The sequence below is a fragment of the Pseudophryne corroboree genome, unplaced genomic scaffold (genome assembly GCF_028390025.1).
Source record: "Pseudophryne corroboree isolate aPseCor3 unplaced genomic scaffold, aPseCor3.hap2 scaffold_1383, whole genome shotgun sequence".
Lineage (NCBI taxonomy): Eukaryota > Metazoa > Chordata > Amphibia > Anura > Myobatrachidae > Pseudophryne > Pseudophryne corroboree.
Window position 1 is genome coordinate 40,151 of NW_026968010.1, and position 69,030 is coordinate 109,180.

General features: G+C 40.7%; 26 non-coding genes and 3 pseudogenes across 26 annotated transcripts; all 29 read left to right on the top strand.

The window, feature by feature from the left end:
- The first annotated feature begins 4,293 nt into the window (after positions 1–4,293).
- Positions 4,294–4,367, top strand: TRNAN-AUU (transfer RNA asparagine (anticodon AUU)). The gene has a single exon. It is a non-coding gene; the product is annotated as a tRNA-Asn (tRNA).
- Positions 4,368–13,693: 9,326 nt separating this feature from the next.
- Positions 13,694–13,857, top strand: LOC134995362 (U1 spliceosomal RNA). The gene has a single exon (XR_010198161.1). It is a non-coding gene; the product is annotated as a U1 spliceosomal RNA (small nuclear RNA).
- A 152-nt stretch (positions 13,858–14,009) lies between these two features.
- Positions 14,010–14,151, top strand: LOC134995375 (U1 spliceosomal RNA; annotated as a pseudogene).
- Positions 14,152–14,843: 692 nt separating this feature from the next.
- LOC134995379 (U1 spliceosomal RNA) lies at positions 14,844–15,007 on the top strand. Its single transcript, XR_010198175.1, has one exon. It is a non-coding gene; the product is annotated as a U1 spliceosomal RNA (small nuclear RNA).
- A 152-nt stretch (positions 15,008–15,159) lies between these two features.
- LOC134995372 (U1 spliceosomal RNA) lies at positions 15,160–15,322 on the top strand. The gene has a single exon (XR_010198170.1). It is a non-coding gene; the product is annotated as a U1 spliceosomal RNA (small nuclear RNA).
- A 666-nt stretch (positions 15,323–15,988) lies between these two features.
- Positions 15,989–16,152, top strand: LOC134995358 (U1 spliceosomal RNA). Its single transcript, XR_010198157.1, has one exon. It is a non-coding gene; the product is annotated as a U1 spliceosomal RNA (small nuclear RNA).
- A 152-nt stretch (positions 16,153–16,304) lies between these two features.
- Positions 16,305–16,467, top strand: LOC134995368 (U1 spliceosomal RNA). Its single transcript, XR_010198167.1, has one exon. It is a non-coding gene; the product is annotated as a U1 spliceosomal RNA (small nuclear RNA).
- A 671-nt stretch (positions 16,468–17,138) lies between these two features.
- LOC134995352 (U1 spliceosomal RNA) lies at positions 17,139–17,302 on the top strand. The gene has a single exon (XR_010198151.1). It is a non-coding gene; the product is annotated as a U1 spliceosomal RNA (small nuclear RNA).
- Positions 17,303–17,454: 152 nt separating this feature from the next.
- Positions 17,455–17,617, top strand: LOC134995373 (U1 spliceosomal RNA). Its single transcript, XR_010198171.1, has one exon. It is a non-coding gene; the product is annotated as a U1 spliceosomal RNA (small nuclear RNA).
- Positions 17,618–18,289: 672 nt separating this feature from the next.
- On the top strand, positions 18,290–18,453 carry LOC134995360 (U1 spliceosomal RNA). Its single transcript, XR_010198159.1, has one exon. It is a non-coding gene; the product is annotated as a U1 spliceosomal RNA (small nuclear RNA).
- Positions 18,454–18,605: 152 nt separating this feature from the next.
- On the top strand, positions 18,606–18,747 carry LOC134995376 (U1 spliceosomal RNA; annotated as a pseudogene).
- A 692-nt stretch (positions 18,748–19,439) lies between these two features.
- Positions 19,440–19,603, top strand: LOC134995357 (U1 spliceosomal RNA). The gene has a single exon (XR_010198156.1). It is a non-coding gene; the product is annotated as a U1 spliceosomal RNA (small nuclear RNA).
- A 152-nt stretch (positions 19,604–19,755) lies between these two features.
- On the top strand, positions 19,756–19,891 carry LOC134995371 (U1 spliceosomal RNA; annotated as a pseudogene).
- A 698-nt stretch (positions 19,892–20,589) lies between these two features.
- On the top strand, positions 20,590–20,753 carry LOC134995353 (U1 spliceosomal RNA). The gene has a single exon (XR_010198152.1). It is a non-coding gene; the product is annotated as a U1 spliceosomal RNA (small nuclear RNA).
- Positions 20,754–20,905: 152 nt separating this feature from the next.
- Positions 20,906–21,068, top strand: LOC134995370 (U1 spliceosomal RNA). The gene has a single exon (XR_010198169.1). It is a non-coding gene; the product is annotated as a U1 spliceosomal RNA (small nuclear RNA).
- A 646-nt stretch (positions 21,069–21,714) lies between these two features.
- Positions 21,715–21,878, top strand: LOC134995359 (U1 spliceosomal RNA). The gene has a single exon (XR_010198158.1). It is a non-coding gene; the product is annotated as a U1 spliceosomal RNA (small nuclear RNA).
- Positions 21,879–22,030: 152 nt separating this feature from the next.
- On the top strand, positions 22,031–22,193 carry LOC134995377 (U1 spliceosomal RNA). The gene has a single exon (XR_010198173.1). It is a non-coding gene; the product is annotated as a U1 spliceosomal RNA (small nuclear RNA).
- Positions 22,194–22,864: 671 nt separating this feature from the next.
- On the top strand, positions 22,865–23,028 carry LOC134995354 (U1 spliceosomal RNA). The gene has a single exon (XR_010198153.1). It is a non-coding gene; the product is annotated as a U1 spliceosomal RNA (small nuclear RNA).
- A 152-nt stretch (positions 23,029–23,180) lies between these two features.
- On the top strand, positions 23,181–23,343 carry LOC134995369 (U1 spliceosomal RNA). Its single transcript, XR_010198168.1, has one exon. It is a non-coding gene; the product is annotated as a U1 spliceosomal RNA (small nuclear RNA).
- A 671-nt stretch (positions 23,344–24,014) lies between these two features.
- On the top strand, positions 24,015–24,178 carry LOC134995356 (U1 spliceosomal RNA). Its single transcript, XR_010198155.1, has one exon. It is a non-coding gene; the product is annotated as a U1 spliceosomal RNA (small nuclear RNA).
- Positions 24,179–24,330: 152 nt separating this feature from the next.
- LOC134995366 (U1 spliceosomal RNA) lies at positions 24,331–24,493 on the top strand. Its single transcript, XR_010198165.1, has one exon. It is a non-coding gene; the product is annotated as a U1 spliceosomal RNA (small nuclear RNA).
- A 671-nt stretch (positions 24,494–25,164) lies between these two features.
- Positions 25,165–25,328, top strand: LOC134995364 (U1 spliceosomal RNA). Its single transcript, XR_010198163.1, has one exon. It is a non-coding gene; the product is annotated as a U1 spliceosomal RNA (small nuclear RNA).
- Positions 25,329–25,480: 152 nt separating this feature from the next.
- LOC134995374 (U1 spliceosomal RNA) lies at positions 25,481–25,643 on the top strand. The gene has a single exon (XR_010198172.1). It is a non-coding gene; the product is annotated as a U1 spliceosomal RNA (small nuclear RNA).
- A 671-nt stretch (positions 25,644–26,314) lies between these two features.
- Positions 26,315–26,478, top strand: LOC134995363 (U1 spliceosomal RNA). Its single transcript, XR_010198162.1, has one exon. It is a non-coding gene; the product is annotated as a U1 spliceosomal RNA (small nuclear RNA).
- A 152-nt stretch (positions 26,479–26,630) lies between these two features.
- On the top strand, positions 26,631–26,793 carry LOC134995365 (U1 spliceosomal RNA). Its single transcript, XR_010198164.1, has one exon. It is a non-coding gene; the product is annotated as a U1 spliceosomal RNA (small nuclear RNA).
- Positions 26,794–27,464: 671 nt separating this feature from the next.
- Positions 27,465–27,628, top strand: LOC134995361 (U1 spliceosomal RNA). The gene has a single exon (XR_010198160.1). It is a non-coding gene; the product is annotated as a U1 spliceosomal RNA (small nuclear RNA).
- Positions 27,629–27,780: 152 nt separating this feature from the next.
- On the top strand, positions 27,781–27,943 carry LOC134995367 (U1 spliceosomal RNA). The gene has a single exon (XR_010198166.1). It is a non-coding gene; the product is annotated as a U1 spliceosomal RNA (small nuclear RNA).
- A 671-nt stretch (positions 27,944–28,614) lies between these two features.
- Positions 28,615–28,778, top strand: LOC134995355 (U1 spliceosomal RNA). Its single transcript, XR_010198154.1, has one exon. It is a non-coding gene; the product is annotated as a U1 spliceosomal RNA (small nuclear RNA).
- A 152-nt stretch (positions 28,779–28,930) lies between these two features.
- Positions 28,931–29,093, top strand: LOC134995378 (U1 spliceosomal RNA). Its single transcript, XR_010198174.1, has one exon. It is a non-coding gene; the product is annotated as a U1 spliceosomal RNA (small nuclear RNA).
- The last annotated feature ends 39,937 nt before the right edge of the window (positions 29,094–69,030 follow it).

Sequence of the window (69,030 nt, forward strand, 5' to 3'; positions counted from 1 at the left end):
GTTTTTCACCTATTACTAAATTAAACTTGCTTCATTGGAAAGGCAGCAAGATGCATCCTCATTTCAATGTCTACTGAATTAATACAGGTTGACACCAGGAAACATTAACGCCACTGCATCCTTGCTGCTTTCTCTTGTGGAAGTCTGTTTAATGTGAAAACAAGGTGATATCTAATTAGCACACAGGTAAGGAATTAAGAAAATCTTTATTTAAGGGTGAAGATGTTTCTCACAAAATCGTTGCCCCAATGCATCATTGAAATTCAAGCTGGAAAGATGATTTTAATATATCACTTGTACATTTTGTATTGCTCTTCTGGTGACAATGTAGTTTGTTTTTGTCAATTACCATTTTAATAATAGGGTAAAGAAAATTAAGTGGATTTTTGAAAGAAAACAATACTGTCAATATACTATTAAAACAAATTAAAATGGTAAAAGTTATTGTACTTTAAGTAAAAATAAAAGAGCCAAAATATCAATCCCAGTTTTGGATTACTTTAATTAACAAACAAAAAAATGCATATAGCAGAGGATAGTTTCAATCTGCCTACCTCTGGGTTATGGGCCCAGCATGCTTCCATTGCTGTACTCTGCTGCACATGTAAGTGCAAGAGATCCTGAAGCACTCACTCATCATGGGAAAGTACCAATGTGTTTCTTCGTTGGTTGATAGAAGAAACATCTTACAAAAACTCTCCAGATTATTGACTTTTTTAAGTTTTTCTAGGAAACGTTTTAGATGAATGCTTATTAGCATTTGTCAGTATGTGCTTTTGCAAAGTGTCTCTGTGGCGCAATCAGTTAGTGTGTACGGCTATTAACCAAAAGGTTGGTGGTTCAATCCCACCCAGGGACGTAATTGACCTTGTTATCAGATTTTGGTGATCTTTAAGTAGACAAGTCAAATTTCATACCCCCTGTTATGGTGTAGGGTACCTGGCCTTCTCTGATGTAATCAGAGTTAGATTTGATTCAGTGATTTTATAAAAACATCTAGGAAGCACAATTTAGCAGTGGGTTGCAGAGAAAAAGAAATATGCTGGCAAAAAAATCAAATTGCGTGATTAAACAGCTCTTCATTTTCTGGCTTTATTTTTATGCTAACAAATTTGTTCTCTGAAAAGTGTCCACAAAGCCAAGTCTCTGATTAACACCTTTGTAGGGATGGTTTTTCACCTATTACTAAATTAAACTTGCTTCATTGGAAAGGCAGCAAGATGTATCCTCATTTCAATGTCTACTGAAATAATACAGGTTGACACCAGGAAACATTAACGCCACTGCATCCTTGCTGCTTTCTCATGTGGAAGTCTGTTTAATGTGAAAACAAGGTGATATCTAATTAGCACACAGGTAAGGAATTAAGAAAATCTTTATTTAAGGGGGAAGATGTTTCTCACAAAATTGTTGACCCAATGCAACATTGAAATTCAAGCTGGAAAGATGATTTTAATATATCACTTGTACATTTTGTATTGCTCTTCTGGTGACAATGTAGTTTGTTTTTGTCAATTACCATTTTAATAATAGGGTAAAGAAAATGAAGTGGATTTTTGAAAAAAAACAATACTGTCAATATACTATTAAAACAAATTAAAATGGTAAAAGTTATTGTACTTTAAGTAAAAATAAAAGAGACAAAATATCAATCCCAGTTTTGGATTACTTTAATTAACAAAAAAAAAAATGCATATAGCAGAGGATAGTTTCAATCTGCCTACCTCTGGGTTATGGGCCCAGCATGCTTCCATTGCAGTACTCTGCTGCACATGTAAGTGCAAGAGATCCTGAAGCACTCACTCATCATGGGAAAGTACCAATGTGTTTCTTCGTTGGTTGATGGAAGAAACATCTTACAAAAACTCTCCAGATTATTGACTTTTGAAAGTTTTTCTAGGAAACGTTTTAGATGAATGCTTATTAGCCTTTGTCAGTATGTGCTTTTGCAAAGTGTCTCTGTGGCGCAATCAGTTAGTGTGTACGGCTATTAACCAAAAGGTTGGTGGTTCAATCCCACCCAGGGACCTAATTGACCTTGTTATCAGATTTTGGTGATCTTTAAGTAGACAAGTCAAAATTTCAAACCCCCTGTTATGGTGTAGGGTACCTGGCCTTCTCTGATGTAATCAGAGTTAGATTTGATTCAGTGATTTTATAAAAACAGCTAGGAAGCACAATTTAGCAGTGGGTTGCAGAGAAAAAAAATATGCTGGCAGAAAAATCCAATTGAGTGATTAAACAGCTCTTCATTTTCTGGCTTTATTTTTATGCTAACAAATTTGTTCTCTGAAAAGTGTCCACAAAGCCAAGTCTCTGATTAACACCTTTGTAAGGATGGTTTTTCACCTATTACTAAATTAAACTTGCTTCATTGGAAAGGCAGCAAGATGCATCCTCATTTCAATGTCTACTAAAATAATACAAGTTGACACCAGGAAACATTAACGCCACTGCATCCTTGCTGCTTTCTCATGTGGAAGTCTGTTTAATATGAAAACAAGGTGATATCTAATTAGCACACAGGTAAGGAATTAAGAAAATCTTTATTTAAGGGTGAAGATGTTTCTCACAAAATCGTTGCCCCAATGCATCATTGAAATTCAAGCTGGAAATGTGATTTTAATATATCACTTGTACATTTTGTATTGCTCTTCTGGTGACAATGTAGTTTGTTTTTGTCAATTACCATTTTAATAATAGGGTAAAGAAAATGAAGTGGATTTTTGAAAGAAAACAATACTGTCAATATACTATTAAAACAAATTAAAATGGTAAAAGTTATTGTACTTTAAGTAAAAATAAAAGAGACAAAATATCAATCCCAGTTTTGGATTACTTTAATTAACAAAAAAAAAATGCATATAGCAGAGGATAGTTTCAATCTGCCTACCTCTGGGTTATGGGCCCAGCATGCTTCCATTGCAGTACTCTGCTGCACATGTAAGTTCAAGAGATCCTGAAGCACTCACTCATCATGGGAAAGTACCAATGTGTTTCTTCGTTGGTTGATGTAAGAAACATCTTACAAAAACTCTCCAGATTATTGACTTTTTAAAGTTTTTCTAGGAAACGTTTTAGATGAATGCTTATTAGCCTTTGTCAGTATGGACTTTTGCAAAGTGTCTCTGTGGCGCAATCAGTTAGTATGTACGGCTATTAACCAAAAGGTTGGTGGTTCAATCCCACCCAGGGACCTAATTGACCTTGTTATCAGATTTTGGTGATCTTTAAGTAGACAAGTCAAAATTTCAAACCCCCTGTTATGGTGTAGGGTACCTGGCCTTCTCTGATGTAATCAGAGTTAGATTTGATTCAGTGATTTTATAAAAACAGCTAGGAAGCACAATTTAGCAGTGGGTTGCAGAGAAAAAAAATATGCTGGCAGAAAAATCCAATTGAGTGATTAAACAGCTCTTTATTTTCTGGCTTTATTTTTATGCTAACAAATTTGTTCTCTGAAAAGTGTCCACAAAGCCAAGTCTCTGATTAACACCTTTGTAAGGATGGTTTTTCACCTATTACTAAATTAAACTTGCTTCATTGGAAAGGCAGCAAGATGCATCCTCATTTCAATGTCTACTGAAATAATACAGGTTGACACCAGGAAACATTAACGCCACTGCATCCTTGCTGCTTTCTCATGTGGAAGTCTGTTTAATGTGAAAACAAGGTGATATCTAATTAGCACACAGGTAAGGAATTAAGAAAATCTTTATTTAAGGGTGAAGATGTTTCTCACAAAATCGTTGCCCCCATGCATCATTGAAATTCAAGCTGGAAAGATGATTTTAATATATCACTTGTACATTTTGTATTGCTCTTCTGGTGACAATGTAGTTTGTTTTTGTCAATTACCATTTTATTATAGGGTAAAGAAAATTAAGTGGATTTTTGAAAGAAAACAATACTGTCAATATACTATTAAAACAAATTAAAATGGTAAAAGTTATTGTACTTTAAGTAAAAATAAAAGAGCCAAAATATCAATCCCAGTTTTGGATTACTTTAATTAACAAACAAAAAAATGCATATAGCAGAGGATAGTTTCAATCTGCCTACCTCTGGGTTATGGGCCCAGCATGCTTCCATTGCAGTACTCTGCTGCACATGTAAGTGCAAGAGATCCTGAAGCACTCACTTATCATGGGAAAGTACCAATGTTTTTCTTCGTTGGTTGATGGAAGAAACATCTTACAAAAACTCTCCAGATTATTGACTTTTTAAAGTTTTTCTAGGAAACGTTTTAGATGAATGCTTATTAGCCTTTGTCAGTATGGACTTTTGCAAAGTGTCTCTGTGGCGCAATCGGTTAGTGTGTTTGGCTATTAACCAAAAGGTTGGTGGTTCAATCCCACCCAGGGACGTAATTAACCTTGTGATCAGATTTTGGTGATATTTAAGTAGACAAGTCAAAATTTCAAACCTCCTCTTATGGTGTAGGGTACATGGCCTTCTCTGATGTAATCAGAGTTAGATTTGATTCAGTGATTTTATAAAAAACAGCTAGGAAGCACAATTTAGCAGTGGGTTGCAGAGAAAAAAAATATGCTGGCAGAAAAATCCAATCGAGTGATTAAACAGCTCTTCATTTTCTGGCTTTATTTTTATGCTAACAAATTTGTTCTCTGAAAAGTGTCCACAAAGCCAAGTCTCTGATTAACACCTTTGTAAGGATGGTTTTTCACCTATTACTAAATTAAACTTGCTTCATTGGAAAGGCAGCAAGATGCATCCTCATTTCAATGTCTACTGAAATAATACAAGTTGACACCAGGAAACATTAACGCCACTGCATCCTTGCTGCTTTCTCATGTGGAAGTCTGTTTAATGTGAAAACAAGGTGATATCTAATTAGCACACAGGTAAGGAATTAAGAAAATCTTTATTTAAGGGTGAAGATGTTTCTCACAAAATTGTTGACCCAATGCAACATTGAAATTCAAGCTGGAAAGATGATTTTAATATATCACTTGTACATTTTGTATTGCTCTTCTGGTGACAATGTAGTTTGTTTTTGTCAATTACCATTTTAATAATAGGGTAAAGAAAATGAAGTGGATTTTTGAAAGAAAGCAATACTGTCAATATACTATTAAAACAAATTAAAATGGTAAAAGTTATTGTACTTTAAGTAAAAATAAAAGAGACAAAATATCAATCCCAGTTTTGGATTACTTTAATTAACAAAAAAAAAAATGCATATAGCAGAGGATAGTTTCAATCTGCCTACCTCTGGGTTATGGGCCCAGCATGCTTCCATTGCAGTACTCTGCTGCACATGTAAGTTCAAGAGATCCTGAAGCACTCACTCATCATGGGAAAGTACCAATGTGTTTCTTCGTTGGTTGATGGAAGAAACATCTTACAAAAACTCTCCAGATTATTGACTTTTGAAAGTTTTTCTAGGAAACGTTTTAGATGAATGCTTATTAGCCTTTGTCAGTATGGACTTTTGCAAAGTGTCTCTGTGGCGCAATCAGTTAGTATGTACGGCTATTAACCATAAGGTTGGTGGTTCAATCCCACCCAGGGACCTAATTGACCTTGTTATCAGATTTTGGTGATCTTTAAGTAGACAAGTCAAAATTTCAAACCCCCTGTTATGGTGTAGGGTACCTGGCCTTCTCTGATGTAATCAGAGTTAGATTTGATTCAGTGATTTTATAAAAACAGCTAGGAAGCACAATTTAGCAGTGGGTTGCAGAGAAAAAAAATATGCTGGCAGAAAAATCCAATTGAGTGATTAAACAGCTCTTTATTTTCTGGCTTTATTTTTATGCTAACAAATTTGTTCTCTGAAAAGTGTCCACAAAGCCAAGTCTCTGATTAACACCTTTGTAAGGATGGTTTTTCACCTATTACTAAATTAAACTTGCTTCATTGGAAAGGCAGCAAGATGCATCCTCATTTCAATGTCTACTGAATTAATACAGGTTGACACCAGGAAACATTAACGCCACTGCATCCTTGCTGCTTTCTCTTGTGTAAGTCTGTTTAATGTGAAAACAAGGTGATATCTAATTAGCACACAGGTAAGGAATTAAGAAAATCTTTATTTAAGGGTGAAGATGTTTCTCACAAAATCGTTGCCCCAATGCATCATTGAAATTCAAGCTGGAAAGATGATTTTAATATATCACTTGTACATTTTGTATTGCTCTTCTGGTGACAATGTAGTTTGTTTTTGTCAATTACCATTTTAATAATAGGGTAAAGAAAATTAAGTGGATTTTTGAAAGAAAACAATACTGTCAATATACTATTAAAACAAATTAAAATGGTAAAAGTTATTGTACTTTAAGTAAAAATAAAAGAGCCAAAATATCAATCCCAGTTTTGGATTACTTTAATTAACAAACAAAAAAATGCATATAGCAGAGGATAGTTTCAATATGCCTACCTCTGGGTTATGGGCCCAGCATGCTTCCATTGCTGTACTCTGCTGCACATGTAAGTGCAAGAGATCCTGAAGCACTCACTCATCATGGGAAAGTACCAATGTGTTTCTTCGTTGGTTGATAGAAGAAACATCTTACAAAAACTCTCCAGATTATTGACTTTTTTAAGTTTTTCTAGGAAACGTTTTAGATGAATGCTTATTAGCATTTGTCAGTATGTACTTTTGCAAAGTGTCTCTGTGGCGCAATCAGTTAGTGTGTACGGCTATTAACCAAAAGGTTGGTGGTTCAATCCCACCCAGGGACGTAATTGACCTTGTTATCAGATTTTGGTGATCTTTAAGTAGACAAGTCAAATTTCATACCCCCTGTTATGGTGTAGGGTACCTGGCCTTCTCTGATGTAATCAGAGTTAGATTTGATTCAGTGATTTTATAAAAACATCTAGGAAGCACAATTTAGCAGTGGGTTGCAGAGAAAAAGAAATATGCTGGCAAAAAAATCAAATTGCGTGATTAAACAGCTCTTCATTTTCTGGCTTTATTTTTATGCTAACAAATTTGTTCTCTGAAAAGTGTCCACAAAGCCAAGTCTCTGATTAACACCTTTGTAGGGATGGTTTTTCACCTATTACTAAATTAAACTTGCTTCATTGGAAAGGCAGCAAGATGTATCCTCATTTCAATGTCTACTGAAATAATACAGGTTGACACCAGGAAACATTAACGCCACTGCATCCTTGCTGCTTTCTCATGTGGAAGTCTGTTTAATGTGAAAACAAGGTGATATCTAATTAGCACACAGGTAAGGAATTAAGAAAATCTTTATTTAAGGGTGAAGATGTTTCTCACAAAATTGTTGACCCAATGCAACATTGAAATTCAAGCTGGAAAGATGATTTTAATATATCACTTGTACATTTTGTATTGCTCTTCTGGTGACAATGTAGTTTGTTTTTGTCAATTACCATTTTAATAATAGGGTAAAGAAAATGAAGTGGATTTTTGAAAGAAAGCAATACTGTCAATATACTATTAAAACAAATTAAAATGGTAAAAGTTATTGTACTTTAAGTAAAAATAAAAGAGACAAAATATCAATCCCAGTTTTGGATTACTTTAATTAACAAAAAAAAAAATGCATATAGCAGAGGATAGTTTCAATCTGCCTACCTCTGGGTTATGGGCCCAGCATGCTTCCATTGCAGTACTCTGCTGCACATGTAAGTTCAAGAGATCCTGAAGCACTCACTCATCATGGGAAAGTACCAATGTGTTTCTTCGTTGGTTGATGGAAGAAACATCTTACAAAAACTCTCCAGATTATTGACTTTTGAAAGTTTTTCTAGGAAACGTTTTAGATGAATGCTTATTAGCCTTTGTCAGTATGGACTTTTGCAAAGTGTCTCTGTGGCGCAATCAGTTAGTATGTACGGCTATTAACCATAAGGTTGGTGGTTCAATCCCACCCAGGGACCTAATTGACCTTGTTATCAGATTTTGGTGATCTTTAAGTAGACAAGTCAAAATTTCAAACCCCCTGTTATGGTGTAGGGTACCTGGCCTTCTCTGATGTAATCAGAGTTAGATTTGATTCAGTGATTTTATAAAAACAGCTAGGAAGCACAATTTAGCAGTGGGTTGCAGAGAAAAAAAATATGCTGGCAGAAAAATCCAATTGAGTGATTAAACAGCTCTTTATTTTCTGGCTTTATTTTTATGCTAACAAATTTGTTCTCTGAAAAGTGTCCACAAAGCCAAGTCTCTGATTAACACCTTTGTAAGGATGGTTTTTCACCTATTACTAAATTAAACTTGCTTCATTGGAAAGGCAGCAAGATGCATCCTCATTTCAATGTCTACTGAATTAATACAGGTTGACACCAGGAAACATTAACGCCACTGCATCCTTGCTGCTTTCTCTTGTGTAAGTCTGTTTAATGTGAAAACAAGGTGATATCTAATTAGCACACAGGTAAGGAATTAAGAAAATCTTTATTTAAGGGTGAAGATGTTTCTCACAAAATCGTTGCCCCAATGCATCATTGAAATTCAAGCTGGAAAGATGATTTTAATATATCACTTGTACATTTTGTATTGCTCTTCTGGTGACAATGTAGTTTGTTTTTGTCAATTACCATTTTAATAATAGGGTAAAGAAAATTAAGTGGATTTTTGAAAGAAAACAATACTGTCAATATACTATTAAAACAAATTAAAATGGTAAAAGTTATTGTACTTTAAGTAAAAATAAAAGAGCCAAAATATCAATCCCAGTTTTGGATTACTTTAATTAACAAACAAAAAAATGCATATAGCAGAGGATAGTTTCAATCTGCCTACCTCTGGGTTATGGGCCCAGCATGCTTCCATTGCTGTACTCTGCTGCACATGTAAGTGCAAGAGATCCTGAAGCACTCACTCATCATGGGAAAGTACCAATGTGTTTCTTCGTTGGTTGATAGAAGAAACATCTTACAAAAACTCTCCAGATTATTGACTTTTTTAAGTTTTTCTAGGAAACGTTTTAGATGAATGCTTATTAGCATTTGTCAGTATGTACTTTCGCAAAGTGTCTCTGTGGCGCAATCAGTTAGTGTGTACGGCTATTAACCAAAAGGTTGGTGGTTCAATCCCACCCAGGGACGTAATTGACCTTGTTATCAGATTTTGGTGATCTTTAAGTAGACAAGTCAAATTTCATACCCCCTGTTATGGTGTAGGGTACCTGGCCTTCTCTGATGTAATCAGAGTTAGATTTGATTCAGTGATTTTATAAAAACATCTAGGAAGCACAATTTAGCAGTGGGTTGCAGAGAAAAAGAAATATGCTGGCAAAAAAATCAAATTGCGTGATTAAACAGCTCTTCATTTTCTGGCTTTATTTTTATGCTAACAAATTTGTTCTCTGAAAAGTGTCCACAAAGCCAAGTCTCTGATTAACACCTTTGTAGGGATGGTTTTTCACCTATTACTAAATTAAACTTGCTTCATTGGAAAGGCAGCAAGATGTATCCTCATTTCAATGTCTACTGAAATAATACAGGTTGACACCAGGAAACATTAACGCCACTGCATCCTTGCTGCTTTCTCATGTGGAAGTCTGTTTAATGTGAAAACAAGGTGATATCTAATTAGCACACAGGTAAGGAATTAAGAAAATCTTTATTTAAGGGTGAAGATGTTTCTCACAAAATTGTTGACCCAATGCAACATTGAAATTCAAGCTGGAAAGATGATTTTAATATATCACTTGTACATTTTGTATTGCTCTTCTGGTGACAATGTAGTTTGTTTTTGTCAATTACCATTTTAATAATAGGGTAAAGAAAATGAAGTGGATTTTTGAAAGAAAGCAATACTGTCAATATACTATTAAAACAAATTAAAATGGTAAAAGTTATTGTACTTTAAGTAAAAATAAAAGAGACAAAATATCAATCCCAGTTTTGGATTACTTTAATTAACAAAAAAAAAAATGCATATAGCAGAGGATAGTTTCAATCTGCCTACCTCTGGGTTATGGGCCCAGCATGCTTCCATTGCAGTACTCTGCTGCACATGTAAGTTCAAGAGATCCTGAAGCACTCACTCATCATGGGAAAGTACCAATGTGTTTCTTCGTTGGTTGATAGAAGAAACATCTTACAAAAACTCTCCAGATTATTGACTTTTTTAAGTTTTTCTAGGAAACGTTTTAGATGAATGCTTATTAGCCTTTGTCAGTATGGACTTTTGCAAAGTGTCTCTGTGGCGCAATCAGTTAGTATGTACGGCTATTAACCATAAGGTTGGTGGTTCAATCCCACCCAGGAACCTAATTGACCTTGTTATCAGATTTTGGTGATCTTTAAGTAGACAAGTCAAAATTTCAAACCCCCTGTTATGGTTTAGGGTACCTGGCCTTCTCTGATGTAATCAGAGTTAGATTTGATTCAGTGATTTTATAAAAACAGCTAGGAAGCACAATTTAGCAGTGGGTTGCAGAGAAAAAAAATATGCTGGCAGAAAAATCCAATTGAGTGATTAAACAGCTCTTCATTTTCTGGCTTTATTTTTATGCTAACAAATTTGTTCTCTGAAAAGTGTCCACAAAGCCAAGTCTCTGATTAACACCTTTGTAAGGATGGTTTTTCACCTATTACTAAATTAAACTTGCTTCATTGGAAAGGCAGCAAGATGCATCCTCATTTCAATGTCTACTAAAATAATACAAGTTGACACCAGGAAACATTAACGCCACTGCATCCTTGCTGCTTTCTCATGTGGAAGTCTGTTTAATATGAAGACAAGGTGATATCTAATTAGCACACAGGTAAGGAATTAAGAAAATCTTTATTTAAGGGTGAAGATGTTTCTCACAAAATCGTTGCCCCAATGCATCATTGAAATTCAAGCTGGAAAGATGATTTTAATATATCACTTGTACATTTTGTATTGCTCTTCTGGTGACAATGTAGTTTGTTTTTGTCAATTACCATTTTAATAATAGGGTAAAGAAAATGAAGTGGATTTTTGAAAGAAAACAATACTGTCAATATACTATTAAAACAAATTAAAATGGTAAAAGTTATTGTACTTTAAGTAAAAATAAAAGAGACAAAATATCAATCCCAGTTTTGGATTACTTTAATTAACAAAAAAAAAATGCATATAGCAGAGGATAGTTTCAATCTGCCTACCTCTGGGTTATGGGCCCAGCATGCTTCCATTGCAGTACTCTGCTGCACATGTAAGTTCAAGAGATCCTGAAGCACTCACTCATCATGGGAAAGTACCAATGTGTTTCTTCGTTGGTTGATGGAAGAAACATCTTACAAAAACTCTCCAGATTATTGACTTTTGAAAGTTTTTCTAGGAAACGTTTTAGATGAATGCTTATTAGCATTTGTCAGTATGTACTTTTGCAAAGTGTCTCTGTGGCGCAATCAGTTAGTGTGTACGGCAATTAACCAAAAGGTTAGTGGTTCAATCCCACCCAGGGACGTAATTGACCTTGTTATCAGATTTTGGTGATCTTTAAGTAGACAAGTCAAATTTCATACCCCCTGTTATGGTGTAGGGTACCTGGCCTTCTCTGATGTAATCAGAGTTAGATTTGATTCAGTGATTTTATAAAAACATCTAGGAAGCACAATTTAGCAGTGGGTTGCAGAGAAAAAGAAATATGCTGGCAAAAAAATCAAATTGCGTGATTAAACAGCTCTTCATTTTCTGGCTTTATTTTTATGCTAACAAATTTGTTCTCTGAAAAGTGTCCACAAAGCCAAGTCTCTGATTAACACCTTTGTAGGGATGGTTTTTCACCTATTACTAAATTAAACTTGCTTCATTGGAAAGGCAGCAAGATGTATCCTCATTTCAATGTCTACTGAAATAATACAGGTTGACACCAGGAAACATTAACGCCACTGCATCCTTGCTGCTTTCTCATGTGGAAGTCTGTTTAATGTGAAAACAAGGTGATATCTAATTAGCACACAGGTAAGGAATTAAGAAAATCTTTATTTAAGGGTGAAGATGTTTCTCACAAAATTGTTGACCCAATGCATCATTGAAATTCAAGCTGGAAAGATGATTTTAATATATCACTTGTACATTTTGTATTGCTCTTCTGGTGACAATGTAGTTTGTTTTTGTCAATTACCATTTTAATAATAGGGTAAAGAAAATGAAGTGGATTTTTGAAAGAAAACAATACTGTCAATATACTATTAAAACAAATTAAAATGGTAAAAGTTATTGTACTTTAAGTAAAAATAAAACAGACAAAATATCAATCCCAGTTTTGGATTACTTTAATTAACAAACAAAAAAATGCATATAGCAGAGGATAGTTTCAATCTGCCTACCTCTGGGTTATGGGCCCAGCATGCTTCCATTGCAGTACTCTGCTGCACATGTAAGTTCAAGAGATCCTGAAGCACTCACTCATCATGGGAAAGTACCAATGTGTTTCTTCGTTGGTTGATGGAAGAAACATCTTACAAAAACTTTCCAGATTATTGACTTTTTAAAGTTTTTCTAGGAAACGTTTTAGATGAATGCTTATTAGCCTTTGTCAGTATGGACTTTTGCAAAGTGTCTCTGTGGCGCAATCAGTTAGTATGTACGGCTATTAACCAAAAGGTTGGTGGTTCAATCCCACCCAGGGACCTAATTGACCTTGTTATCAGATTTTGGTGATCTTTAAGTAGACAGTCAAAATTTCATACCCCCTTTTATGGTGTAGGGTGCCTGGCCTTCTCTGATGTAATCAGAGTTAGATTTGATTCAGTGATTTTATAAAAACAGCTAGGAAGCACAATTTAGCAGTGGGTTGCAGAGAAAAAAAATATGCTGGCAGAAAAATCCAATTGAGTGATTAAACAGCTCTTTATTTTCTGGCTTTATTTTTATGCTAACAAATTTGTTCTCTGAAAAGTGTCCACAAAGCCAAGTCTCTGATTAACACCTTTGTAAGGATGGTTTTTCACCTATTACTAAATTAAACTTGCTTCATTGGAAAGGCAGCAAGATGCATCCTCATTTCAATGTCTACTGAAATAATACAGGTTGACACCAGGAAACATTAACGCCACTGCATCCTTGCTGCTTTCTCATGTGGAAGTCTGTTTAATGTGAAAACAAGGTGATATCTAATTAGCACACAGGTAAGGAATTAAGAAAATCTTTATTTAAGGGTGAAGATGTTTCTCACAAAATCGTTGCCCCAATGCATCATTGAAATTCAAGCTGGAAAGATGATTTTAATATATCACTTGTACATTTTGTATTGCTCTTCTGGTGACAATGTAGTTTGTTTTTGTCAATTACCATTTTAATAATAGGGTAAAGAAAATGAAGTGGATTTTTGAAAGAAAACAATACTGTCAATATACTATTAAAACAAATTAAAATGGTAAAAGTTATTGTACTTTAAGTAAAAATAAAAGAGACAAAATATCAATCCCAGTTTTGGATTACTTTAATTAACACAAAAAAAATGCATATAGCAGAGGATAGTTTCAATCTGCCTACCTCTGGGTTATGGGCCCAGCATCACTGTATGCAAATCCGTCTTCTGCAGACCTTCCCCCAGGAATGCTTGTACTAGTTGTTGCATTTGGTTTGTTGTTTGGGGGTGCTTCAGTATTAGGCAGCCTTCTGCCCTCCCATGTTCATTTGAAAATATGTGTTCTCCCTGCAGTTGTTGTCCCCAGATGAGAGTTCCCTTGTGCTGCCTCAGTTGAATCGCCTTTACTTGACAGAGATGTGCCTGAGCAGCGGCCCTCCCCAGCCCTATCCCAAATCATACTTATTTTGCATAGGAGATATCATGGTCATGAAGATTGTTCTCCCAGGGTGAGGTTCATTCATTGCATTCTGGGTATGATGACCCCTGTGATTTCCCCAAATATGGGAAACTCGACTGCATTATTTGTGGTAGTGGGGGACTGTGTTTGTGCTTTCCTCTGGTCAGCTCTGGTAAAAGTCAGATTTCTTTGTCTCAGATCTTCCTCTAGCCTTGTTCTTCTTTCGAGAGTTCCCTTGTGCTGCCTCAGTTGGATCTCCTTCACTTGACAGGGGGGTGCCCGAGCAGCGACCCTCCCCAGCTCTAGCCCAACTCCTACTTACCTGCCAGGTGAGATACTATGATCAGGAAGGTGCTTCTCCCAGGGCAAGGCTCACCCATTGCACTCTGGGTGTGCTGCCCCTTTGATTTCCCCAAATGTGGGACACTTGACTGCATAATTTGTGTTTCCCCTGGTCGGCTCTCATATAATTCAGATCTCTTTGTCTCAGGTCTCTCTTCAGCCTAGTTTGCTGTCTGTTTCCACTTCTCTTTTCTTGAGCCGCTCCCTTCTATGCCCTTGCACACTAGCCTGACTTCTCCCATCTGCTTACTTTGTGCCTTCCAACGCACAATGCGAACTACAGGTAGTGCTGCAGGGCCCACACCCTTTTACTTGCCTTACAGAGCAGCTCTGGAGCTGTTACAGTGCCCAGCTGCTGCAAGAAATCAGCTTGAATGCTTCAGGGGCTGGGGCATAGCCAACATGAGCCCCACACCGAAGGAGGGTGGAGGTGTTTAATGCGAACTAGGGGTCATCCAAGCGCCGCAAAAGGCCGCCATGCCCTGCATGCCCCTTTTCTCTTTTCATATGCAGACGAGGGTTGAAGCCAACTTTGACCCACTGCTTGGATGACATCACCATATGCAAATCCATCTGCTGCAGGCCTTCCCCCAGGAATGCTTGCACTAGTTGTTGCATTTGGTTTGTTGTTTGGGGGTGCTTCAGTATTAGGCAGCCTTCTGCCCTCCCATGTTCATCTGAAAATATGTGTTCTCCCTGCAGTTGTTGTCCCCAGATGAGAGTTCCCTTGTGCTGCCTCAGTTGAATCTCCTTTACTTGACAGAGATGTGCCTGAGCAGCGGCCCTCCCCAGCCCTATCCCAAATCATACTTATTTTGCATAGGAGATACCATGGTCATGAAGATTGTTCTCCCAGGGTGAGGTTCATTCATTGCATTCTGGGTATGCTGACCCCTGTGATTTCCCCAAATGTGGGAAACTCGACTGCATTATTTGTGGTAGTGGGGGACTGTGTTTGTGCTTTCCTCTGGTCAGCTCTGGTAAAAGTCAGATTTCTTTGTCTCAGATCTTCCTCTAGCCTTGTTCTTCTTTCGAGAGTTCCCTTGTGCTGCCTCAGTTGGATCTCCTTCACTTGACAGGGGGGTGCCCGAGCAGCGACCCTCCCCAGCTCTAGCCCAACTCCTACTTACCTGCCAGGTGAGATACTATGATCATGAAGGTGCTTCTCCCAGGGCAAGGCTCATCCATTGCACTCTGGGTGTGCTGCTCCTGTGATTTCCCCAAATGTGGGAAACTTGACTGCATAATTTGTGTTTCCACTGGTCGGCTTTCATATAATTCAGATCTCTTTGTCTCAGGTCTCTCTCCAGCCTAGTTTGCTGTCTGTTTCCACTTCTTTTTTTTTTGAGCCCCTCCCTTCTATACCCTTGTGCACTATCCTGACTTCTACTCCTGTCTGCTTACTTTGTGCCTTCCAATGCACAATGCAAACTACAGGTAGTGCTGCAGGGCCCACAACCTTTTACTTGCCTTACAGAGCAGCTCTGGAGCTGTTACAGTGCCAAGCTGCTGCAAGAAATCAGCTTGAATGCTGGGGCATTGCCAATATGAGCCCCACACCGAAGGAGGGTGGGGGTGTTTAATGCGAACTAAGGGTCATCCAAGCGCCGCAAAAGGCCGCCATGCCCTGCATACCCCTTTTCTCTTTTCATATGCAGATGAGGGTTCCAGCCAACTTTGGCCCACTGCTTGGATGACATCACTGTATGCAAATCCGTCTTCTGCAGACCTTCCCCCAGGAATGCTTGTACTAGTTGTTGCATTTGGTTTGTTGTTTGGGGGTGCTTCAGTATTAGGCAGCCTTCTGCCCTCCCATGTTCATTTGAAAATATGTGTTCTCCCTGCAGTTGTTGTCCCCAGATGAGAGTTCCCTTGTGCTGCCTCAGTTGAATCTCCTTTACTTGACAGAGATATGCCTGAGCAGCGGCCCTCCCCAGCCCTATCCCAAATCATACTTATTTTGCATAAGAGATACCATGGTCATGAAGATTGTTCTCCCAGGGTGAGGTTCATTCATTGCATTCTGGGTATGCTGACCCCTGTGATTTCCCCAAATGTGGGAAACTCGACTGCATTATTTGTGGTAGTGGGGGACTGTGTTTGTGCTTTCCTCTGGTCAGCTCTGGTAAAAGTCAGATTTCTTTGTCTCAGATCTTCCTCTAGCCTTGTTCTTCTTTCGAGAGTTCCCTTGTGCTGCCTCAGTTGGATCTCCTTCACTTGACAGGGGGGTGCCCGAGCAGCGACCCTCCCCAGCTCTAGCCCAACTCCTACTTACCTGCCAGGTGAGATACTATGATCAGGAAGGTGCTTCTCCCAGGGCAAGGCTCACCCATTGCACTCTGGGTGTGCTGCTCCTGCGATTTCCCCAAATGTGGGACACTTGACTGCATAATTTGTGTTTCCTCTGGTTGGCTCTCGTATAATTCAGATCTCTTTGTCTCAGGTCTCTCTCCAGCCTAGTTTGCTGTCTGTTTCCACTTCTCTTTTCTTGAGCCGCTCCCTTCTATGCCCTTGCGCACTATCCTGACTTCTCCCGTCTGCTTACTTTGTGCCTTCCAACGCACAATGCGAACTACAGGTAGTGCTGCAGGGCCCACACCCTTTTAGTTGCCTTACAGAGCAGCTCTGGAGCTGTTACAGTGCCCAGCTGCTGCAAGAAATCAGCTGGAATGCTTCAGGGGCTGGGGCATTGCCAACATGAGCCCCACACCGAAGGAGGGTGGGGGTGTTTAATGCGAACTAAGGGTCATCCAAGCGCCGCAAAAGGCCGCCATGCCCTGCATACCCCTTTTCTCTTTTCATATGCAGATGAGGGTTCCAGCCAACTTTGGCCCACTGCTTGGATGACATCACTGTATGCAAATCCGTCTTCTGCAGACCTTCCCCCAGGAATGCTTGTACTAGTTGTTGCATTTGGTTTGTTGTTTGGGGGTGCTTCAGTATTAGGCAGCCTTCTGCCCTCCCATGTTCATTTGAAAATATGTGTTCTCCCTGCAGTTGTTGTCCCCAGATGAGAGTTCCCTTGTGCTGCCTCAGATGAATCTCCTTTACTTGACAGATATATGCCTGAGCAGCGGCCCTCCCCAGCCCTATCCCAAATCATACTTATTTTGCATAGGAGATACCATGGTCATGAAGATTGTTCTCCCAGGGTGAGGTTCATTCATTGCATTCTGGGTATGCTGACCCCTGTGATTTCCCCAAATGTGGGAAACTCGACTGCATTATTTGTGGTAGTGGGGGACTGTGTTTGTGCTTTCCTCTGCTCAGCTCTGGTAAAAGTCAGATTTCTTTGTCTCAGATCTTCCTCTAGCCTTGTTCTTCTTTCGAGAGTTCCCTTGTGCTGCCTCAGTTGGATCTCCTTCACTTGACAGGGGGGTGCTCTAGCAGCGACCCTCCCCAGCTCTAGCCCAACTCCTACTTACCTGCCTGGTGAGATATTATGATCAGGAAGGTGCTTCTCCCAGGGCAAGGCTCACCCATTGCACTCTGGGTGTGCTGCTCCTGCGATTTCCCCAAATGTGGGGCACTTGACTGCATAATTTGTGTTTCCTCTGGTCGGCTCTCGTATAATTCAGATCTCTTTGTCTCAGGTCTCTCTCCAGCCTAGTTTGCTGTCTGTTTCCACTTCTCTTTTCTTGAGCCGCTCCCTTCTATGCCCTTGCGCACTATCCTGACTTCTCCCGTCTGCTTACTTTGTGCCTTCCAACGCACAATGCGAACTACAGGTAGTGCTGCAGGGCCCACACCCTTTTACTTGCCTTACAGAGCAGCTCTGGAGCTGTTACAGTGCCCAGCTGCTGCAAGAAATCAGCTTGAATGCTTCAGGTGCTGGGGCATAGCCAACATGAGCCCCACACCGAAGGAGGGTGGAGGTGTTTAATGCGAATTAGGGGTCATGCAAGCGCCGCAAAAGGCCGCCATGCCCTGCACATCCCTTTTTTCTTTTCATATGCAGACGAGGGTTGAAGCCAACTTTGACCCACTGCTTGGATGACATCACCATATGCAAATCCATCTGCTGCAGGCCTTCCCCCAGGAATGCTTGCACTAGTTGTTGCATTTGGTTTGTTGTTTTTTGGGTGCTTCAGTATTAGGCAGCCTTCTGCCCTCCCATGTTCATCTGAAAATATGTGTTCTCCCTGCAGTTGTTGTCCCCAGATGAGAGTTCCCTTGTGCTGCCTCAGTTGAATCGCCTTTACTTGACAGAGATGTGCCTGAGCAGCGGCCCTCCCCAGCCCTATACCAAATCATACTTATTTTGCATAGGAGATATCATGGTCATGAAGATTGTTCTCCCAGGGTGAGGTTCATTCATTGCATTCTGGGTATGATGACCCCTGTGATTTCCCCAAATGTGGGAAACTCGACTGCATTATTTGTGGTAGTGGGGGACTGTGTTTGTGCTTTCCTCTGGTCAGCTCTGGTAAAAGTCAGATTTCTTTGTCTCAGATCTTCCTCTAGCCTTGTTCTTCTTTCGAGAGTTCCCTTGTGCTGCCTCAGTTGGATCTCCTTCACTTGACAGGGGGGTGCCCGAGCAGCGACCCTCCCCAGCTCTAGCCCAACTCCTACTTACCTGCCAGGTGAGATACTATGATCATATAGGTGCTTCTCCCAGGGCAAGGCTCACCCATTGCACTCTGGGTGTGCTGCCCCTTTGATTTCCCCAAATGTGGGAAACTTGACTGCATAATTTGTGTTTCCCCTGGTCGGCTCTCATATAATTCAGATCTCTTTGTCTCAGGTCTCTCTTCAGCCTAGTTTGCTGTCTGTTTCCACTTCTCTTTTCTTGAGCCGCTCCCTTCTATGCCCTTGCGCACTATCCTGACTTCTCCCATCTGCTTACTTTGTGCCTTCCAACGCACAATGCGAACTACAGGTAGTGCTGCAGGGCCCACACCCTTTTACTTGCCTTACAGAGCAGCTCTGGAGCTGTTACAGTGCCCAGCTGCTGCAAGAAATCAGCTTGAATGCTTCAGGGGCTGGGGCATAGCCAACATGAGCCCCACACCGAAGGAGGGTGGAGGTGTTTAATGCGAACTAGGGGTCATCCAAGCGCCGCAAAAGGCCGCCATGCCCTGCACGCCCCTTTTCTCTTTTCATATGCAGATGAGGGTTGAAGCCAACTTTGACCCACTGCTTGGATGACATCACCATATGCAAATCCATCTGCTGCAGGCCTTCCCCCAGGAATGCTTGTACTAGTAGTTGCATTTGGTTTGTTGTTTGGGGGTGCTTCAGTATTAGGCAGCCTTCTGCCCTCCCATGTTCATCTGAAAATATGTGTTCTCCCTGCAGTTGTTGTCCCCAGATGAGAGTTCCCTTGTGCTGCCTCAGTTGAATCTCCTTTACTTGACAGAGATGTGCCTGAGCAGCGGCCCTCCCCAGCCCTATCCCAAATCATACTTATTTTGCATAGGAGATACCATGGTCATGAAGATTGTTCTCCCAGGGTGAGGTTCATTCATTGCATTCTGAGTATGCTGACCCCTGTGATTTCCCCAAATGTGGGAAACTCGACTGCATTATTTGTGGTAGAGGGGGACTATGTTTGTGCTTTCCTCTGGTCAGCTCTGGTAAAAGTCAGATTTCTTTGTCTCAGATCTTCCTCTAGCCTTGTTCCTCTTTCGAGAGTTCCCTTGTGCTGCCTCAGTTGGATCTCTTTCACTTGACAGGGGGGTTCCCGAGCAGCGACCCTCCCCAACTCTAGCCCAACTCCTACTTACCTGCCAGGTGAGATACTATGATCATGAAGGTGCTTCTCCCAGGGCAAGGCTCACCCATTGCACTCTGGGTGTGCTGCTCCTGCAATTTCCCCAAATGTGGGACACTTGACTGCATAATTTGTGTTTCCCCTTGTCGGCTCTCGTATAATTCAGATCTCTTTGTCTCAGGTCTCTCTCCAGCCTAGTTTGCTGTCTGTTTCCACTTCTCTTTTCTTGAGCCGCTCCCTTCTATGCCCTTGCGCACTATCCTGACTTCTCCCGTCTGCTTACTTTGTGCCTTACAATGCACAATGCAAACTACAGGTAGTGCTGCAGGGCCCACACCCTTTTACTTGCCTTACAGAGCAGCTCTGGAGCTGTTACAGTGCCCAGCTGCTGCAAGAAATCAGCTTGAATGCTTCAGGGGCTGAGGCATAGCCAACATGAGCCCCACACCGAAGGAGGGTGGAGGTGTTTAATGCGAACTAAGGGTCATCCAAGTGCCGCAAAAGGCCGCCATGCCCTGCACGCCCCTTTTCTCTTTTCATATGCAGACGAGGGTTGAAGCCAACTTTGACCCACTGCTTGGATGGCATTACCATATGCAAATCAATCTGCTGCAGGCCTTCCCCCAGGAATGCTTGCACTAGTTGTTGCATTTGGTTTGTTGTTTGGGGGTGCTTCAGTATTAGGCAGCCTTCTGCCCTCCCATGTTCATCTGAAAATATGTGTTCTCCCTGCAGTTGTTGTCCCCAGATGAGAGTTCCCTTGTGCTGCCTCAGTTGAATCTCCTTTACTTGACAGAGATGTGCCTGAGCAGCGGCCCTCCCCAGCCCTATCCCAAATCATACTTATTTTGCATAGGAGATACCATGGTCATGAAGATTGTTCTCCCAGGGTGAGGTTCATTCATTGCATTCTGGGTATGCTGACCCCTGTGATTTCCCCAAATGTGGGAAACTCGACTGCATTATTTGTGGTAGTGGGGGACTGTGTTTGTGCTTTCCTCTGGTCAGCTCTGGTAAAAGTCAGATTTCTTTGTCTCAGATCTTCCTCTAGCCTTGTTCTTCTTTCGAGAGTTCCCTTGTGCTGCCTCAGTTGGATCTCCTTCACTTGACAGGGGGGTGCACGAGCAGCGACCCTCCCCAGCTCTAGCCCAACTCCTATTTACCTGCCAGGTGAGATACCATGATCAGGAAGGTGCTTCTCCCAGGGCAAGGCTCACCCATTGCACTCTGGGTGTGCTGCTCCTGCGATTTCCCCAAATGTGGGACACTTGACTGCATAATTTGTGTTTCCTCTGGTCGGCTCTCATATAATTCAGATCTCTTTGTCTAAGGTATTTCTCCAGCCTAGTTTGCTGTCTGTTTCCACTTCTCTTTTCTTGAGCCGCTCCCTTCTATGCAGTTGCGCACTATCCTGACCTCTCCCGTCTGCTTACTTTGTGCCTTCCAACGCACAATGCATACTACAGGTAGTGCTGCAGGGCCCACACCCTTTTACATGCTTTACAGAGCAACTCTGGAGCTGTTACAGTGCCCAGCTGCTGCAAGAAATCATCTTGAATGCTTCAGGGGCTGGGGCATAGCCAACATGAGCCCCACACCGAAGGAGGGGTCATCCAAGCGCCACAAAAGGACACCATGCCCTGCACATCCCTTTTTTCTTTTCATATGCAGACGAGGGTTGAAGCCAACTTTGACCCACTGCTTGGATGACATCACCATATGCAAATCCATCTGCTGCAGGCCTTCCCCCAGGAATGCTTGCACTAGTTGTTGCATTTGGTTTGTTGTTTGGGGGTGCTTCAGTATTAGGCAGCCTTCTGCCCTCCCATGTTCATCTGAAAATATGTGTTCTCCCTGCAGTTGTTGTCCCCAGATGAGAGTTCCCTTGTGCTGCCTCAGTTGAATCTCCTTTACTTGACAGAGATGTGCCTGAGCAGCGGCCCTCCCCAGCCCTATCCCAAATCATACTTATTTTGCATAGGAGATACCATGGTCATGAAGATTGATCTCCCAGGGTGAGGTTCATTCATTGCATTCTGGGTATGCTGACCCCTGTGATTTCCCCAAATGTGGGAAACTCGACTGCATTATTTGTGGTAGTGGGGGACTGTGTTTGTGCTTTCTTCTGGTCAACTCTGGTAAAAATCAGATTTCTTTGTCTCAGATCTTCCTCTAGCCTTGTTCCTCTTTCGAGATTTCCCTTGTGCTGCCTCAGTTGGATCTCCTTCACTTGACAGGGGGGTACCCGAGCAGCGACCCTCCCCAGCTCTAGCCCAACTCCTACTTACCTGCCAGGTGAGATACTATGATCATGTAGGTGCTTCTCCCAGGGCAAGGCTCACCCATTGCACTCTGGGTTTGCTGCCCCTGTGATTTCCCCAAATGTGGGAAACTTGACTGCATAATTTGTGTTTCCCCTGGTCGTCTCTCGTATAATTCAGATCTCTTTGTCTCAGGTCTCTCTCCAGCCTAGTTTGCTGTCTGTTTCCACTTCTCTTTTCTTGAGCCGCTCCCTTCTATGCCCTTGCGCACTATCCTGACTTCTCCCGTCTGCTTACTTTGTGCCTTCCAACACACAATGCAAACTACAGGTAGTGCTGCAGGGCCCACACCCTTTTACTTGCTTTACAGAACAGCTCTGGAGCTGTTACAGTGCCCAGCTGCTGCAAGAAATCATCTTGAATGCTTCAGGGGCTGGGGCATAGCCAACATGAGCCCCACACCGAAGGAGGGTGGAGATGTTTAATGCGAATTAAGGGTCATCCAAGCGCCACAAAAGGACGCCATGCCCTGCACATCCCTTTTTTCTTTTCATATGCAGACGAGGGTTGAAGCCAACTTTGACCCACTGCTTGGATGACATCACCATATGCAAATCCATCTGCTGCAGGCCTTCCCCCAGGAATGCTTACACTAGTTGTTGCATTTGGTTTGTTGTTTGGGGGTGCTTCAGTATTAGGCAGCCTTCTGCCCTCCCATGTTCATCTGAAAATATGTGTTCTCCCTGCAGTTGTTGTCCCCAGATGAGAGTTCCCTTGTGCTGCCTCAGTTGAATCTCCTTTACTTGACAGAGATGTGCCTGAGCAGCGGCCCTCCCCAGCCCTATCCCAAATCATACTTATTTTGCATAGGAGATACCATGGTCATGAAGATTGTTCTCCCAGGGTGAGGTTCATTCATTGCATTCTGGGTATGCTGACCCCTGTGATTTCCCCAAATGTGGGAAACTCGACTGCATTATTTGTGGTAGTGGGGGACTGTGTTTGTGCTTTCCTCTGCTCAGCTCTGGTAAAAGTCAGATTTCTTTGTCTCAGATCTTCCTCTAGCCTTGTTCTTCTTTCGAGAGTTCCCTTGTGCTGCCTCAGTTGGATCTCCTTCACTTGACAGGGGGGTGCCCGAGCAGCGACCCACCCCAGCTCTAGCCCAACTCCTACTTACCTGCCAGGTGAGATACTATGATCAGGAAGGTGCTTCTCCCAGGGCAAGGCTCACCCATTGCACTCTGGGTGTGCTGCTCCTGTGATTTCCCCAAATGTGGGAAACTTGACTGCATAATTTGTGTTTCCTCTGGTCGGCTCTCGTATAATTCAGATCTCTTTGTCTCAGGTCTTTCTCCAGCCTAGTTTGCTGTCTGTTTCCACTTCTCTTTTCTTGAGCCGCTCCCTTCTATGCCCTTGCGCACTATCCTGACCTCTCCCGTCTGCTTACTTTGTGCCTTCCAACGCACAATGCATACTACAGGTAGTGCTGCAGGGCCCACACCCTTTTACATGCTTTACAGAACAGCTCTGGAGCTGTTACAGTGCCCAGCTGCTGCAAGAAATCATCTTGAATGCTTCAGGGGCTGGGGCATAGCCAACATGAGCCCCACACCGAAGGAGGGTGGAGATGTTTAATGCGAATTAAGGGTCATCCAAGCGCCACAAAAGGACGCCATGCCCTGCACATCCCTTTTTTGTTTTCATATGCAGACGAGGGTTGAAGCCAACTTTGACCCACTGCTTGGATGACATCACCATATGCAAATCCATCTGCTGCAGGCCTTCCCCCAGGAATGCTTACACTAGTTGTTGCATTTGGTTTGTTGTTTGGGGGTGCTTCAGTATTAGGCAGCCTTCTGCCCTCCCATGTTCATCTGAAAATATGTGTTCTCCCTGCAGTTGTTGTCCCCAGATGAGAGTTCCCTTGTGCTTCCTCAGTTGAATCTCTTTTACTTGACAGAGCTGTGCCTGAGCAGCGGCCCTCCCCAGCCCTATCCCAAATCATACTTATTTTGCATAGGAGATACCATGGTCATGAAGATTGTTCTCCCAGGGTGAGGTTCATTCATTGCATTCTGGGTATGCTGACCCCTGTGATTTCCCCAAATGTGGGAAACTCGACTGCATTATTTGTGGTAGTGGGGGACTGTGTTTGTGCTTTCTTCTGGTCAACTCTGGTAAAAGTCAGATTTCTTTGTCTCAGATCTTCCTCTAGCCTTGTTCTTCTTTCGAGAGTTCCCTTGTGCTGCCTCAGTTGGATCTCCTTCACTTGACAGGGGGGTGCCCGAGCAGCGACCCTCCCCAGCTCTAGCCCAACTCCTACTTACCTGCCAGGTGAGATACTATGATCAGGAAGGTGCTTCTCCCAGGGCAAGGCTCACCCATTGCACTCTGGGTGTGCTGCTCCTGCGATTTCCCCAAATGTGGGACACTTGACTGCATAATTTGTGTTTCCTCTGGTCGGCTCTCGTATAATTCAGATCTCTTTGTCTCAGGTCTCTCTCCAGCCTAGTTTGCTGTCTGTTTCCACTTCTCTTTTCTTGAGCCGCTCCCTTCTATGCCCTTGCGCACTATCCTGACTTCTCCCGTCTGCTTACTTTGTGCCTTCCAACGCACAATGCGAACTACAGGTAGTGCTGCAGGGCCCACACCCTTTTAGTTGCCTTACAGAGCAGCTCTGGAGCTGTTACAGTGCCCAGCTGCTGCAAGAAATCAGCTTGAATGCTTCAGGTGCTGGGGCATAGCCAACATGAGCCCCACACCTAAGGAGGGTGGAGGTGTTTAATGCGAATTAGGGGTCATGCAAGCGCCGAAAAAGGCCGCCATGCCCTGCACATCCCTTTTTTCTTTTCATATGCAGACGAGGGTTGAAGCCAACTTTGACCCACTGCTTGGATGACATCACCATATGCAAATCCATCTGCTGCAGGCCTTCCCCCAGGAATGCTTGCACTAGTTGTTGCATTTGGTTTGTTGTTTGGGGGTGCTTCAGTATTAGGCAGCCTTCTGCCCTCCCATGTTAATCTGAAAATATGTGTTCTCCCTGCAGTTGTTGTCCCCAGATGAGAGTTCCCTTGTGCTGCCTCAGTTGAATCTCCTTTACTTGACAGAGATGTGCCTGAGCAGCGGCCCTCCCCAGCCCTATCCCAAATCATACTTATTTTGCATAGGAGATACCATGGTCATGAAGATTGTTCTCCCAGGGTGAGGTTCATTCATTGCATTCTGGGTATGATGACCCCTTTGATTTCCCCAAATGTGGGAAACTCGACTGCATTATTTGTGGTAGTGGGGGACTGTGTTTGTGCTTTCTTCTGGTCAACTCTGGTAAAAATCAGATTTCTTTGTCTCAGATCTTCCTCTAGCCTTGTTCCTCTTTCGAGAGTTCCCTTGTGCTGCCTCAGTTGGATCTCCTTCACTTGACAGGGGGGTACCCGAGCAGCGACCCTCCCCAGCTCTAGCCCAACTCCTACTTACCTGCCAGGTGAGATACTATGATCATGTAGGTGCTTCTCCCAGGGCAAGGCTCACCCATTGCACTCTGGGTGTGCTGCCCCTGTGATTTCCCCAAATGTGGGAAACTTGACTGCATAATTTGTGTTTCCCCTGGTCGTCTCTCGTATAATTCAGATCTCTTTGTCTCAGGTCTCTCTCCAGCCTAGTTTGCTGTCTGTTTCCACTTCTCTTTTCTTGAGCCGCTCCCTTCTATGCCCTTGCGCACTATCCTGACTTCTCCCGTCTGCTTACTTTGTGCCTTCCAACACACAATGCAAACTACAGGTAGTGCTGCAGGGCCCACACCCTTTTACTTGCCTCACAGAGCAGCTCTGGAGCTGTTACAGTACCCAGCTGCTGCAAGAAATCAGCTTGAATGCTTCAGGGGCTGGGGCATTGCCAACATGAGCCCCACACCGAAGGAGGGTGGAGGTGTTTAATGCGAACTAAGGGTCACCCAAGCGCCGCAAAAGGCCGCCATGCCCTGCACGCCCCTTTTCTCTTTTCATATGCAGACGAGGGTTGAAGCCAACTTTGACCCACTGCTTGGATGGCATTACCATATGCAAATCAATCTGCTGCAGGCCTTCCCCCAGGAATGCTTGCACTAGTTGTTGCATTTGGTTTGTTGTTTGGGGGTGCTTCGGTATTAGGCAGCCTTCTGCCCTCCCATGTTCATCAGAAAATATGTGTTCTCCCTGCAGTTGTTGTCCCCAGATGAGAGTTCCCTTGTGCTGCCTCAGTTGAATCGCCTTTACTTGACAGAGATGTGCCTGAGCAGCGGCCCTCCCCAGCCCTATCCCAAATCATACTTATTTTGCATAGGAGATATCATGGTCATGAAGATTGTACTCCCAGGGTGAGGTTCATTCATTGCATTCTGGGTATGATGACCCCTGTGATTTCCCCAAATGTGGGAAACTCGACTGCATTATTTGTGGTAGAGGGGGACTGTGTTTGTGCTTTCCTCTGGTCAGCTCTGGTAAAAGTCAGATTTCTTTGTCTCAGATCTTCCTCTAGCCTTGTTCTTCTTTCGAGAGTTCCCTTGTGCTGCCTCAGTTGGATCTCCTTCACTTGACAGGGGGGTGCCCGAGCAGCGACCCTCCCCAGCTCTAGCCCAACTCCTACTTACCTGCCAGGTGAGATACTATGATCAGGAAGGTGCTTCTCCCAGGGCAAGGCTCACCCATTGCACTCTGGGTGTGCTGCTCCTGCGATTTCCCCAAATGTGGGAAACTTGACTGCATAATTTGTGTTTCCTCTGGTCGGCTCTCGTATAATTCAGATCTCTTTGTCTCAGGTCTTTCTCCAGCCTAGTTTGCTGTCTGTTTCCACTTCTCTTTTCTTGAGCCGCTCCCTTCTATGCCCTTGCGCACTATCCTGACCTCTCCCGTCTGCTTACTTTGTGCCTTCCAACGCACAATGCATACTACAGGTAGTGCTGCAGGGCCCACACCCTTTTACATGCTTTAAAGAACAGCTCTGGAGCTGTTACAGTTCCCAGCTGCTGCAAGAAATCATCTTGAATGCTTCAGGGGCTGGGGCATAGCCAACATGAGCCCCACACCTAAGGAGGGTGGAGGTGTTTAATGCGAATTAGGGGTCATGCAAGCGCCGCAAAAGGCCGCCATGCCCTGCACATCCCTTTTTTCTTTTCATATGCAGACGAGGGTTGAAGCCAACTTTGACCCACTGCTTGGATGACATCACCATATGCAAATCCATCTGCTGCAGGCCTTCCCCCAGGAATGCTTGCACTAGTTGTTGCATTTGGTTTGTTGTTTGGGGGTGCTTCAGTATTAGGCAGCCTTCTGCCCTCCCATGTTCATCTGAAAATATGTGTTCTCCCTGCAGTTGTTGTCCCCAGATGAGAGTTCCCTTGTGCTGCCTCAGTTGAATCGCCTTTACTTGACAGAGATGTGCCTGAGCAGCGGCCCTCCCCAGCCCTATCCCAAATCATACTTATTTTGCATAGGAGATATCATGGTCATGAAGATTGTTCTCCCAGGGTGAGGTTCATTCATTGCATTCTGGGTATGATGACCCCTGTGATTTCCCCAAATGTGGGAAACTCGACTGCATTATTTGTGGTAGAGGGGGACTGTGTTTGTGCTTTCCTCTGGTCAGCTCTGGTAAAAGTCAGATTTCTTTGTCTCAGATCTTCCTCTAGCCTTGTTCTTCTTTCGAGAGTTCCCTTGTGCTGCCTCAGTTGGATCTCCTTCACTTGACAGGGGGGTGCCCGAGCAGCGACCCTCCCCAGCTCTAGCCCAACTCCTACTTACCTGCCAGGTGAGATACTATGATCAGGAAGGTGCTTCTCCCAGGGCAAGGCTCACCCATTGCACTCTGGGTGTGCTGCTCCTGCGATTTCCCCAAATGTGGGACACTTGACTGCATAATTTGTGTTTCCTCTGGTCGGCTCTCGTATAATTCAGATCTCTTTGTCTCAGGTCTCTCTCCAGCCTAGTTTGCTGTCTGTTTCCACTTCTCTTTTCTTGAGCCGCTCCCTTCTATGCCCTTGCGCACTATCCTGACTTCTCCCGTCTGCTTACTTTGTGCCTTCCAACGCACAATGCGAACTACAGGTAGTGCTGCAGGGCCCACACCCTTTTACTTGCCTCACAGAGCAGCTCTGGAGCTGTTACAGTGCCCAGCTGCTGCAAGAAATCAGCTTGAATGCTTCAGGTGCTGGGGCATAGCCAACATGAGCCCCACACCTAAGGAGGGTGGAGGTGTTTAATGCGAATTAGGGGTCATGCAAGCGCCGCAAAAGGCCGCCATGCCCTGCACATCCCTTTTTTCTTTTCATATGCAGACGAGGGTTGAAGCCAACTTTGACCCACTGCTTGGATGACATCACCATATGCAAATCCATCTGCTGCAGGCCTTCCCCCAGGAATGCTTGCACTAGTTGTTGCATTGGGTTTGTTGTTTGGGGGTGCTTCAGTATTAGGCAGCCTTCTGCCCTCCCATGTTCATCTGAAAATATGTGTTCTCCCTGCAGTTGTTGTCCCCAGATGAGAGTTCCCTTGTGCTGCCTCAGTTGAATCTCCTTTACTTGACAGAGATGTGCCTGAGCAGCGGCCCTCCCCAGCCCTATCCCAAATCATACTTATTTTGCATAGGAGATACCATGGTCATGAAGATTGTTCTCCCAGGGTGAGGTTCATTCATTGCATTCTGGGTATGCTGACCCCTGTGATTTCCCCAAATGTGGGAAACTCGACTGCATTATTTGTGGTAGTGGGGGACTGTGTTTGTGCTTTCCTCTGGTCAGCTCTGGTAAAAGCCAGATTTCTGTGTCTCAGATCTTCCTCTAGCCTTGATCTTCTTTCGAGAGTTCTCTTGTGCTGCCTCAGTTGGATCTCCTTCACTTGACAGGGGGGTGCCCGAGCAGCGACCCTCCTCAGCTCTTGCCCAACTCCTACTTACCTGCCAGGTGAGATACTATGATCATGAAGGTGCTTCTCCCAAGGCAAGGCTCACCCATTGCACTCTGTGTGTGCTGCTCCAGCTATTTCCCCAAATGTGGGAAACTCGACTGCATAATTTGTGTTTCCCCTGGTCGGCTCTCGTATAATTCAGATCTCTTTGTCTCAGGTCTCTCTCCAGCCTAGTTTGCTGTCTGTTTCCACTTCTCTTTTCTTGAGCCGCTCCCTTCTATGCCCTTGCGCACTATCCTGACTTCTCCCGTCTGCTTACTTTGTGCCTTCCAACGCACAATGCGAACTACAGGTAGTGCTGCAGGGCCCACACCCTTTTAGTTGCCTTACAGAGCAGCTCTGGAGCTGTTACAGTGCCCAGCTGCTGCAAGAAATCAGCATGAATGTTCTTCGTTGATTGATGGAAGAAACATCTTACAAAAACTCTCCAGATTATTGACTTTTTAAAGTTTTTCTAGGAAACGTTCTAGATGAATGCTTATTAGCGTTTGTCAGAATGTAAGTTTGCAAAGTGTCTCTGTGGCGCAATCAGTTAGCGTGTTCGGTTATTATCTAAAAGGTTGGTGGTTCAATCCCACCCAGGGACGTAATTTACCTTGTGATCAGATTTTGGTGATCTTAAAGTAGACAAGTCAAAATTTCAAACCCCCTGTTATGGTGTGGGTACCTGGCCTTCCCTGATGTAATCAGAGTTAGATTTGATTCAGTGATTTTATAAAAACAGCTAGGAAGCACAATTTAGCAGTAGGTTGCAGAGAAAAAAAAATATGCTGGCAGAAAAATCCAATTGAGTGAATAAACAGCTCTTCATTTTCTGGCTTTATTTTTATGCTAACAAATTTGTTCTCTGAAAAGTGTCCACAAAGCCAAGTCTCTGATTAACACCTTTGTAAGGATGGTTTTTCACCTATTACTAAATTAAACTTGCTTCATTGGAAAGGCAGCAAGATGCATCCTCATTTCAATGTCTACTGAAATAATACAGGTTGACACCAGGAAACATTAACGGCACTGCATCCTTGCTGCTTTCTCATGTGGAAGTCTGTTTAATGTGAAAACAAGGTGATATCTAATTAGCACACAGGTAAGCAATTAAGAAAATCTTTATTTAAGGGTGAAGATGTTTCTCACAAAATCGTTGCCCCAATGCATCATTGAAATTCAACCTGGAAAGATGATTTTAATATATCACTTGTACATTTTGTATTGCTCTTCTGGTGACAATGTAGTTTGTTTTTGTCAATTACCATTTTAATAATAGGGTAAAGAAAATTAAGTGGATTTTTGAAAGAAAACAATACTGTCAATATACTATTAAAACAAATTAAAATGGTAAAAGTTATTGTACTTTAAGTAAAAATAAAAGAGCAAAAATATCCATCCCAGTTTTGGATTACTTTAATTAACAAAAAAAATGCATATAGCAAAGGATAGTTTCAATCTGCCTACCTCTGGGTTATGGGCCCAGCATGCTTCCATTGCAGTACTCTGCTGCACATGTAAGTGCAAGAGATCCTGAAGCACTCACTCATCATGGGAAAGTACCAATGTGTTTCTTTGTTGGTTGATGGAAGAAACATCTTACAAAAACTCTCCAGATTATTGACTTTTTAAAGTTTTTCTAGGAAACGTTCTAGATGAATGCTTATTAGCCTTTGTCAGTATGTACTTTTTGCAAAGTGTCTCTGTGGCGCAATTGGTTAGTGTGTACGGCTATTAACCAAAAGGTTGGTGGTTAAATCCTACCCAGGGACGTAATTGACCTTGTGATCAGATTTTGGTAATATTTAAGTAGACAAGTCAAAATTTCAAACCCCCTCTTATTGTGTAGGGTACCTAGCCTTCTCTGATGTAATCAGAGTTAGATTTGATTCAGTGATTTTATAAAAACAGCTAGGAAGCACAATTTAGCAGTGGGTTGCAGAGAAAAAGAAATATGCTGGCAAAAAAATCCAATTGAGTGATTAAACAGCTCTTCATTTCTGGCTTTATTTTTATGCTAACAAATTTGTTCTCTGAAAAGTGTCCACAAAGCCAAGTCTCTGATTAACACCTTTGTAGGGATGGTTTTTCACGTATTACTAAATTAAACTTGCTTCATTGGAAAGGCAGCAAGATGCATCCTCATTTCAATGTCTACTGAAATAATACAAGTTGACACCAGGAAACATTAACGCCACTGCATCCTTGCTGCTTTCTCATGTGGAAGTCTGTTTAATGTGAAAACAAGGTGATATCTAATTAGCACACAGGTAAGGAATTAAGAAAATCTTTATTTAAGGGTGAAGATGTTTCTCACAAAATCGTTGCCCCAATGCATCATTGAAATTCAAGCTGGAAAGATGATTTTAATATATCACTTGTACATTTTGTATTGCTCTTCTGGTGACAATGTAGTTTGTTTTTGTCAATTACCATTTTAATAATAGGGTAAAGAAAATTAAGTGGATTTTTGAAAGAAAACAATACTGTCAATATACTATTAAAACAAATTAAAATGGTAAAAGTTATTGTACTTTAAGTAAAAATAAAAGAGCAAAAATATCCATCCCAGTTTTGGATTACTTTAATTAACAAAAAAAATGCATATAGCAAAGGATAGTTTCAATCTGCCTACCTCTGGGTTATGGGCCCAGCATGCTTCCATTGCAGTACTCTGCTGCACATGTAAGTGCAAGAGATCCTGAAGCACTCACTCATCATGGGAAAGTACCAATGTGTTTCTTTGTTGGTTGATGGAAGAAACATCTTACAAAAACTCTCCAGATTATTGACTTTTTAAAGTTTTTCTAGGAAACGTTCTAGATGAATGCTTATTAGCCTTTGTCAGTATGTACTTTTTGCAAAGTGTCTCTGTGGCGCAATTGGTTAGTGTGTACGGCTATTAACCAAAAGGTTGGTGGTTAAATCCTACCCAGGGACGTAATTGACCTTGTGATCAGATTTTGGTAATATTTAAGTAGACAAGTCAAAATTTCAAACCCCCTCTTATTGTGTAGGGTACCTAGCCTTCTCTGATGTAATCAGAGTTAGATTTGATTCAGTGATTTTATAAAAACAGCTAGGAAGCACAATTTAGCAGTGGGTTGCAGAGAAAAAGAAATATGCTGGCAAAAAAATCCAATTGAGTGATTAAACAGCTCTTCATTTCTGGCTTTATTTTTATGCTAACAAATTTGTTCTCTGAAAAGTGTCCACAAAGCCAAGTCTCTGATTAACACCTTTGTAGGGATGGTTTTTCACGTATTACTAAATTAAACTTGCTTCATTGGAAAGGCAGCAAGATGCATCCTCATTTCAATGTCTACTGAAATAATACAAGTTGACACCAGGAAACATTAACGCCACTGCATCCTTGCTGCTTTCTCATGTGGAAGTCTGTTTAATGTGAAAACAAGGTGATATCTAATTAGCACACAGGTAAGGAATTAAGAAAATCTTTATTTAAGGGTGAAGATGTTTCTCACAAAATCGTTGCCCCAATGCATCATTGAAATTCAAGCTGGAAAGATGATTTTAATATATCACTTGTACATTTTGTATTGCTCTTCTGGTGACAATGTAGTTTGTTTTTGTCAATTACCATTTTAATAATAGGGTAAAGAAAATTAAGTGGATTTTTGAAAGAAAACAATACTGTCAATATACTATTAAAACAAATTAAAATGGTAAAAGTTATTGTACTTTAAGTAAAAATAAAAGAGCAAAAATATCAATCCCAGTTTTGGATTACTTTAATTAACAAAAAAAAATGCATATAGCAAAGGATAGTTTCAATCTGCCTACCTCTGGGTTATGGGCCCAGCATGCTTCCATTGCAGTACTCTGCTGCACATGTAAGTGCAAGAGATCCTGAAGCACTCACTCATCATGGGAAAGTACCAATGTGTTTCTTCGTTGGTTGATGGAAGAAACATCTTACAAAAACTCTCCAGATTATTGACTTTTTAAAGTTTTTCTAGGAAACGTTCTAGATGAATGCTTATTAGCCTTTGTCAGTATGGACTTTTGCAAAGTGTCTCTGTGGCGCAATTAGTTAGTGTGTAAGGCTATTAATCAAAAGGTTGGTGGTTCAATCTCACCCAGGAATGTAATTGACCTTGTGATCAGATTTTGGTGATATTTAAGTAGACAAGTCAAAATTTCAAACCCCCTCTTATTGTGTAGGGTACCTGGCCTTCTCTGATGTAATCAGAGTTAGATTTGATTCAGTGATTTTATAAAAAACAGCTAGGAAGCACAATTTAGCAGTGGGTTGCAGATAAAAAAAATATGCTGGCAGAAAAATCCAATTGAGTGATTAAACAGCTCTTCATTTTCTGGCTTTATTTTTATGCTAACAAATTTGTTCTCTGAAAAGTGTCCACAAAGCCATGTCTCTGATTAACACCTTTGTAGGGATGGTTTTTCACCTATTACTAAATTAAACTTGCTTCATTGGAAAGGCAGCAAGATGCATCCTCATTTCAATGTCTACTGAAATAATACAGGTTGACACCAGGAAACATTAACGCCACTGCATCCTTGCTGCTTTCTCATGTGGAAGTCTGTTTAATGTGAAAACAATGTGATATCTAATTAGCACACAGGTAAGGAATTAAGAAAATCTTTATTTAAGGGTGAAGATGTTTCTCACAAAATCGTTGCCCCAATGCATCATTGAAATTCAAGCTGGAAAGATGATTTTAATATATCACTTGTACATTTTGTATTGCTCTTCTGGTGACAATGTAGTTTGTTTTTGTCAATTACCATTTTAATAATAGGGTAAAGAAAATTAAGTGGATTTTTGAAAGAAAACAATACTGTCAATATACTATTAAAACAAATTAAAATGGTAAAAGTTATTGTACTTTAAGTAAAAATAAAAGAGCAAAAATATCAATCCCAGTTTTGGATTACTTTAATTAACAAAAAAAAATGCATATAGCAAAGGATAGTTTCAATCTGCCTACCTCTGGGTTATGGGCCCAGCATGCTTCCATTGCAGTACTCTGCTGCACATGTAAGTGCAAGAGATCCTGAAGCACTCACTCATCATGGGAAAGTACCAATGTGTTTCTTCATTGGTTGATGGAAGAAACATCTTACAAAAACTCTCCAGATTATTGACTTTTTAAAGTTTTTCTAGGAAACGTTCTAGATGAATGCTTATTAGCCTTTGTCAGTATGGACTTTTGCAAAGTGTCTCTGTGGCGCAATTGGTTAGTGTGTAAGGCTATTAACCAAAAGGTTGGTGGTTCAATCCCACCCAGGGACGTAATTGACCTTGTGATCAGATTTTGGTGATATTTAAGTAGACAAGTCAAAATTTCAAACCCCATCTTATTGTGTAGGGTACCTGGCCTTCTCTGATGTTATCAGAGTTAGATTTGATTCAGTGGTTTTATAAAAAACAGCTAGGAAGCACAATTTAGCAGTGGGTTGCAGAGAAAAAAAATATGCTGGCAAAAAAATCCAATTGAGTGATTAAACAGCTCTTCATTTTCTGGTTTATTTTTATGCTAACAAATTTGTTCTCTGAAAAGTGTCCACAAAGCCAAGTCTCTGATTAACACCTTTGTAGGGATGGTTTTTCACCTATTACTAAATTAAACTTGCTTCATTGGAAAGGCAGCAAGATGCATCCTCATTTCAATGTCTACTGAAATAATACAGGTTGACACCAGGAAACATTAACGCCACTGCATCCTTGCTGCTTTCTCATGTGGAAGTCTGTTTAATGTGAAAACAAGGTGATATCTAATTAGCACACAGGTAAGGAATTAAGAAAATCTTTATTTAAGGGTGAAGATGTTTCTCACAAAATCGTTGCCCCAATGCATCATTGAAATTCAAGCTGGAAAGATGATTTTAATATATCACTTGTACATTTTGTATTGCTCTTCTGGTGACAATGTAGTTTGTTTTTGTCAATTACCATTTTAATAATAGGGTAAAGAAAATTAAGTGGATTTTTGAAAGAAAACAATACTGTCAATATACTATTAAAACAAATTAAAATGGTAAAAGTTATTGTACTTTAAGTAAAAATAAAAGAGCAAAAATATCAATCCCAGTTTTGGATTACTTTAATTAACAAAAAAAAATGCATATAGCAAAGGATAATTTCAATCTGCCTACCTCTGGGTTATGAGCCCAGCATGCTTCCATTGCAGTACTCTGCTGCACATGTAAGTGCAAGAGATCCTGAAGCACTCACTCATCATGGGAAAGTACCAATGTGTTTCTTCGTTGGTTGATGGAAGAAACATCTTAAAAAACTCTCCAGATTATTGACTTTTTAAAGTTTTTCTAGGAAACGTTCTAGATGAATGCTTATTAGCCTTTGTCAGTATGTACTTTTGCAAAGTGTCTCTGTGGCGCAATTGGTTAGTGTGTAAGACTATTAACAAAAGGTTGGTGGTTCAATCCCACCCAGGAATGTAATTGACCTTGTGATCAGATTTTGGTGATATTTAAGTAGACAAGTCAAAATTTCAAACCCCCTCTTATTGTGTAGGGTACCTGGCCTTCTCTGATGTAATCAGAGTTAGATTTGATTCAGTGATTTTATAAAAAACAGCTAGGAAGCACAATTTAGCAGTGGGTTGCAGATAAAAAAAATATGCTGGCAAAAAAATACAATTGAGTGATTAAACAGCTCTTCATTTTCTGGCTTTATTTTTATGCTAACAAATTTGTTCTCTGAAAAGTGTCCACAAAGCCAAGTCTCTGATTAACACCTTTGTAGGGATGGTTTTTCACCTATTACTAAATTAAACTTGCTTCATTGGAAAGGCAGCAAGATGCATCCTCATTTCAATGTCTACTGATATAATACAGGTTGACACCAGGAAACATTAACGCCACTGCATCCTTGCTGCTTTCTCATGTGGAAGTCTGTTTAATGTGAAAACAAGGTGATATCTAATTAGCACACAGGTAAGGAATTAAGAAAATCTTTATTTAAGGGTGAAGATGTTTCTCACAAAATCGTTGCCCCAATGCATCATTGAAATTCAAGCTGGAAAGATGATTTTAATATATCACTTGTACATTTTGTATTGCTCTTCTGGTGACAATGTAGTTTGTTTTTGTCAATTACCATTTTAATAATAGGGTAAAGAAAATTAAGTGGATTTTTGAAAGAAAACAATACTGTCAATATACTATTAAAACAAATTAAAATGGTAAAAGTTATTGTACTTTAAGTAAAAATAAAAGAGCAAAAATATCAATCCCAGTTTTGGATTACTTTAATTAACAAAAAAAAATGCATATAGCAAAGGATAATTTCAATCTGCCTACCTCTGGGTTATGAGCCCAGCATGCTTCCATTGCAGTACTCTGCTGCACATGTAAGTGCAAAAGATCCTGAAGCACTCACTCATCATGGGAAAGTACCAATGTGTTTCTTCGTTGGTTGATGGAAGAAACATCTTACAAAAACTCTCCAGATTATTGACTTTTTAAAGTTTTTCTAGGAAACGTTCTAGATGAATGCTTATTAGCCTTTGTCAGTATGTACTTTTGCAAAGTGTCTCTGTGGCGCAATTGGTTAGTGTGTAAGGCTATTAACTAAAAGGTTGGTGGTTCAATCCCACCCAGGAATGTAATTGACCTTGTGATCAGATTTTGGTGATATTTAAGTAGACAAGTCAAAATTTCAAACCCCCTCTTATTGTGTAGGGTACCTGGCCTTCTCTGATGTAATCAGAGTTAGATTTGATTCAGTGATTTTATAAAAAAACAGCTAGGAAGCACAATTTAGCAGTGGGTTGCAGATAAAAAAAATATGCTGGCAAAAAAATACAATTGAGTGATTAAACAGCTCTTCATTTTCTGGCTTTATTTTTATGCTAACAAATTTGTTCTCTGAAAAGTGTCCACAAAGCCAAGTCTCTGATTAACACCTTTGTAGGGATGGTTTTTCACCTATTACTAAATTAAACTTGCTTCATTGGAAAGGCAGCAAGATGCATCCTCATTTCAATGTCTACTGAAATAATACAGGTTGACACCAGGAAACATTAACGCCACTGCATCCTTGCTGCTTTCTCATGTGGAAGTCTGTTTAATGTGAAAACAAGGTGATATCTAATTAGCACACAGGTAAGGAATTAAGAAAATCTTTATTTAAGGGTGAAGATGTTTCTCACAAAATCGTTGCCCCAATGCATCATTGAAATTCAAGCTGGAAAGATGATTTTAATATATCACTTGTACATTTTGTATTGCTCTTCTGGTGACAATGTAGTTTGTTTTTGTCAATTACCATTTTAATAATAGGGTAAAGAAAATTAAGTGGATTTTTGAAAGAAAACAATACTGTCAATATACTATCAAAACAAATTAAAATGGTAAAAGTTATTGTACTTTAAGTAAAAATAAAAGAGCCAAAATATCAATCCCAGTTTTGGATTACTTTAATTAACAAAAAAAATGCATATAGCAAAGGATAGTTTCAATCTGCCTACCTCTGGGTTATGGGCCCAGCATGCTTCCATTGCAGTACTCTGCTGCACATGTAAGTGCAAGAGATCCTGAAGCACTCACTCATCATGGGAAAGTACCAATGTGTTTCTTCATTGGTTGATGGAAGAAACATCTTACAAAAACTCTCCAGATTATTGACTTTTTAAAGTTTTTCTAGGAAACGTTCTAGATGAATGCTTATTAGCCTTTGTCAGTATGTACTTTCGCAAAGTGTCTCTGTGGCGCAATTGGTTAGTGTTGTAAGGCTATTAACCAAAAGGTTGGTGGTTCAATCCCACCCAGGGACGTAATTGACCTTGTGATCAGATTTTGGTGATATTTAAGTAGACAAGTCAAAATTTCAAACCCCATCTTATTGTGTAGGGTACCTGGCCTTCTCTGATGTAATCAGAGTTAGATTTGATTCATTGATTTTATAAAAACAGCTAGGAAGCACAATTTAGCAGTGGTTTGCAGAGAAAAAAAATATGCTGGCAGAAAAATCCAATTGAGTGATTAAACAGCTCTTCATTTTCTGGCTTTATTTTTATGCTAACAAATTTGTTCTCTGAAAAGTGTCCACAAAGCCAAGTCTCTGATTAACACCTTTGTAAGGATGGTTTTTCACCTATTACTAAATTAAACTTGCTTCATTGGAAAGGCAGCAAGATGCATCCTCATTTCAATGTCTACTGAAATAATACAAGTTGACACCAGGAAACATTAACGCCACTGCATCCTTGCTGCTTTCTCATGTGGAAGTCTGTTTAATGCGAAAACAAGGTGATATCTAATTATCACACAGGTAAGGAATTAAGAAAATCTTTATTTAAGGGTGAAGATGTTTCTCACAAAATCGTTGCCCTAATGCATCATTGAAATTCAAGCTGGAAAGATGATTTTAATATATCACTTGTACATTTTGTATTGCTCTTCTGGTGACAATGTAGTTTGTTTTTGTCAATTACCATTTTAATAATAGGGTAAAGAAAATTAAGTGGATTTTTGAAAGAAAACAATACTGTCAATATACTATCAAAACAAATTAAAATGGTAAAAGTTATTGTACTTTAAGTAAAAATAAAAGAGCCAAAATATCAATCCCAGTTTTGGATTACTTTAATTAACAAAAAAAATGCATTAAGCAAAGGATAGTTTCAATCTGCCTACCTCTGGGTTATGGGCCCAGCATGCTTCCATTGCAGTACTCTGCTGCACATGTAAGTGCAAAAGATCCTGAAGCACTCACTCATCATGGGAAAGTACCAATGTGTTTCTTCATTGGTTGATGGAAGAAACATCTTACAAAAACTCTCCAGATTATTGACTTTTTAAAGTTTTTCTAGGAAACGTTCTAGATGAATGCTTATTAGATTTTGTCAGTATGTACTTTTGCAAAGTGTCTCTGTGGCGCAATTGGTTAGTGTGTAAGGCTATTAACCAAAAGGTTGGTGGTTCAATCCCACCCAGGGACGTAATTGACCTTGTGTTCAGATTTTGGTGATCTTTAAGTAGACAAGTCAAAATTTCAAACCCCCTCTTATTGTGTAGGGTACCTGGCCTTCTCTGATGTTATCAGAGTTAGATTTGATTCAGTGATTTTATAAAAAACAGCTAGGAAGCACAATTTAGCAGTGGGTTGCAGAGAAAAAAATATGCTGGCAAAAAAATCCAATTGAGTGATTAAACAGCTCTTCATTTTCTGGTTTATTTTTATGCTAACAAATTTGTTCTCTGAAAAGTGTCCACAAAGCCAAGTCTCTGATTAACACCTTTGTAGGGATGGTTTTTCACCTATTACTAAATTAAACTTGCTTCATTGGAAAGGCAGCAAGATGCATCCTCATTTCAATGTCTACTGAAATAATACAGGTTGACACCAGGAAACATTAACGCCACTGCATCCTTACTGCTTTCTCATGTGGAAGTCTGTTTAATGCGAAAACAAGGTGATATCTAATTAGCACACAGGTAAGGAATTAAGAAAATCTTTATTTAAGGGTGAAGATGTTTCTCACAAAATCGTTGCCCCAATGCATCATTGAAATTCAAGCTGGAAAGATGATTTTAATATATCACTTGTACATTTTGTATTGCTCTTCTGGTGACAATGTAGTTTGTTTTTGTCAATTACCATTTTAATAATAGGGTAAAGAAAATTAAGTGGATTTTTGAAAGAAAACAATACTGTCAATATACTATTAAAACAAATTAAAATGGTAAAAGTTATTGTACTTTAAGTAAAAATAAAAGAGCCAAAATATCAATCCCAGTTTTGGATTACTTAAATTAAAAAAAAAAAGCATACAGCAGAGGATAGTTTCAATCTGCCTACCTCTGGGTTATGAGCCCAGCATGCTTCCATTGCTGTACTCTGCTGCACATGTAAGTGCAAGAGATCCTGAAGCACTCACTCATCATGGGAAAGTACCAATGTGTTTCTTCGTTGGTTGATGGAAGAAACATCTTACAAAAACTCTCCAGATTATTGACTTTTTAAAGTTTTTCTAGGAAACGTTTTAGATGAATGTTTATTAGCCTTTGTCAGTATGCACTTTCGCAAAGTGTCTCTGTGGCGCAATCAGTTAGTGTGTACGGCTATTAACTAAAAGGTTGGTGGTTCAATCCCACCCAGAGATGTAATTGATCTTGTTATCAGATTTTGGTGATCTTTCAGTAGACAAGTCAAAATTTCAAACCCCCTCTTATGGTGTAGGGTACCTGGCCTTCTCTGATGTAATCAGAGTTAGATTTGATTCATTGATTTTATAAAAACAGCTAGGAAGCACAATTTAGCAGTGGGTTGCAGAGAAAAAGAAATATGCTGGCAAAAAAATCAAATTGCGTGATTAAACAGCTCTTCATTTTCTGGCTTTATTTTTATGCTAACAAATTTGTTCTCTGAAAAGTGTCCACAAAGCCAAGTCTCTGATTAACACCTTTGTATGGATGGTTTTTCACCTATTACTAAATTAAACTTGCTTCATTGGAAAGGCAGCAAGATGCATCCTCATTTCAATGTCTACTGAAATAATACAGGTTGAAACCAGGAAACATTAACGCCACTGCATCCTTGCTGCTTTCTCATGTGGAAGTCTGTTTAATGTGAAAACAAGGTGATATCTAATTAGCACACAGGTAAGGAATTACGAAAATCTTTATTTAAGGGTGAAGATGTTTCTCACAAAATTGTTGCCCCAATGCATCATTGAAATTCAAGCTGGAAAGATGATTTTAATATATCACTTGTACATTTTGTATTGCTCTTCTGGTGACAATGTAGTTTTTTTTGTCAATTACCATTTTAATAATAGGGTAAAGAAAATGAAGTGGATTTTTGAAAGAAAACAATACTGTCAATATACTATTAAAACAAATTAAAATGGTAAAAGTTATTGTACTTTAAGTAAAAATAAAAGAGCAAAAATATCAATCCCAGTTTTGATTACTTAAATTAACAAAAAAAAATGCATATAGCAAAGAATAGTTTCAATCTGCCTACCTCTGGGTTATGGGTCCAGCATGCTTCCATTGCAGTACTCTGCTGCACATGTAAGTGCAAGAGATCCTGAAGCACTCACTCATCATGGGAAAGTACCAATGTGTTTATTTGTTGGTTGATGGAAGAAACATCTTACAAAAACTCTCCAGATTATTGATTTTTTAATGTTTTTCTAGGAAACGTTCTAGATGTATGCTTATTAGCCTTTGTCAGTATGTACTTTTCGCAAAGTGTCTCTGTGGCGCAATCGGTTAGTGTGTTCGGCTATTAACCAAAAGGTTGGTGGTTCAATCCCACCCAGGGACGTAATTGACCTTGTGGTCAGATTTTGGTGATATTTAAGTAGACAAGTCAAATTTCAAACCCCCTCTTATTGTGTAGGGTACCTGGCCTTCTCTGATGTAATCAGAGTTAGATTTGATTCAGTGATTTTATAAAAAACAGCTAGGAAGCACAATTTAGCAGTGGGTTGCAGAGAAAAAAAATATGCTGGCAGAAAAATCCAATTGAGTGATTAAACAGCTCTTCATTTTCTGGCTTTATTTTTATGCTAACAAATTTGTTCTCTGAAAAGTGTGCACAAAGCCAAGTCTCTGATTAACACCTTTGTAAGGATGGTTTTTCACCTATTACTAAATTAAACTTGCTTCATTGGAAAGGCAGCAAGATGCATCCTCATTTCAATGTCTACTGAAATAATACAAGTTGACACCAGGAAACATTAACGCCACTGCATCCTTGCTGCTTTCTCATGTGGAAGTCTGTTTAATGTGAAAACAAGGTGATATCTAATTAGCACACGGGTAAGGAATTAAGAAAATCTTTATTTAAGGGTGAAGATGTTTCTCACAAAATTGTTGACCCAATGCATCATTGAAATTCATGCTGGAAAGATGAATTTAATATATCACTTGTACATTTTGTATTGCTCTTCTGGTGACAATGTAGTTTGTTTTTGTCAATTACCATTTTAATAATAGGGTAAAGAAAATGAAGTGGATTTTTGAAAGAAAACAATACTGTCAATATACTATTAAAACAAATTAAAATGGTAAAAGTTATTGTACTTTAAGTAAAAATAAAAGAGCCAAAATATCAATCCCAGTTTTGGATTACTTTAATTAACAAAAAACAAAATGCATATAGCAGAGGATAGTTTCAATCTGCCTACCTCTGGGTTATGGGCCCAGCATGCTTCCATTGCTGTACTCTGCTGCACATGTAAGTGCAAGAGATCCTGAAGCACTCACTCATCATGGGAAAGTACCAATGTGTTTCTTCATTGGTTGATGGAAGAAACATCTTACAAAAACTCTCCAGATTATTGACTTTTTAAAGTTTTTCTAGGAAACGTTCTAGATGAATGCTTATTAGCCTTTGTCAGTATGTACTTTTGCAAAGTGTCTCTGTGGCGCAATTGGTTAGTGTGTAAGGCTATTAACCAAAAGGTTGGTGGTTCAATCCCACCCAGGGACGTAATTGACCTTGTGATCAGATTTTGGTGATATTTAAGTAGACAAGTCAAAATTTCAAACCCCATCTTATTGTGTAGGGTACCTGGCCTTCTCTGATGTAATCAGAGTTAGATTTGATTCATTGATTTTATAAAAACAGCTAGGAAGCACAATTTAGCAGTGGTTTGCAGAGAAAAAAAATATGCTGGCAGAAAAATCCAATTGAGTGATTAAACAGCTCTTCATTTTCTGGCTTTATTTTTATGCTAACAAATTTGTTCTCTGAAAAGTGTCCACAAAGCCAAGTCTCTGATTAACACCTTTGTAAGGATGGTTTTTCACCTATTACTAAATTAAACTTGCTTCATTGGAAAGGCAGCAAGATGCATCCTCATTTCAATGTCTACTGAAATAATACAAGTTGACACCAGGAAACATTAACGCCACTGCATCCTTGCTGCTTTCTCATGTGGAAGTCTGTTTAATGCGAAAACAAGGTGATATCTAATTATCACACAGGTAAGGAATTAAGAAAATCTTTATTTAAGGGTGAAGATGTTTCTCACAAAATCGTTGCCCTAATGCATCATTGAAATTCAAGCTGGAAAGATGATTTTAATATATCACTTGTACATTTTGTATTGCTCTTCTGGTGACAATGTAGTTTGTTTTTGTCAATTACCATTTTAATAATAGGGTAAAGAAAATTAAGTGGATTTTTGAAAGAAAACAATACTGTCAATATACTATCAAAACAAATTAAAATGGTAAAAGTTATTGTACTTTAAGTAAAAATAAAAGAGCCAAAATATCAATCCCAGTTTTGGATTACTTTAATTAACAAAAAAAATGCATTAAGCAAAGGATAGTTTCAATCTGCCTACCTCTGGGTTATGGGCCCAGCATGCTTCCATTGCAGTACTCTGCTGCACATGTAAGTGCAAAAGATCCTGAAGCACTCACTCATCATGGGAAAGTACCAATGTGTTTCTTCATTGGTTGATGGAAGAAACATCTTACAAAAACTCTCCAGATTATTGACTTTTTAAAGTTTTTCTAGGAAACGTTCTAGATGAATGCTTATTAGATTTTGTCAGTATGTACTTTTGCAAAGTGTCTCTGTGGCGCAATTGGTTAGTGTGTAAGGCTATTAACCAAAAGGTTGGTGGTTCAATCCCACCCAGGGACGTAATTGACCTTGTGTTCAGATTTTGGTGATCTTTAAGTAGACAAGTCAAAATTTCAAACCCCCTCTTATTGTGTAGGGTACCTGGCCTTCTCTGATGTTATCAGAGTTAGATTTGATTCAGTGATTTTATAAAAAACAGCTAGGAAGCACAATTTAGCAGTGGGTTGCAGAGAAAAAAATATGCTGGCAAAAAAATCCAATTGAGTGATTAAACAGCTCTTCATTTTCTGGTTTATTTTTATGCTAACAAATTTGTTCTCTGAAAAGTGTCCACAAAGCCAAGTCTCTGATTAACACCTTTGTAGGGATGGTTTTTCACCTATTACTAAATTAAACTTGCTTCATTGGAAAGGCAGCAAGATGCATCCTCATTTCAATGTCTACTGAAATAATACAGGTTGACACCAGGAAACATTAACGCCACTGCATCCTTACTGCTTTCTCATGTGGAAGTCTGTTTAATGCGAAAACAAGGTGATATCTAATTAGCACACAGGTAAGGAATTAAGAAAATCTTTATTTAAGGGTGAAGATGTTTCTCACAAAATCGTTGCCCCAATGCATCATTGAAATTCAAGCTGGAAAGATGATTTTAATATATCACTTGTACATTTTGTATTGCTCTTCTGGTGACAATGTAGTTTGTTTTTGTCAATTACCATTTTAATAATAGGGTAAAGAAAATTAAGTGGATTTTTGAAAGAAAACAATACTGTCAATATACTATTAAAACAAATTAAAATGGTAAAAGTTATTGTACTTTAAGTAAAAATAAAAGAGCCAAAATATCAATCCCAGTTTTGGATTACTTAAATTAAAAAAAAAAAGCATACAGCAGAGGATAGTTTCAATCTGCCTACCTCTGGGTTATGAGCCCAGCATGCTTCCATTGCTGTACTCTGCTGCACATGTAAGTGCAAGAGATCCTGAAGCACTCACTCATCATGGGAAAGTACCAATGTGTTTCTTCGTTGGTTGATGGAAGAAACATCTTACAAAAACTCTCCAGATTATTGACTTTTTAAAGTTTTTCTAGGAAACGTTTTAGATGAATGTTTATTAGCCTTTGTCAGTATGCACTTTCGCAAAGTGTCTCTGTGGCGCAATCAGTTAGTGTGTACGGCTATTAACTAAAAGGTTGGTGGTTCAATCCCACCCAGAGATGTAATTGATCTTGTTATCAGATTTTGGTGATCTTTCAGTAGACAAGTCAAAATTTCAAACCCCCTCTTATGGTGTAGGGTACCTGGCCTTCTCTGATGTAATCAGAGTTAGATTTGATTCATTGATTTTATAAAAACAGCTAGGAAGCACAATTTAGCAGTGGGTTGCAGAGAAAAAGAAATATGCTGGCAAAAAAATCAAATTGCGTGATTAAACAGCTCTTCATTTTCTGGCTTTATTTTTATGCTAACAAATTTGTTCTCTGAAAAGTGTCCACAAAGCCAAGTCTCTGATTAACACCTTTGTATGGATGGTTTTTCACCTATTACTAAATTAAACTTGCTTCATTGGAAAGGCAGCAAGATGCATCCTCATTTCAATGTCTACTGAAATAATACAGGTTGAAACCAGGAAACATTAACGCCACTGCATCCTTGCTGCTTTCTCATGTGGAAGTCTGTTTAATGTGAAAACAAGGTGATATCTAATTAGCACACAGGTAAGGAATTACGAAAATCTTTATTTAAGGGTGAAGATGTTTCTCACAAAATTGTTGCCCCAATGCATCATTGAAATTCAAGCTGGAAAGATGATTTTAATATATCACTTGTACATTTTGTATTGCTCTTCTGGTGACAATGTAGTTTTTTTTGTCAATTACCATTTTAATAATAGGGTAAAGAAAATGAAGTGGATTTTTGAAAGAAAACAATACTGTCAATATACTATTAAAACAAATTAAAATGGTAAAAGTTATTGTACTTTAAGTAAAAATAAAAGAGCAAAAATATCAATCCCAGTTTTGATTACTTAAATTAACAAAAAAAAATGCATATAGCAAAGAATAGTTTCAATCTGCCTACCTCTGGGTTATGGGTCCAGCATGCTTCCATTGCAGTACTCTGCTGCACATGTAAGTGCAAGAGATCCTGAAGCACTCACTCATCATGGGAAAGTACCAATGTGTTTATTTGTTGGTTGATGGAAGAAACATCTTACAAAAACTCTCCAGATTATTGATTTTTTAATGTTTTTCTAGGAAACGTTCTAGATGTATGCTTATTAGCCTTTGTCAGTATGTACTTTTCGCAAAGTGTCTCTGTGGCGCAATCGGTTAGTGTGTTCGGCTATTAACCAAAAGGTTGGTGGTTCAATCCCACCCAGGGACGTAATTGACCTTGTGGTCAGATTTTGGTGATATTTAAGTAGACAAGTCAAATTTCAAACCCCCTCTTATTGTGTAGGGTACCTGGCCTTCTCTGATGTAATCAGAGTTAGATTTGATTCAGTGATTTTATAAAAAACAGCTAGGAAGCACAATTTAGCAGTGGGTTGCAGAGAAAAAAAATATGCTGGCAGAAAAATCCAATTGAGTGATTAAACAGCTCTTCATTTTCTGGCTTTATTTTTATGCTAACAAATTTGTTCTCTGAAAAGTGTGCACAAAGCCAAGTCTCTGATTAACACCTTTGTAAGGATGGTTTTTCACCTATTACTAAATTAAACTTGCTTCATTGGAAAGGCAGCAAGATGCATCCTCATTTCAATGTCTACTGAAATAATACAAGTTGACACCAGGAAACATTAACGCCACTGCATCCTTGCTGCTTTCTCATGTGGAAGTCTGTTTAATGTGAAAACAAGGTGATATCTAATTAGCACACGGGTAAGGAATTAAGAAAATCTTTATTTAAGGGTGAAGATGTTTCTCACAAAATTGTTGACCCAATGCATCATTGAAATTCATGCTGGAAAGATGAATTTAATATATCACTTGTACATTTTGTATTGCTCTTCTGGTGACAATGTAGTTTGTTTTTGTCAATTACCATTTTAATAATAGGGTAAAGAAAATGAAGTGGATTTTTGAAAGAAAACAATACTGTCAATATACTATTAAAACAAATTAAAATGGTAAAAGTTATTGTACTTTAAGTAAAAATAAAAGAGCCAAAATATCAATCCCAGTTTTGGATTACTTTAATTAACAAAAAAAAATGCATATAGCAGAGGATAGTTTCAATCTGCCTACCTCTGGGTTATGGGCCCAGCATGCTTCCATTGCTGTACTCTGCTGCACATGTAAGTGCAAGAGATCCTGAAGCACTCACTCATCATGGGAAAGTACCAATGTGTTTTTTCGTTGGTTGATAGAAGAAACATCTTACAAAAACTCTCCAGATTATTGACTTTTTTAAGTTTTTCTAGGAAACGTTTTAGATGAATGCTTATTAGCATTTGTCAGTATGTACTTTTGCAAAGTGTATCTGTGGCGCAATCAGTTAGTGTGTACGGCTATTAACCAAAAGGTTGGTGGTTCAATCCCACCCAGGGACGTAATTGACCTTGTTATCAGATTTTGGTGATCTTTAAGTAGACAAGTCAAATTTCATACCCCCTGTTATTGTGTAGGGTACCTGGCCTTCTCAGATGTAATCAGAGTTAGATTTGATTCAGTGATTTTATAAAAACATCTAGGAAGCACAATTTAGCAGTGGGTTGCAGAGAAAAAGAAATATGCTGGCAAAAAAATCAAATTGCGTGATTAAACAGATCTTCATTTTCTGGCTTTATTTTTATGCTAACAAATTTGTTCTCTGAAAAATGTCCACAAAGCCAAGTCTCTGATTAACACCTTTGTAGGGATGGTTTTTCACCTATTACTAAATTAAACTTGCTTCATTGGAAAGGCAGCAAGATGCATCCTCATTTCAATGTCTACTGAAATAATACAGGTTGAAACCAGGAAACATTAACGCCACTGCATCCTTGCTGCTTTCTCATGTGGAAGTCTGTTTAATGTGAAAACAAGGTGATATCTAATTAGCACACAGGTAAGGAATTACGAAAATCTTTATTTAAGGGTGAAGATGTTTCTCACAAAATTGTTGCCCCAATGCATCATTGAAATTCAAGCTGGAAAGATGATTTTAATATATCACTTGTACATTTTGTATTGCTCTTCTGGTGACAATGTAGTTTTTTTTGTCAATTACCATTTTAATAATAGGGTAAAGAAAATTAAGTGGATTTTTGAAAGAAAACTATACTGTCAATATACTATTAAAACAAATTAAAATGGTAAAAGTTATTGTACTTTAAGTAAAAATAAAAGAGCAAAAATATCAATCCCAGTTTTGATTACTTAAATTAACAAAAAAAAATGCATATAGCAAAGAATAGTTTCAATCTGCCTACCTCTGGGTTATGGGTCCAGCATGCTTCCATTGCAGTACTCTGCTGCACATGTAAGTGCAAGAGATCCTGAAGCACTCACTCATCATGGGAAAGTACCAATGTGTTTATTTGTTGGTTGATGGAAGAAACATCTTACAAAAACTCTCCAGATTATTGATTTTTTAATGTTTTTCTAGGAAACGTTCTAGATGTATGCTTATTAGCCTTTGTCAGTATGAACTTTTCACAAAGTGTCTCTGTGGCGCAATCGGTTAGTGTGTTCGGCTATTAACCAAAAGGTTGGTGGTTCAATCCCACCCAGGGACGTAATTGACCTTGTGGTCAGATTTTGGTGATATTTAAGTAGACAAGTCAAAATTTCAAACCCCCTCTTATTGTGTAGGGTACCTGGCCTTCTCTGATGTAATCAGAGTTAGATTTGATTCAGTGATTTTATAAAAAACAGCTAGGAAGCACAATTTAGCAGTGGGTTGCAGAGAAAAAAAATATGCTGGCAGAAAAATCCAATTGAGTGATTAAACAGCTCTTCATTTTCTGGCTTTATTTTTATGCTAACAAATTTGTTCTCTGAAAAGTGTCCACAAAGCCAAGTCTCTGATTAACACCTTTGTAAGGATGGTTTTTCACCTATTACTAAATTAAACTTGCTTCATTGGAAAGGCAGCAAGATGCATCCTCATTTCAATGTCTACTGAAATAATACAAGTTGACACCAGGAAACATTAACGCCACTGCATCCTTGCTGCTTTCTCATGTGGAAGTCTGTTTAATGTGAAAACAAGGTGATATCTAATTAGCACACAGGTAAGGAATTAAGAAAATCTTTATTTAAGGGTGAAGATGTTTCTCACAAAATTGTTGACCCAATGCATCATTGAAATTCATGCTGGAAAGATGAATTTAATATATCACTTGTACATTTTGTATTGCTCTTCTGGTGACAATGTAGTTTGTTTTTGTCAATTACCATTTTAATAATAGGGTAAAGAAAATGAAGTGGATTTTTGAAAGAAAACAATACTGTCAATATACTATTAAAACAAATTAAAATGGTAAAAGTTATTGTACTTTAAGTAAAAATAAAAGAGACAAAATATCAATCCCAGTTTTGGATTACTTTAATTAACAAAAAAAAATGCATATAGCAGAGGATAGTTTCAATCTGCCTATCTCTGGGTTATGGGCCCAGCATGCTTCCATTGCAGTACTCTGCTGCACATGTAAGTGCAAGAGATCCTGAAGCACTCACTCATCATGGGAAAGTACCAATGTGTTTCTTCATTGGTTGATGGAAGAAACATCTTACAAAAACTCTCCAGATTATTGACTTTTTAAAGTTTTTCTAGGAAACGTTCTTGATGAATGCTTATTAGCCTTTGTCAGTATATACTTCTTGCAATGTGTCTCTGTGGTGCAATTGGTTAGTGTGTAAGGCTAATAACCAAAAGGTTGGTGGTTCAATCCCACCCAGGAACGTAATTGACCTTGTGATCAGATTTTGGTGATATTTAAGTAGACAAGTCAAAATTTCAAACCCCCTCTTATTGTGTAGGGTACCTGGCCTTCTTTGATGTAATCAGAGTTAGATTTGATTCAGTGATTTTATAAAAAACAGCTAGGAAGCACAATTTAGCAGTGGGTTGCAGAGAAAAAAAATATGCTGGCAAAACAAATCCAATTGAGTGATTAAACAGCTCTTCATTTTCTGGCTTTATTTTTATGCTAACAAATTTGTTCTCTGAAAAGTGTCCACAAAGCCAAGTCTCTGATTAACACCTTTGTAGGGATGGTTTTTCACCTATTACTAAATTAAACTTGCTTCATTGGAAAGGCAGCAAGATGCATCCTCATTTCAATGTCTACTGAAATAATACAAGTTGACACCAGGAAACATTAACGCCACTGCATCCTTGCTGCTTTCTCATGTGGAAGTCTGTTTAATGCGAAAACAAGGTGATATCTAATTAGCACACAGGTAAGGAATTAAGAAAATCTTTATTTAAGGGTGAAGATGTTTCTCACAAAATCGTTGCCCCAATGCATCATTGAAATTCAAGCTGGAAAGATGATTTTAATATATCACTTGTACATTTTGTATTGCTCTTCTGGTGACAATGTAGTTTGTTTTTGTCAATTACCATTTTAATAATAGGGTAAAGAAAATTAAGTGTATTTTTGAAAGAAAACAATACTGTCAATATACTATTAAAACAAATTAAAATGGTAAAAGTTATTGTACTTTAAGTAAAAATAAAAGAGCCAAAATATCAATCCCAGTTTTGGATTACTTTAATTAAAAAAAAAAGCATACAGCAGAGGATAGTTTCAATCTGCCTACCTCTGGGTTATGAGCCCAGCATGCTTCCATTGCTGTACTCTGCTGCACATGTAAGTGCAAGAGATCCTGAAGCACTCACTCATCATGGGAAAGTACCAATGTGTTTCTTCGTTGTTTGATGGAAGAAACATCTTACAAAAACTCTCCAGATTATTGACTTTTTAAAGTTTTTCTAGGAAACGTTTTAGATGAATGCTTATTAGCCTTTGTCAGTATGCACTTTCGCAAAGTGTCTCTGTGGCACAATCAGTTAGTGTGCACGGCTATTAACTAAAAGGTTGGTGGTTAAATCCCACCCAGGGATGTAATTGATCTTGTTATCAGATTTTGGTGATCTTTAAATTGACAAGTCAAAATTTCAAACCCCCTCTTATGGTGTAGGGTACCTGGCCTTCTCTGATGTAATCAGAGTTAGATTTGATTCATTGATTTTATAAAAACAGCTAGGAAGCACAATTTAGCAGTGGTTTGCAGAGAAAAAAAATATGCTGGCAGAAAAATCCAATTGAGTGATTAAACAGCTCTTCATTTTCTGGCTTTATTTTTATGCTAACAAATTTGTTCTCTGAAAAGTGTCCACAAAGCCAAGTCTCTGATTAACACCTTTGTAAGGATGGTTTTTCACCTATTACTAAATTAAACTTGCTTCATTGGAAAGGCAGCAAGATGCATCCTCATTTCAATGTCTACTGAAATAATACAAGTTGACACCAGGAAACATTAACGCCACTGCATCCTTGCTGCTTTCTCATGTGGAAGTCTGTTTAATGCGAAAACAAGGTGATATCTAATTAGCACACAGGTAAGGAATTAAGAAATCTTTATTTAAGGGTGAAGATGTTTCTCACAAAATCGTTTCCCCAATGCATCATTGAAATTCAAGCTGGAAAGATGATTTTAATATATCACTTGTACATTTTGTATTGCTCTTCTGGTGACAATGTAGTTTGTTTTTGTCAATTACCATTTTAATAATAGGGTAAAGAAAATTAAGTGGATTTTTGAAAGAAAACAATACTGTCAATATACTATTAAAACAAATTAAAATGGTAAAAGTTATTGTACTTTAAGTAAAAATAAAAGAGCCAAAATATCAATCCCAGTTTTGGATTACTTTAATTAACAAAAAAAATGCATATAGCAGAGGATAGTTTCAATCTGCCTACCTCTGGGTTATGGGCCCAGCATGCTTCCATTGCTGTACTCTGCTGCACATGTAAGTGCAAGAGATCCTGAAGCACTCACTCATCATGGGAAAGTACCAATGTGTTTCTTCATTGGTTGATGGAAGAAACATCTTACAAAAACTCTCCAGATTATTGACTTTTTAAAGTTTTTCTAGGAAACGTTCTTGATGAATGCTTATTAGCCTTTGTCAGTATGTACTTCTTGCAATGTGTCTCTGTGGTGCAATTGGTTAGTGTGTAAGGCTAATAACCAAAAGGTTGGTGGTTCAATCCCACCCAGGGACGTAATTGACCTTGTGATCAGATTTTGGTGATATTTAAGTAGACAAGTCAAAATTTCAAACCCCCTCTTATTGTGTAGGGTACCTGGCCTTCTTTGATGTAATCAGAGTTAGATTTGATTCAGTGATTTTATAAAAAACAGCTAGGAAGCACAATTTAGCAGTGGGTTGCAGAGAAAAAAAATATGCTGGCAAAACAAATCCAATTGAGTGATTAAACAGCTCTTCATTTTCTGGCTTTATTTTTATGCTAACAAATTTGTTCTCTGAAAAGTGTCCACAAAGCCAAGTCTCTGATTAACACCTTTGTAGGGATGGTTTTTCACCTATTACTAAATTAAACTTGCTTCATTGGAAAGGCAGCAAGATGCATCCTCATTTCAATGTCTACTGAAATAATACAAGTTGACACCAGGAAACATTAACGCCACTGCATCCTTGCTGCTTTCTCATGTGGAAGTCTGTTTAATGCGAAAACAAGGTGATATCTAATTAGCACACAGGTAAGGAATTAAGAAAATCTTTATTTAAGGGTGAAGATGTTTCTCACAAAATCGTTGCCCCAATGCATCATTGAAATTCAAGCTGGAAAGATGATTTTAATATATCACTTGTACATTTTGTATTGCTCTTCTGGTGACAATGTAGTTTGTTTTTGTCAATTACCATTTTAATAATAGGGTAAAGAAAATTAAGTGTATTTTTGAAAGAAAACAATACTGTCAATATACTATTAAAACAAATTAAAATGGTAAAAGTTATTGTACTTTAAGTAAAAATAAAAGAGCCAAAATATCAATCCCAGTTTTGGATTACTTTAATTAAAAAAAAAGCATACAGCAGAGGATAGTTTCAATCTGCCTACCTCTGGGTTATGAGCCCAGCATGCTTCCATTGCTGTACTCTGCTGCACATGTAAGTGCAAGAGATCCTGAAGCACTCACTCATCATGGGAAAGTACCAATGTGTTTCTTCGTTGGTTGATGGAAGAAACATCTTACAAAAACTCTCCAGATTATTGACTTTTTAAAGTTTTTCTAGGAAACGTTTTAGATGAATGCTTATTAGCCTTTGTCAGTATGCACTTTCGCAAAGTGTCTCTGTGGCACAATCAGTTAGTGTGCACGGCTATTAACTAAAAGGTTGGTGGTTAAATCCCACCCAGGGATGTAATTGATCTTGTTATCAGATTTTGGTGATCTTTAAATTGACAAGTCAAAATTTCAAACCCCCTCTTATGGTGTAGGGTACCTGGCCTTCTCTGATGTAATCAGAGTTAGATTTGATTCATTGATTTTATAAAAACAGCTAGGAAGCACAATTTAGCAGTGGTTTGCAGAGAAAAAAAATATGCTGGCAGAAAAATCCAATTGAGTGATTAAACAGCTCTTCATTTTCTGGCTTTATTTTTATGCTAACAAATTTGTTCTCTGAAAAGTGTCCACAAAGCCAAGTCTCTGATTAACACCTTTGTAAGGATGGTTTTTCACCTATTACTAAATTAAACTTGCTTCATTGGAAAGGCAGCAAGATGCATCCTCATTTCAATGTCTACTGAAATAATACAAGTTGACACCAGGAAACATTAACGCCACTGCATCCTTGCTGCTTTCTCATGTGGAAGTCTGTTTAATGCGAAAACAAGGTGATATCTAATTATCACACAGGTAAGGAATTAAGAAATCTTTATTTAAGGGTGAAGATGTTTCTCACAAAATCGTTTCCCCAATGCATCATTGAAATTCAAGCTGGAAAGATGATTTTAATATATCACTTGTACATTTTGTATTGCTCTTCTGGTGACAATGTAGTTTGTTTTTGTCAATTACCATTTTAATAATAGGGTAAAGAAAATTAAGTGGATTTTTGAAAGAAAACAATACTGTCAATATACTATTAAAACAAATTAAAATGGTAAAAGTTATTGTACTTTAAGTAAAAATAAAAGAGCCAAAATATCAATCCCATGTTTTGGATTACTTTAATTAACAAAAAAAATGCATATAGCAGAGGATAGTTTCAATCTGCCTACCTCTGGGTTATGGGCCCAGCATGCTTCCATTGCTGTACTCTGCTGCACATGTAAGTGCAAGAGATCCTGAAGCACTCACTCATCATGGGAAAGTACCAATGTGTTTCTTCGTTGGTTGATAGAAGAAACATCTTACAAAAACTCTCCAGATTATTGATTTTTTAATGTTTTTCTAGGAAACGTTCTAGATGTATGCTTATTAGCCTTTGTCAGTATGCACTTTTTGCAAAGTGTCTCTGTGGCGCAATCGGTTAGTGTGTTTGGCTATTAACCGAAAGGTTGGTGGTTCAATCCCACCTAGGGACGTAATTAAACTTGTGATCAGATTTTGGTGATATTTAAGTAGACAAGTCAAAATTTCAAACCCCCTCTTATGGTGTAGGGTACATGGCCTTCTCTGATGTAATCAGAGTTAGATTTTATTCAGTGATTTTATAAAAAAACAGCTAGGAAGCACAATTTAGCAGTGGGTTGCAGAGAAAAAAAATATGCTGGCAGAAAAATCCAATCCAGTGATTAAACAGCTCTTCATTTTCTGGCTTTATTTTTATGCTAACAAATTTGTTCTCTGAAAAGTGTCCACAAAGCCAAGTCTCTGATTAACACCTTTGTAAGGATGGTTTTTCACCTATTACTAAATTAAACTTGCTTCATTGGAAAGGCAGCAAGATGCATCCTCATTTCAATGTCTACTGAAATAATACAAGTTGATACCAGGAAACATTAACGCCACTGCTTCCTTGCTGCTTTCTCATGTGGAAGTCTGTTTAATGTGAAAACAAGGTGATATCTAATTAGCACACAGGTAAGGAATTAAGAAAATCTTTATTTAAGGGTGAAGATGTTTCTCACAAATTTGTTGACCCAATGCATCATTGAAATTCAAGCTGGAAAGATGATTTTAATATATCACTTGTACATTTTGTATTGCTCTTCTGGTGACAATGTAGTTTGTTTTTGTCAATTACCATTTTAATAATAGGGTAAAGAAAATGAAGTGGATTTTTGAAAGAAAACAATACTGTCAATATACTATTAAAACAAATTAAAATGGTAAAAGTTATTGTACTTTAAGTAAAAATAAAAGAGCCAAAATATCAATCCCAGTTTTGGATTACTTTAATTAACAAAAAAAAAATGCATATAGCAGAGGATAGTTTCAATCTGCCTACCTCTGGGTTATGGGCCCAGCATGCTTCCATTGCTGTACTCTGCTGCACATGTAAGTGCAAGAGATCCTGAATCACTCATTCATCATGGGAAAGTACCAATGTGTTTCTTCGTTGGTTGATAGAAGAAACATCTTACAAAAACGCTCCAGATTATTGACTTTTTTAAGTTTTTCTAGGAAACGTTTTAGATGAATGCTTATTAGCCTTTGTCAGTATGTACTTTTGCAAAGTGTCTCTGTGGCGCAATCAGTTAGTATGTACGGCTATTAACCAAAAGGTTGGTGGTTCAATCCCACCCAGGGACCTAATTGACCTTGTTATCAGATTTTGGTGATCTTTAAGTAGACAAGTCAAAATTTCAAACCCCCTGTCCCAAAGCTTCTGCCTTGTCTAATCTTTTGTGCAATGAGTTTACACTAGCATTTAAAACATTCCACATATCCATCCAATCAGCTGTCGGCGGAGACACCACATTCATTTGCTCCCGCTCCTCTCTAATATAGCCTTCTTCCTCAGACATGTCGACACACGTGTACCGACACACTTCACACACAGGGAATGCTTTTTCTGAAGACAGTTTCCCCACAAGGCCCTTTGGAGAGACAGAGAGAGAGTATGCCAGCACACCCCCCAGCGCTATATAACCCAGGAATAAAACAGTAACTTAATGTTTGCCCAGTAGTGCTGCTGTATGTAATTTGCGAATTATGTGCCCCCCCCCCCCCTCTTTTCAACCCTCTTGTCTAACGTGGTATAAGCAGGGTAGAGTCCGGGGAGCTTCCTCTCAGCGGTGCTGTGGAGAAAAAATGGCGCTGGTGAGTGCTGAGGGAGAAGCCCCGCCCCCTCGGAGGCGGGCTTCTGTCCCGCTTAAACTGTAAAATTGGTGGGGGCTTATACATATATAAAGTGCCCAGCTGTATATATGTTATATTTTTGCGAAAGAGGTTTATATTGCTGCCCAGGGCGCCCCCCCTGCGCCCTGCACCCTTACAGTGACCGGAGTATGTGAGGTGTATGGGAGCAAAGGCGCACAGCTGCAGTGCTGTGCGTTACCTCAGTGAAGATCATGAAGTCTTCTGCCGCCTCTGAAGTCTTCTTTTCTTCTCATACTCACCCGGCTTCTATCTTCCGGCTCTGCGAGGGGGACGGCGGCGCGGCTCTGGGACGGACGGCGAGGGTGAGATCCTGCGTACCAATCCCACTGGAGCTAATGGTGTCCAGTAGCCTAAGAAGCAGGACCTTGCAACTCAGAGAGTAGGGCTGCTTCTCTCCCCTCAGTCCCTCGATGAGGGAGTCTGTTGCCAGCAGTGCTCCCTGAAAATTAAAAACCTAACAAAATACTTTCTGTCAGAAAGCTCAGGAGAGCTCCTGAAAAGCACCCAGTCTCCACTGGGTACAGTATCAAACTGAGGTCTGGAGGAGGGGCATAGAGGGAGGAGCCAGTGCACACCCAGAACTAAAGTCTTTCTTAAAGTGCCCATGTCTCCTGCGGAGCCCGTCTATCCCCATGGTCCTTACGGAGTCCCCAGCATCCTCTAGGACGTTAGAGAAAATAGGATTTTAATACCTACCGGTAAATCCTTTTCTCTTAGTCCGTAGAGGATGCTGGGCACCCGTCCCAGTGCGTACTGTGTCTGCAGTTATTAAATGGCCCTTAACTCCAGAACATTTATGTGGAGATGAAAACATCCAAGGAAGACTTGACCATCTTCCTTGGATGTTTTCCCCCTGTGTGACTGCTCTCCAGCCTCAGAGGGTTGCATCCGTGGTCCCTAGGATCCCGTCCTGGATCCCGAACCATCGCCCCTCTAGGTGGTGAGAACTGTGCAGCCACCAATGGAGTGAGATTCTGGTCTTGGAAGACAGGATTATCCTCCGGTGCATGTGTAGGTGGGATCCGGACCACTTGTCCAACAGGTCCCACTGGAACACTCTGGCATGGAACCTGCCAAACAGAATGGCCTCGTAGGCCGCAACCATCTTCCCCAGCAACTGAATGCATTGATGGATTAACACTCTTGCTGGTTTCAGAATTTGTTTGACCAGACTCTGGATCTCCAGAGCCTTTCCACTAGAAGAAAACCTCTTCTGTGTCCAGTATCACTCCCAAAAACAACAACCGCGTCATTGGGACCAACTGCGATTTTGGCAAGTTTAGGAGCCAACCATGTTGTTGAAGAACTGTCAGGGAGAGTAGATGTTTTGCACCAACTGGTCCCTGGATCTCGCCTTTATCAGGAGATCATCCAAGTACGGGATAATTGTGACTCCTTGCTTGCGAAGGAGAACCATCATTTCCGCCATCACCCTGGTGAAAATCCTCGGAGCCGTGGACAGACCAAACGGCAACGTCTGAAATTGGTAATGACAATCCTGAATTGCAAACCTCAGGTAGCTTGATGCAGTGGCTAAATGGGAACATATAAGTAGGCATCCTTTATGTCTACCAAAACCATGAAATCTCCTTTATCCCCCGGACTGGAGATCACTACCCTGAGAGATTCCATCTTGAAATTGAATTTCTTTAGGTAGAAATTAAGGGATTTCAGATTTAAGATTGGTCTGACTGAGCCGTCCGGCTTCGGGACCACGAAGAGGCTTGAATAAAAACCTTCTCCCTGCTGACTAAGGCTGATTTGAACAATCGGTGAGGGGGAACGTCTTGAAACCCCAGTTTGTACCCTTGGGACACTATTTGTAAAGCCCACGAGTCCAGGTCCCAATGAATCCAGAACTGACTGAAGAGTTTTAGACGTGCCCCCCACTGGTGCGGGCTCCTGCAAGAGAGCCCCAGCGTCATGCAGTGGATTTGGCAAAAGCAGAGGACGATCTCTGCTCCTGCGATCTTGAAGAGGCTACAGACCTCTTCCCTCTTTTCCTTCCTCTACCTGCAAAGAAAGGGGAATCTTAACTTCTTGCATATCTATTGGGCCGAAATGACTGTGTCAGATAATGATGCGTCTTCATCCGTTGAGAGGGAACATAGGGCAAGAAGGATGACTTACCTGCGGGAGCTGCCGAGATCAAATTAACTAGGCCGTCGCCAAACAAGGCTTCACCTTCATAGGGAAGAGACTCCCTTTCTTCTTGGAGTCAGCATCAGCATTCCCTTGGTGAATCCACAATGCCCTCCTATCCGAGACTGCCATGAAATTGGCCCGTGAGCACTTGTGCCCGGTGTAGGATTTTTAAATATGTGTAGTTTACTGTATGCAAAGGTTTAAAACCTTTTAGGAACTGAGATCTAAGGTGTATTACATGTAGTTTAAAAAAAACAAAAAAGGTTTATTTTATGGCAGTAGTATGATGCTCACACCTGTTAAACTGGGTACACACAGAATGCCCTACACAGGGGGTGAAATGAGCGCCCCCCCCCCACCCCCCGTACGCTCAGCACACATCACGCTGTGCTGAGCGGGGGCAGAGATGTGTGCTGAGCAGTTCGCTCAGCACACATCTCTCCCCAAAATCGGGCCGTGAATACGGACCTTTAAACTGGATCCACACTTAGATTATCTGTCCAATTTTTTTTTTCTAGTTGAAACAAAATTATGCTAATATGTGGCAGCAAATGACAATTGACCATTTGCTCACAAACACTGGAGGTAGCCCTCCCGTCCCAGGATACGGCTACCCTCAAAGAGTGTGCTGACCGCAAACAGGAGATTTATCTGAGGGTGTGGGCCCTGCAGCACCACCTGTAGTTTGCATACACACATATATAGGACAGCATCTCTTATATGCCCCAGGGTCAATAAAATAGTATCCTTGTCTAGGCTATCCATCCCCTCAGATAAGGTATTTGTCCATGCCGCTACAGCACTACACACCCAGGCCGACGCAATTGCCGGTCTGAGTAAGGTACCTGAATGTGTATAAATGGACTTCAGGGTAATCTCCTGTTTGCGGTCAGCACACTCTTTGAGGGTAGCCGTATCCTGGGACGGGAGGGCTACCTTCTTGGATAAGCGTGTTAATGCTTTGTCCACCCTAGGGGAGGATTCCCATCGTAACCTATCCGTTGATGGGAAAGGATACGCCATAAGAATCCTTTTGGAAATCTGCAGTCTTTTATCTGGAGATTCCCAAGCTTTTTCACATAACTCGTTCAGCTCGTGTGAGGGGGGAAAGGTTACCTCAGGCTTCTTTCCCTTGTACATATGTACCCTCTTGTCAGCGACAGGGGGTTCCTCTGTGATGTGCAAAACATCTTTTATTGCCATAATCATAAATCGAATGGATTTTGCCAATTTTGGCTGTAACTTTGCATCATCGTAATCGACACTGGAGTCAGAATCCGTGTCGGTATCTGTGTCAACAATCTGGGATAGTGGGCGCTTATGAGACCCTGACAGTCCCTGCAACATAGGATCAGGCATGGGTTGAAACCCTGACTGTCCCAAAGCTTCTGCCTTGTCTAATCTTTTGTGCAATGAGTTTACACTAGCATTTAAAACATTCCACATATCCATCCAATCAGCTGTCGGCGGAGACACCACATTCATTTGCTCCCGCTCCTCTCTAATATAGCCTTCTTCCTCAGACATGTCGACACACGTGTACCGACACACTTCACACACAGGGAATGCTTTTTCTGAAGACAGTTTCCCCACAAGGCCCTTTGGAGAGACAGAGAGAGAGTATGCCAGCACACCCCCCAGCGCTATATAACCCAGGAATAAAACAGTAACTTAATGTTTGCCCAGTAGTGCTGCTGTATGTAATTTGCGAATTATGTGCCCCCCCCCCCCCCCCTCTTTTCAACCCTCTTGTCTAACGTGGTATAAGCAGGGTAGAGTCCGGGGAGCTTCCTCTCAGCGGTGCTGTGGAGAAAAAATGGCGCTGGTGAGTGCTGAGGGAGAAGCCCCGCCCCCTCGGAGGCGGGCTTCTGTCCCGCTTAAACTGTAAAATTGGTGGGGGCTTATACATATATAAAGTGCCCAGCTGTATATATGTTATATTTTTGCGAAAGAGGTTTATATTGCTGCCCAGGGCGCCCCCCCTGCGCCCTGCACCCTTACAGTGACCGGAGTATGTGAGGTGTATGGGAGCAAAGGCGCACAGCTGCAGTGCTGTGCGTTACCTCAGTGAAGATCATGAAGTCTTCTGCCGCCTCTGAAGTCTTCTTTTCTTCTCATACTCACCCGGCTTCTATCTTCCGGCTCTGCGAGGGGGACGGCGGCGCGGCTCTGGGACGGACGGCGAGGGTGAGATCCTGCGTACCAATCCCACTGGAGCTAATGGTGTCCAGTAGCCTAAGAAGCAGGACCTTGCAACTCAGAGAGTAGGGCTGCTTCTCTCCCCTCAGTCCCTCGATGAGGGAGTCTGTTGCCAGCAGTGCTCCCTGAAAATTAAAAACCTAACAAAATACTTTCTGTCAGAAAGCTCAGGAGAGCTCCTGAAAAGCACCCAGTCTCCACTGGGTACAGTATCAAACTGAGGTCTGGAGGAGGGGCATAGAGGGAGGAGCCAGTGCACACCCAGAACTAAAGTCTTTCTTAAAGTGCCCATGTCTCCTGCGGAGCCCGTCTATCCCCATGGTCCTTACGGAGTCCCCAGCATCCTCTAGGACGTTAGAGAAAATAGGATTTTAATACCTACCGGTAAATCCTTTTCTCTTAGTCCGTAGAGGATGCTGGGCACCCGTCCCAGTGCGTACTGTGTCTGCAGTTATTAAATGGCCCTTAACTCCAGAACATTTATGTGGAGATGAAAACATCCAAGGAAGACTTGACCATCTTCCTTGGATGTTTTCCCCCTGTGTGACTGCTCTCCAGCCTCAGAGGGTTGCATCCGTGGTCCCTAGGATCCCGTCCTGGATCCCGAACCATCGCCCCTCTAGGTGGTGAGAACTGTGCAGCCACCAATGGAGTGAGATTCTGGTCTTGGAAGACAGGATTATCCTCCGGTGCATGTGTAGGTGGGATCCGGACCACTTGTCCAACAGGTCCCACTGGAACACTCTGGCATGGAACCTGCCAAACTGAATGGCCTCGTAGGCCGCAACCATCTTCCCCAGCAACTGAATGCATTGATGGATTAACACTCTTGCTGGTTTCAGAATTTGTTTGACCAGACTCTGGATCTCCAGAGCCTTTCCACTAGAAGAAAACCTCTTCTGTGTCCAGTATCACTCCCAAAAACAACAACCGCGTCATTGGGACCAACTGCGATTTTGGCAAGTTTAGGAGCCAACCATGTTGTTGAAGAACTGTCAGGGAGAGTAGATGTTTTGCACCAACTGGTCCCTGGATCTCGCCTTTATCAGGAGATCATCCAAGTACGGGATAATTGTGACTCCTTGCTTGCGAAGGAGAACCATCATTTCCGCCATCACCCTGGTGAAAATCCTCGGAGCCGTGGACAGACCAAACGGCAACGTCTGAAATTGGTAATGACAATCCTGAATTGCAAACCTCAGGTAGCTTGATGCAGTGGCTAAATGGGAACATATAAGTAGGCATCCTTTATGTCTACCAAAACCATGAAATCTCCTTTATCCCCCGGACTGGAGATCACTACCCTGAGAGATTCCATCTTGAAATTGAATTTCTTTAGGTAGAAATTAAGGGATTTCAGATTTAAGATTGGTCTGACTGAGCCGTCCGGCTTCGGGACCACGAAGAGGCTTGAATAAAAACCTTCTCCCTGCTGACTAAGGCTGATTTGAACAATCGGTGAGGGGGAACGTCTTGAAACCCCAGTTTGTACCCTTGGGACACTATTTGTAAAGCCCACGAGTCCAGGTCCCAATGAATCCAGAACTGACTGAAGAGTTTTAGACGTGCCCCCCACTGGTGCGGGCTCCTGCAAGAGAGCCCCAGCGTCATGCAGTGGATTTGGCAAAAGCAGAGGACGATCTCTGCTCCTGCGATCTTGAAGAGGCTACAGACCTCTTCCCTCTTTTCCTTCCTCTACCTGCAAAGAAAGGGGAATCTTAACTTCTTGCATATCTATTGGGCCAAAATGACTGTGTCAGATAATGATGCGTCTTCATCCGTTGAGAGGGAACATAGGGCAAGAAGGATGACTTACCTGCGGGAGCTGCCGAGATCAAATTAACTAGGCCGTCGCCAAACAAGGCTTCACCTTCATAGGGAAGAGACTCCCTTTCTTCTTGGAGTCAGCATCAGCATTCCCTTGGTGAATCCACAATGCCCTCCTATCCGAGACTGCCATGAAATTGGCCCGTGAGCACTTGTGCCCGGTGTAGGATTTTTAAATATGTGTAGTTTACTGTATGCAAAGGTTTAAAACCTTTTAGGAACTGAGATCTAAGGTGTATTACATGTAGTTTAAAAAAAACAAAAAAGGTTTATTTTATGGCAGTAGTATGATGCTCACACCTGTTAAACTGGGTACACACAGAATGCCCTACACAGGGGGTGAAATGAGCGCCCCCCCCACCCCCCGTACGCTCAGCACACATCACGCTGTGCTGAGCGGGGGCAGAGATGTGTGCTGAGCAGTTCGCTCAGCACACATCTCTCCCCAAAATCGGGCCGTGAATACGGACCTTTAAACTGGATCCACACTTAGATTATCTGTCCAATTTTTTTTTTCTAGTTGAAACAAAATTATGCTAATATGTGGCAGCAAATGACAATTGACCATTTGCTCACAAACACTGGAAAACATCCAAAAATGGTCATTTAGATAAATTGGTTAAATCCATTTCATTTAGCTAATTTATCCAAACTACCTTTATTGTATCTTTGTGGGTGAATGATGTGTGGGTCAGTGTTGAGGGTGGTGGAGGAGATGGGTAATAGGCACAGCAGGGTGTGGACAGTCAAATAGTTTGCTTAGAGGTTCAGAGTCATTGTATGAGACTCTGGCAACAGTGACTTGATGAGTCTGGTGTCCATAGGGTGGGACGCATTAACCTTTTTATGCTATTGAAATAGTTCTCCTCCTGACCGACGCAGTTCCTTGCTCCGAGGTTGGTGTATTGTCCTGTTGCAGCGCCTCTCCACTGTGGTCACAGTGAGCTGTGTGGTGTTGCTGGCGCATGCCAATCTCCCCCCAACCTCCCTCTTGCATTTCAGACCTACGTACGCATGATGGGATCTTGTATGATATGCGCGTGTGCTGTAGAGATGAAAGTGGGGGTGAGGAGGCAGATCGTGAGATGGGGAAACTTTGTGGACTGTTAGCGAAGGGGAGCACTGGGCAATCTGAGTTGCAAAGAGGGCAGCAGAAGAGGTTATTGCATGTGCACTGGTGACAGGTCCATCCTTGGTGGCCAGCCTCAGTGGTAAAGGGGTACATGAGCTAGTGTCCCTTGGCCAGCCATGTACCATGGCCACCTCCCTACCTCCTATATATTCTCCCTGATCTGTCACTTTGTTACGGTCTGCTGCTGGCACTGGTGTATCGTCCTGCAGATGCCGTCTCCGCCCATTGCTGTGACTTCCCCCAGAGTTAGCCACACAGAGTGACAGATCTGGGAAAATATATAGGAGATCATTACTTTCACTTGCAGCCTACCTTATTTTTTGCAGCCTAGCATGCTCCTGACCCCTTCTCTCACTAATACTTATACAACATTCATGAACTCATCTTAAGGTTTCTTTATTATTCAGTCACACTGTCTTGGATCCAAACCATTTCCTGTGGCATTGCAGTCAAACAATTGAGCTATTTACCCTTGCATAGAAAGGTATAATCTAAGCTAGAGAATTCTATTTGGAGCTCACCTTGTACTTTGTGAAGAAATAATCAGCTTTGTGGCTGAGCAGATATATGGAGTGTGTGGCTGCACACTGCATTGATCTGCTGAGTTGCAATGCTAATAATTTTTTTTTGCAAAGTACCAATAGCTTCATTGTGAAGGTGGAAAGAAGGGTGTTACGGCATGGAATGTACAAACTGCGAGACCCTGCTGGTAGCGCCTTTGTCTATTTAGTAGGAAGGGCACGTAACAGCCGGGGGGCAATGGAGGAAGCCCCTTTAGGGCTGGAGCCTGGCGGCAACTGACTCCGTTGTCTCTGGCAGTTCCACCCCTGGACTAGAGGAATGGTCAAGAACATGGCAACATTTAATGCCAAAAAATGCAAAATCATACACGTCTCAAAAATGCAAAGGCTAACTATAATATTAAGGGCATTATAATGGCAAGAGGAAAGCTATCTAAGTATTACTATTTCAGGTGAGCAATGTAACAAAGCAATAGGAAAGGCAAGTCAGATGCTTGTTTGCATAGGTTAAAGAACCAGTAGCAGAAAAAAGTAATACAGGTTGAGTATCCCATATCCAAATATTCCGAAATACGGAATATTCCGAAATACGGACTTTTTTGAGTGAGACTGAGATAGTGAAACCTTTGTGTTTTGATGGCTCAGTGTACACAAACTTTGTTTAATACTCAAAGTTATTAAAAATATTGTATTAAATGAACTTCAGACTGTGTGTATAAGGTGTATATGAAACATAAATGAATTCTGTGAATGTACACACACTTTGTTTAATGCACAAAGTTATAAAAAATATTGGCTAAAATGACCTTCAGGCTGTGTGTATAAGGTGTATATGAAACATAAATGCCTTCTGTGCTTAGATTTAGGTCCCATCACCATAATATCTCGTTATGGTATGCAATTATTCCAAAATACAGAAAAATCCGATATCCAAAATTCCTCTGGTCCCAAGCATTTTGGATAAGGGATACTCAACCTGTAATGCCACTGTATAGGTCCTTGGTACAGCCACATTTAGAATCCTGTGTTCAGTTCCAGAAGCCATATCTCCAGAAGGCTGTAAATACATTAGGGCAACTAAAATTGTGCATGGCCTACATCACAAAACTTACCTGGAAATACTAAAAAATTTTGATGTGTATAGTTTGGAGAAGGGAAGAGGGAACATACAGTAATAGAAACATTTAAATATATAGGGAGGAATGTAATAGGGTGTGAGAATCAGAAAGTGAGAGATTTTGTGTTTTTTCCTGTTGTTTTTTTTTTTTTGTTTGTTTGATTGTTTGTTTTTAAAGTGGCAATCCTTTACATGGCAAAACCAGGTTGATATTTGCCATGTAAAGGATTGCCACCGTGGGCATGTGTAGAAGGGACACTGCTACTGTTGGCATTATGTGTGTAAGCTGCACTGATATGGTGGTTATGTGTATAAAGGGCACTGCGACTGTGGGTATTATTATTATTATTATTACATGCGGTGTAATGACAATAAGATAGTGCTAATGTGTGGCGTATTTTGATTTGGGGTGCTTTTGTGTGGCCATGCCCCTTCCTTGTGATACCACACCTTCTTTTTTTAAGGAGCGCACTGTCCCTTTATTAAATATTGGAGAGAGGGCCCAAATTAATAGTTTGCAGGGAGGCGCCAAACACCCTAGCACTGGCCCTTTGGTAGGGGACAGGATTTGCTTCTGCTTGTGCACATATGTTATGATTGCCAGCCAACAGCACTGGTTTTGCCTATAACACTAACTATAAATATTTTGAATTGGTCCTGGACCACCAATCCAAGGCACCCCTGCAAGTGTCCTGAGGCACCCCAGGGTGCAGTTTGAGAACCACTGGTCTAGTGAGTACCCAGGATAATTATTGTAGCTGGTCTGCGGGTAACAGCTCTCAGATCCACTTCTAGAAAAAATGCAGCAATGTAATTTGAGTGACAAACTGCAGAGATGAACCCTTTCTGTGACTGCTGCACAGGGATCACACAAACTCTATTCATAGGGCTGACTTCACTTAGGGGAGATGTTCTCACCCCGCAAAGAAGTGCGAGTATATACCGCACTTACGGTACCATTGGATTTACAGATATTTTCTTGCAATACACTATGGGGGTCATTCTGAGTTGATTGCTCGCTAGCAGTTTTTAGCAGCCATGCAAACGCATTGTCGCTGCCCACTGGAGAGTGTATATTCACTTTGGAGAAGTGCGAATACTTGAGTAGCAGAGCGCCTGCAAAATTGTTTCAAAATAAGACCAGCACTGTAGTTACACTTCGTGTGCGTTGATTCTAACAACCGAGGGACGGCTTTTGATGTCACACACCCATCCAGCGAATGCCCAGCCACGTCTGCATTTCTTCTGCCACGCCTGCATTTTTCCAAGCACTCCCTGAAAACGGTCAGTTGACACCCAGAAACGCCCTCTTTCTGTCAATCTCCTTGTGGCCTGTTCTGTGATTGGAATAATCGCTAGAACTAGTGCAAAACCACAATGGACTTTGTACCCGTACGATGCGCATGCACATTACGGAGCATGCGCATGCACAGATTAGCCATTTTTTTTCAACTGATTGCTACGCAGCGAACAACGGCAGCAAGCGATCAACTCGGAATGACCCCCTATATACATAGAAACATGGATTTTTACTGCAGGAATTATGGTTAGTTTAGGGGTATCGGTTAGGGTCAACAGAGGTGTAGCTAGGGGTCCAAGCGCCCCTGGCAAAGTAAGGGACTGGCGCCCCCCCTTTCGATAAAGCATTGCAGTCCATTGGCGGTTACCATGTTGGAGCCACAGCAACTGACCCCCTCCCCCACACGCTGCCCTACATCATCGGCTGGGATTCACTGTTGGTGTGAAGCCACTGGGAACATCCTGGTAGCATTAGCAGCAGTCTGTGTCATAGATAGGGAAGGCAGAAGGTTAACTAGCTAATAGCAGTCTGTTGGCAGCAGAGGCTGGGCGGGGGGCTGAGAATGAGCCAACGCTGATCAGTGTCCAGTCTGCTCAGACAAAAATATTTTGTGATCAGGGCTGGTTCTAGACCAAAGGAGCCAATGGCAAAAATTTCCTTTGGCACCCCCCCCCCCCCCCACACACACATACACACACACACACACACACACACACACACACACACACACACACACACACCAAAAAAGAACATATCCCAGTTTAACATAACGCTATGTGGTGCAAAGTGTGGAGCTGGTCACTTGTATCAGACCTCTGACATTTGCCTTTTCACCCATATTGCATACTTTTTCTTGCAGGTTGTGTCTTAATTCAAGAAGTGTTCTAAGTACTTCAGCTTAGTATCTTTACTGACCCCTCTTTACCCCACACTACATAACTGACCCCTCTATACCCTACACTACATCACTGACCTTTCTATAACCATCACTGCATTACTGACCCCTCTTTAGAGATGTGCACTTGAAATTTTTCGGGTTTTGTGTTTTGGTTTTGGGTTCGGTTCCGCGGCCGTGTTTTGGGTTCGACCGCGTTTTGGCAAAACCTCACCGAATTTTTTTTGTCGGATTCGGGTGTGTTTTGGATTCGGGTGTTTTTTTCAAAAAACACTAAAAAAAACAGCTTAAATCATAGAATTTGGGGGTCATTTTGATCCCAAAGTATTATTAACCTCAAAAACCATAATTTCCACTCATTTTCAGTCTATTCTGAACGCCTCACACCTCACAATATTATTTTTAGTCCTAAAATTTGCACCGAGGTCGCTGGATGACTAAGCTAAGCGACCCTAGTGGCCGACACAAACACCTGGCCCATCTAGGAGTGGCACTGCAGTGTCACGCAGGATGGCCCTTCCAAAAAACACTCCCCAAACAGCATATGACGCAAAGAAAAAAAGAGGCGCAATGAGGTAGCTGTGTGAGTAAGCTAAGCGACCCTAGCGGCCGACACAAACACCTGGCCCATCTAGGAGTGGCACTGCAGTGTCACGCAGGATGGCCCTTCCAAAAAACACTCCCCAAACAGCACATGACGCAAAGAAAAAAAGAGGCGCAATGAGGTAGCTGTGTGAGTAAGATAAGCGACCCTAGTGGCCGACACAAACACCTGGCCCATCTAGGAGTGGCACTGCAGTGTCACGCAGGATGGCCCTTCCAAAAAACCCTCCCCAAACAGCACATGACGCAAAGAAAAAAAGAGGCGCAATGAGGTAGCTGTGTGAGTAAGATAAGCGACCCTAGTGGCCGACACAAACACCTGGCCCATCTAGGAGTGGCACTGCAGTGTCACGCAGGATGGCCCTTCAAAAAAATACTCCCCAAACAGCACATGACGCAAAGAAAAATGAAAGAAAAAAAAGAGGTGCAAGATGGAATTGTCCTTGGGCCCTCCCACCCACCCTTATGTTGTATAAACAGGACATGCACACTTTAACCAACCCATCATTTCAGTGACAGGGTCTGCCACACGACTGTGACTGAAATGACGGGTTGGTTTGGACCCCCACCAAAAAAGAAGCAATTAATCTCTCCTTGCACAAACTGGCTCTACAGAGGCAAGATGTCCACCTCATCATCATTCTCCGATATATCACCGTGTACATCCCCCTCCTCACAGATTATCAATTCGTCCCCACTGGAATCCACCATCTCAGCTCCCTGTGTACTTTGTGGAGGCAATTGCTGCTGGTCAATGTCTCCACGGAGGAATTGATTATAATTCATTTTAATGAACATCATCTTCTCCACATTTTCTGGAAGTAACCTCGTACGCCGATTGCTGACAAGGTGAGCGGCGGCACTAAACACTCTTTCGGAGTACACACTTGTGGGAGGGCAACTTAGGTAGAATAAAGCCAGTTTGTGCAAGGGCCTCCAAATTGCCTCTTTTTCCTGCCAGTATAAGTACGGACTGTCTGACGTGCCTACTTGGATGCGGTCACTCATATAATCCTCCACCATTCTTTCAATGGGGAGAGAATCATATGCAGTGCCAGTAGACGACATGTCCGACTCCGTAATCGTTGTCAGGTCCTACAGTCCGGACCAGATGTCAGCATCAGCAGTCGCTCCAGACTGCCCTGCATCACCGCCAGCGGGTGGGCTCGTAATTCTGAGCCTTTTCCTCGCACCCCCAGTTGCGGGAGAATGTGAAGGAGGAGATGTTGACAGGTCGCGTTCCGCTTGACTTGACAATTTTCTCACCAGCAGGTCTTTGAACCCCAGCAGACTTGTGTGTGCCGGAAAGAGAGATCCAAGGTAGGTTTTAAATCTAGGATCGAGCACGGTGGCCAAAATGTAGTGCTCTGATTTCAACGGATTGACCACCCGTGAATCCTTGTTAAGCGAATTAAGGGCTCCATCCACAAGTTCTACATGCCTAGCGGAATCGCTCTGTGTTAGCTCCTCCTTCAATGTCTCCAGCTTCTTCT